Below are 72,089 nucleotides of genomic sequence, written 5' to 3'. Positions count from 1 at the left end.
CTATGCAATCTGGTTTCAGAGCCGGTAATGGGTGCACCTCAGCCACGCTCAAGGTCCTTAATGATATCATAACCGCCATCGAGAAGAGACATTACTGTGCAGCTGTATTCATCGACCTGGCCAAGGCTTTCGACTCTGTCAATCACCACATTCTTATTGGCAAACTCAACAGCCTTGGTTTCTCAAATGATTGCCTCGCCTGGTTCACCAACTACTTCTCTGATAGAGTTCAGTGTGTCAAATCGGAGGGCCTGTTGTCCGGACCTCTGACAGTCTCTATGGGGGTGCCACAGGGTTCAATTCTTGGGCCGACTCTCTTCTCTGTATACATCAATGATGTCGCTCTTGCTGCTGGTGATTCTCTGATCCACCTCTACGCAGATGACACCATTCTGTATACTTCTGGCCCTTCTTTGGACACTGTGTTAACTAACCTCCAGACGAGCTTCAATGCCATTCAACTCTCCTTCCGTGGCCTCCAACTGCTCTTAAACGCAAATAAAACTAAATGCATGCTATTCAACCGATCATTGCCCGCACCTGCCCGCCCATCCAACATCACTAATCTGGACGGCTCTGACTTAGAATACGTGGATAACTACAAATACCTGAGTGTCTGGCTAGACTGTAAACTCTCCTTCCAGACTCATATTAAGCATCTCCAATCCAAAATTAAATCTAGAATCGGCTTCCTATTTCGCAACAAAGCATCCTTCACTCATGCTGCCAAACATACCTTCGTAAAACTGACCATCCTACCGATCCTCGACTTCGGCGATGTCATCTATAAAATGGCCTCCAACACTCTACTCAACAAACTGGATGCAGTCTATCACAGTGCCATCCGTTTTGTCACCAAAGCCCCATACACTACCCACCATTGCGACCTATACGCTCTCGTTGGCTGGCCCTCACTTCATACTCGTCACCAAACACACTGGCTACAGGTTATCTACAAGTCTCTGCTAGGTAAAGCCCCACCTTATCTCAGCTCGCTGGTCACCATAGCAGCACCCACTCGTAGCACGCTCTCCAGCAGGTATATCTCACCGGTCACCCCCAAAGCCAATTCCTCCTTTGGTCGCCTTTCCTTCCAGTTCTCTGCTGCCAATGACTGGAACGAACTGCAAAAATCTCTGAAGCTGGAGATTCCCATCTCCCTCACTAGCTTTAAGCACCAGCTGTCAGAGCAGCTCACAGATCACTGCACCTGTTCATAGCCCATCTGTATACAGCCCATCTATCTACCTCATCCCCATACTGTATTTATTTATTTATTCTGCTCCTTTTGCACCCCAGTGTCTCTACTTGCACATCCATCTTTTGCACATCTACCATTCCAGTGTTTAATTGCCATATTGTAATTACTTTGCCACCATGGCCTATTTATTGCATTAATTCCCTTATTTTACCTAATTTGCACTCACTGTATATAGAATTTTTGTTTTCTTTTTTTCTACTGTATTATTACTGAATGTTTTGTTCATTCCATGTGAAACTCTGTGTTGTATGTGTCTAACTGATATGCTCTATCTTGGCCAGGTCGCAATTGCAAATGAGAACTTGTTCTCAACTAGCCTACATGGTTAAATAAAGGTGAAATAAAAAATAAATAAAAATAAATATCAGGACAAAGAGAGCTGTCTTGTAGCTGTTGTTTATTGTTGTCTACTTCGGAGTCACAATCATTCAACCAAGACAGAGATAGTCACAATCCTATAACGACATTCAAACACTTGAACACACACAGGGAGAAATGGATTACATACAGTACCAGTCAAATGTTTGGACACACCTACTCATTGAAGGACTTCTCTTTATTTTTACTATTTTCTACATTGTAGAATAATAGTGAAGACATCACAACTATGAAATAACACATATGGAATCATGTAGTAACCAAAAAAGTGTTAAACAAATCAAAATATATTTTATATTTCAGATTCTTCAAAGTAGCCACCCTTTGCCTTGATGACAGCTTTGCACACGCTTGGCATTCTCTCAACCAGCTTCATGAAGTAGTCACCTGGAATGCATTTCAAGGAACAGGTGTGCTTTGTTAAAAGTTCATTCGTAGAATTTCTTTCATTCTTAATGCATTTGAGCCAATCAGTTGTGTTGTGACAAGGCAGGGGTGGTATACAGAAGATAGTCAGCCCTATATGATAAAATACCAAGTCCATATTATGGCAAAAAGAGCTCAAATAAGCAAAGAGAAATTACAGTCCATCATTATTTTAAGACATCAAGGTCAGTCAATACGAAACATTTCAAGAACTTTCAAAGTTTCTTCAAGTGTAGTCACAAAAACCATCAAGTGCTATGATGAAACTGTCTCTCATGAGGACCGTCATAGGAATGGAAGACCCAGAGTTACCTCTGCTGCAGAGGATACGTTCATTACAGTTACCAGCCTCCGAAATTGCAGCCAAAATAAATGTTCAAGTAACAGACACATCTCAACATCAACTTTTCAGAGGAGACTGCGTGAATCAGGCCTTCATGGTCGAATTGCTGCATAGAAACTACTACGAAAGGACACCAATAAGAAGAAGAGACTTGCTTGGGCCAAGAAACACAAGCAATGGACATTAGACTGGTGAAAATCTGTCCTTTGATCTGATGAGCACAAATGTGAGATCTTTGGTTCCAACCGGCGTGTCTTTATGAGACGCAGAGTAGGTGAATGGATGATCTCCGCATGTGTAGTTCCCACCGTGAAGCATGGAGGACGTGGTGTGGGGGTGCTTTGATGGTGACACTGTCAGTGATTTATTTAGAACTCAAGGCACACTTAACCAGCATGGCTACCGCAGCATTCTGCAGCTATATGCCATTCCATCTAAATGTGCTTTGTGGGACTATCAATTGTTTTTCTACAGGACAATGACTATACACACCTCCTGGCTGTGAAGGGGCTATTTGACCAAGAAGGAGAGTGATGGAGTGCTGCATCAGATTACCTGGCCTCCACAATCACCCGACCTCAACCCAATTGAGATGGTTTGGGATGAGTTGGACCGCAGACTGAAGGAAAAGCAGCCAACAAGTGTTCTGCATATGTGGGAACGCCTTCAAGACTGTTGGAAAAGCAATCAAGGTGAAGCTAGCTGTCATCAAGGCAAAGATTGGCTACTTTGAAGAATCTCAAATCTAAAATATATTTTGATTTGTTCAACACTTTTTTGGATACTACATGATCCCATATGTGTTATTTCATAGTTTTGATATCTACACTATTACTCTACAATGTAGAGAATAGTAAAAAAAAAAAACTTGAATGAGTACGTGTGTCCAAACGTTTGACTGGTACTGTATGATGTTGACATGACATGAACATGAACCTGACAATCCAGCTAGAGAAATTTGAAACGTTTGCAGTCTACCAGTATATGTTCTCTTTCCATTTCTCTCCATTGAGAAGAAGGATTGAGATGTAGTAGAAAGGAAAGCAAGTCTTGTGTGAATTCCCCAAATCCTTTTATTGTAGCTATAATGAATCAGAACCTGCATGACTGTTTCTGTTGAATATATTTTGAATTACCTTAAAACTGGTGGCAAAGGAGACAAAAGGGAATAGCCATAGACTCAGTCCTCATCTTGACAATCCCATTCCGTGGCTCTGGTCCACAGTTAAAGACAAACAACTCTGTAAGTCCTGCCAACTCCAGACTATTCACATTCATTGCAGGTTTGAGAAAAAGTGGAAAGATGCTAAAAATCAAATGCTGTTGTTCATAGTATCCCCAATGGTGTGTGTGTGTGTGTGTGTGTGTGTGTGTGTGTGTGTGTGTGTGTGTGTGTGTGTGTGTGTGTGTGTGTGTGTGTGTGTGTGTGTGTGTGTGTGTGTGTGTGTGTGTGTGTGTGTGTGTGTGTGTGTGTGTGTGTGTGTTTGCGGGTGTGTTTGCGGGTGTGTTTGCGCGTGTGTGAGAGGGGTGGGCGTTTACACACAGTGATGCAGGGAGGTATTCATTGCCTTTCCATACCTACACACACACCATCTCCCCTAGGCCTCCCTCAACTAACCACACACACGCACGCACGCGCTCTCTCTCTTTCTGTCTGAGGCTGATAACAACACAGCCAGTCCGCCTGAGTGAGACCCATATCTTCATCCCACATCCTCTGGCATAAAGTTTTATCCCTGGCCTCAGTGTGACTCCCCATACTTCAGCATATTTCCTTTCTGGATAATTGTCAAGGTCACATAGGGTACAATCAAAATGGCACCCTAATGCCTATATACAGATGTCAGATGCTTTTTTTGCTGAGAATTTTCAACCCAAGAAATGCAGATGAGCTTCGTATTTCACTGAAAGCCCACACTAAGACATGATTATACTAACAGTATTGCACTTTTCATGTAGCCTACTTTTGGCCAGTAATGACCACCGATCAAGCAACATTCTGGTCTAAACGTTCAAATCGTGTTGCTGCATTGGGTGTCCTTTCAGACTCAGCCATAGCCTTATCTCTGACCTCACTGTGACTCCTCTTGCTTCAGACTTTTTCATATCATCTGGAGGATTGTTATGAACACATCATTCGTTCCTCTCAGTCAGCTCAGCTCCAGTCTGAAGATCAGATCAATATGATCATTCGTTATTGTCATTGGAGGGTTTGTGATCTGAAGCTCTTTCTCATCTAACCATTTTGCATAAGATCATGTTACTGAAGATGTTCATCACCAGAACCTGAATCAGTCATGGTAATCGGATTAGACTGGGGCTGCGGCTGAAATGGCATCCTATTCTCTCCTACAGTGTACTACTTTTGACCATAGCCTGGTCAAAAGTAGTGCATCATATATAGGGGATAGGTTAGCATTTTGGACGCAGACTCAGTCTAACCCGATTACCAAGACATATTATGGTCTGGCGATGAATATCTTAAGTAGCATGATCTTATGTAAAATGGTTGGATGAGAAAGAGCGGAAGAATAATGGAGGAAGAATAATGCATCCTTTCTCAAAATTCACAGGTTTTCCAGAATTCCTGGTTGGCAGATTCAGGATATCCTGATTATTCCCTCCTGATTATAGGATTCTTACAACTAGGATTTATGGAAAACCTGGGATTTCTTTTCTATTACCATAATTTTGCAACCTTAGTCCCTGTTTAAAACCTGTATCCTTTCCTACCATATCTGACACTATATTTTTCCTAACATTATCATTATATGAAGTCCAGAGTTAAGATAGCCTTTAGGGAAAGTTTTACGAGCATTAAACATTTGATGATTTATTTTACGATGAATATGAGGCAAATAACCTTCGACCTGAAGATAAACTACATCCTTCTGTGGAATGGTTTTAGCATTCAGAGAGCCTACTACAGTAAAGCCTATTGTACCTGATAACAAAAGTCTGCGAGGGGAACTATAACCTTGGGAGCACAGCTCTCGGAATGAAGAAATGCCTAATGGAGCATGGGTGCATCCCAAATGGGACCCTACTCCCTATATAGTGCACTACAATGCTCTGATAGAATAAAAGAATTGTGAAACACAGGCTGGTTTGGTCTCTGCATAATTTATTTTTCCTTTAGGGCTGACAGAAATCCAGACACAGGAATTAACCGAGGGATAAAATACATGTGCTTTCTCATTATTGAATTAAGCAGGATAACACAGTGATGTTGTATGGTTTTAATTTGGACTTAATGTATGCTATAGGTCAAATGTCCAAATGGTTGCCTCTTTTGCAAAGGAAAAACAATATGGTTTTTGTGCATTCATTTGCCACACAAGCCAATTAACCAACGATGGACATTCTAGGTCTTCTTCCATCTAATCAAATATTCTCAGAATCTATAGAATGTTGATAGATTCTATAGCCGGTGGCATGTCCCCATTGGTCCTTTAGCCATGTGAAATGGTGAGCTATAATGCTATAACCAGCCCATGGGAGTTGTTGAACCCCTTTGTATTGCTCATAGGAATAATTATCTTTCTCCTTGTTTTAATCTTTCATCCTTAAAGCTAAAGTATGTCACTTTATGGTTGACTGACCAAATTCACATAGAAATGTGAGTTATAAATCTTTCATTCTCATTGAAGGCAAAACTAAGAAGTGGTAGATCTCTCCTATGTGCTCTATTTCTATGCTTCCCGTTCTTAACTTTTGTTTTTGTCATTTACTTTCAGTTTGTATGCCAGCTCTGAACATCTGAAAATACAATAAAATATATTTCACAGTGGTTTAGATGGTACAATGATTCCCTACACAACTGCTTGTGTTGTCACATAAACTGAAATTAGCTGAACTCTAAGGGTAATCAATATGAGGCTGGTAGAAAGAAAACTCCCCTTAATTAACCATAAACACTTCAGATGCTTCAGTGAAGCGAATGCTCTGCATCTCTGAGGACAGTGTTGTTTCTACCCTTGTCTCCATGGTGACTGCAGTGGATGATGTTGCTTGCTGGATCTGCAGAGGATGCAAACAGAGTAGGAACTTTAATTTTCTGACAGCGAATCGCTCCATGCAATGGCAATAGCAACGCTAGAGCTCACTGACAGAGGTCTTCGGGCCATATTTGTGACGCATTCATATTGAAGGCGTCTAATTGGAAATGCATTTACAATTTGATTTCATGATTTACTTTTATTGAAACAGACTTTGGAAGCACTTTAAAATGTATTATTTTAAAGGGGCAATGATTTCTGTGACATGGAAAGTGCCAGTAGATAATGTTGTGTGGTGGAAATTATCCAATCATTATGTAGAAATAATGTTGAATATAATAATAAACTACATTCATCAATCTGACAATATTATGTGAATAAATGCAACAAGCCCTGTGGGCCTCTGGAGGAATCTAGTCAAGGTAACAAGCCTTACATCACCTTTCAGTATGACTACAATGAACATGTCTAACTTGCACAGCAATTATTAAGAGATTAGATACAAATAGCTAATCCTGGTGACCAATGTTCTAGTATTCATTTATTGAGGCAAGCACTGTAATAAGTAGTGTAATTAACAATTACCAATAGACCTACTAAATTATAAGCTTCTTGTCAATCAAATAATGACTCTGTAAAACGAGGAATGCATTTACCCAGTTCAACTAATATAATTGATTAGTCATGAACGAATTAACACCCAAACAAGTACAGTGTACATGAGATACATGGTACATTATAGAACAACACAGAGTAAGTGACTATCCCCAATAGGCTAACACTTAACATGGTTACACGTCTTCAGTTCAGAATCATCTCGAAGAGAAAAAACTGTGTGTTATACACACAGGAGCTTGGTAACAAGTTCTCAAACTATGAGCAAATTCACTGTCCTTTTAACCAAATTCAAACAGAAACCTACCCCCAACCTGAAATAGTATTTCTTTGCATTTTGCTAGTAAAAAGAAAAGACTGGAAAACACACCCCGATTCTAATCAACAAAACGATAGGAGCGTACCCCTGTGTTGCTCCTCTTTGAACTATCCGTCATGAGCCGGACCAAATAACACATTATCCCTTTAATTAACAATAAATCCATAGCACTTACAGTACAATAAAACATATAAAAATGTGTGGCTCTTTATGAACTCAAACATGATAATTGAATTCACAGAGTAACATTAATTTAGTTGATTCAAGTCTCATCAGTCTTCACACCTCTCCTGGCATCAGTGACCCCAGGATTCTTCCTCGAGATTGCCACAGAGAAGGTGTGTTTCACCCCTGTGATAGCCCACAATGGTCTTCCATCCAAACAATTATATATATATCGTGATTGAGTCGTCACGCTGTGCTCCCACGTCAGCCAATCGAGAGTATCACTTTCTCTCATTCTTCTACTACAGTCATTTCTCTGATGTTGTTTACATTTTTGAAGATGAAGAAAGCTTACATTAAGCTTGCTTGCATTAAAGCCACAATGCTTTTTAATGACATTTTGAAATCATCACTGGTATGTCTAATAAATGACCCTGTGTATTTATTTCTGGTCGTACGGGCATATTGTACTGCTATACTGTTTGTTGCTACTTGGCTACCTGACAAACTTTTTTGTTTTTTAATCTCAACTATTTAATCAAATTCTGTATTTAACAAACAGTTTTGTCATCACACAACTTTTTTAATTCAACTTTTTCAACCCAGACGCTTTACAAAGACCTGCAGAACCTCCTCCGGCCCCCAGAAAAGATAGCTAAGTAACACTAAGCCTTCTCAATGCAGTTGCTCTACTCTTAATATATAGGATAACTATCTCCTTACGGTGAGGATAGCCTAGTTGCAAACTCAGCTTCTCAAACACAATCGTTAGACAAGGACAATTTAAATGTAGGAAAGGATGATACAGCATCTGTGCCACCAGTAAATACATGTAATAGCTTTAATCGCCCTGCCCAGTCCACGCAGCCGGACAATTTTATCATGACTTCTGGAAAGATATACTTTCGGCAAGCTCAACCGGTGTCGCTCATTAAACCGATAGAAACTTCTAACCAGTTTTCCCCACTAAGCAACAAGTCAGAGACAGAACTTTAGCCTTCTCTGGTCTCTCCTCCTCCCGTTACGGGGACTGAGCCGCTGAAGCCTCCCACCATTAGCTCTGGCAAAATGAAAACCCTAGTCATTGGCGACTCCATTCCACCGCAATGTTAGACTTAAAAATAATCATCCAGCGATCATACATTACCAGGTGGCAGGGATACCGACGTAAAGGCTAATCTGAAGATGGTGCTGGCTGAGGCTGAAACTGGCGAGTGTAAATAGTTATAGGGATATTGTTATCCACATCGACACCAACAATGTTAGGATGAAACAGTCAGAGGTCACCAAGTGCAACACAACTTCAGTGTGTCACTTAGCTAGAAAGATGTGTTAGCGTTGAGTAATTGTCTCAGGGCCACTCCCAGTTAGGGGGAGTGATGAGCCTCACAACTTAATCACTTGTTGAAAACTGCTTTCTGCCCCTCCCAAAATTTGTGACCGACCGGCTCGATTCTGTCTTGTGTACCAAAATCTGAAATTGTGTTTTTTACAATGGATAAAAGTAGAGACTCAGAGCTAGAAAATGGTATATCATACACTACAGTTGAGGAACAATGGAAAAGTAATTCTGCTTTGAAAGTTACTAATCTTGTAACCTCACTTTTGAGAAAATGGCCTTTAAAAATGTTTTGGTACACCTACTGGAGAGCACTTCTTTGTCTACACGCATTCAGCATCGTTCACACCCTCTTAAGCTTTAGCCCTACCCATCTCTTTAAGGGTTGATCCGAGCATTCTGTACTAATAACAGCAGTAAAGCACCCAAGTTAACTGGCTAACGTTGGCTAGCTTGCTTGCTACTTCCAGACACAAATGAGAGAACGGCTCACTCGAACCCTTTTACTCGTCCTGGCAGAGCTGGTTAGACTGTTTGTATGTTATCCAGAGCATTGGTGACTGCAACTGTGCTGCTGGCAACAATTTATGCTTTTTGTCCAACGTTTACTGACACCGGCCATTTTTTTTTTTTTACCTTTATTTAACTAGGCAAGTCAGTTAAGAACAAATTGTTATTTTCAGTGACGGCCTAGGAACAGTGGGTTAACTGCCTTGTTCAGGGGCAGATCGACAGATGTTTACCTTGTCAGCTCGGGGATTTGACTAGTTCAACGCTCTAACCACTAGGCTACCTGCCGCCCCAATTCAATGGGTGTTGAGCGTTTGTAAATTCGTCAGTTATTCTGCGCTCTGGCACACTCAGACTGAAATCAGAGTAGATAGCCAGAGAGATACTTGCAAAGTGGAGTCTTTTGTTAAGACATGGAGCTAGCTAACTAAATAATGAACCATAATCCTAACTCATGACGTTACTACCCAGCATGAATCTGGAGGTAGCTAACCAACCAGGTTCAATGTTAGCTAGCTAACATTAGGCTATAACTAGCAAAGCAAATGGCTCTGAGATACGAATAATACTACTACACAGATCGTACAGATAATTTAGCTAGTGAACCAGTCAGCTAACGTTAGGTAGGTAGCTAGCTAACAGTGCACTTTAACTTGAAATGAAAATGATTTTCTAACAAAATTAGAAATGCGTAATATCTGAAAACATACCTAGCTAGACTATCTTACCTGTATACATGGATGGACACTTCTCCATCTGTCACAGATGCCATGATTGCCCTTAGTTTGAAGATGTAATCCAGAGACAGGTATTTTCTCCATCTCCTTAGCTGTCATACACTAATTCCACTGATTTCAAAAATCAGTCCTCCAGAAAGTGGAGAGCAAAATTTATGCAGTTTATATATATATATATATATATATGTAACGGCTGTCTTCTGTAGAAATGGACCAAGGCGCAGCAGGTATGTGAATACTCATCTTTAATTAAAATAAAGGAGTAGAGCATCCACTTAACAATTCAAACAATATATACGACAGGAACAGTTTTGCAGGCACACAACACGCAGTGCAAAAACAACTACCCACGAAAACCAAACAAACACACACCTACTTATGGGACTCCCAATCAGAGGCAACTAGAAACACCTGCCTCCAATTGAGAGTCCAGCACCCAAAACTACACATAGAAAAACAAACCTAGAACCTATACCAAACTAATACACCCCACTACACCACACACAAAAACCCCATAATACAAAACAAATATACCTCTGCCATGTCCTGACCAAATATAATAGAAATAATACCTAAATATTGGTCAGGACGTGACATTACCCCCCCCTAAAGGTGCAGACCCCGGAATGCACCTTAAAAGAAAACACAAAAAATCCCCATTACCCCAACAAAACCAAAAAGCAATACCCCCTAAACAATAAGGGAGGGAAGGGAGGGTGGCTGCCGTCAACGACGGCACTGTGCTACACCCTCCCTCCCCAACCCACCTATCCTGGAGGTGGCTCCGGTGCAGGACGTGGACCCTGCTCCACCCTCGGCGTCGCCCACTTCGGTGGAGCCGATAGCTGCGCCAGGCAGACGGACCCCTCGAGCCGGGCCGGAGGACAGGAGGGCCCCTCGGGCCGGGGGACAGGAGGGCCCCTCGGGCCGGGCCGGGGACAGGAGGGCCCCTCGGGCTGGGCCGGGAGCAGGAGGGCCCCTCGGGCTGGGCCGGAGAGCAGGAGGGCCCCTCGGGCTGGGCCGGAGAGCAGGAGGGCCCCTCGGGCTGGGCCGGAAGGCATGCGGGCCACTCGGGCTGGGCCGGAAGGCATGCGGGCCACTCGGGCTGGGCCGGAAGGCATGCGGGCCACTCGGGCTGGGCCGGAAGGCATGCGGGCCACTCGGGCTGGGCCGGAAGGCATGCGGGCCACTTGGGCTGGGCCGGAAGGCATGCGGGCCACTCGGGCTGGGCCGGAAGGCATGCGGGCCACTCGGGCTGGGCCGGAGGACAGGAGGGCCACTCGGGCTGGGCCGGAGGACAGGAGGGCCACTCGGGCTGGGCCGGAGGACAGGAGGGCCACTCGGGCCGATCCTGACAGGCAGGGCACCCTGGCAGATCCGGGCAGGCGGGCACCTCTGGCAGGTCAGGGCAGTCTGGCCACTCCGGCAGGTCAGGGCAGTCTGGCCACTCCGGCAGGTCAGGGCAGTCTGGCCACCCTGGCAGTTCAGGGCAGTCTGGCCACTCCGGCAGAACAGGGCAGTCCGGCCACTCCGGCAGTTCAGGGCAGTCCGGCCACTCCGGCAGTTCAGGGCAGTCCGGCCACTCCGGCAGTTCAGGGCAGTCCGGCCACTCCGGCAGTTCAGGGCAGTCCGGCCACTCCGGCAGTTCAGGGCAGTCCGGCCACTCCGGCAGTTCAGGGCAGTCCGGCCACTCCGGCAGTTCAGCGCAGTCCGGCCACTCCGGCAGTTCAGCGCAGTCCGGCCACTCCGGCAGTTCAGCGCAGTCCGGCCACTCCGGCGACTGTTGACTGGCGGGCAGTTCCGACGACTGTTGACTGGCGGGCAGCTCCGACGACTGTTGACTGGCGGGCAGCTCCGACGACTGTTGACTGGCGGGCAGCTCCGACGACTGTTGACTGGCGGGCAGCTCCGACGACTGTTGACTGGCGGGCAGCTCCGACGACTGTTGACTGGCGGGCAGCTCCGACGACTGTTGACTGGCGGGCAGCTCTGACGACTGTTGACTGGCGGGCAACTCTGGTTACTGTTGACTGGCGGGCAGCTCTGGTGACTGTTGACTGGCGGGCAGCTCTGATGACGACTGTTGACTCCTGATGCGTGGGGCAGGTATTGGACGTACCAGCCTGGAGACACGCACCTCCATGCTAGTGTGTCTAGCGGGAAACACCGGACCGAAAGGGCGCACTGGCGGTCTTGAGTGCAGGGTTGGCATCACCCCTTCCGGCTCGATGCTCCCCTTGCCCTGGCACCTGCGGGGCGCTGGTACTGGGCGAACTGGGCTGTGCGTCCGTATAGGCGAGATGGTGCGCACCTCAGCGTAACATGACGCCCTCCACCTCGTACGCACCTCCCTGTAGTCACGGGTAGCTGGCTTACGGCTCTTCCCTGGCCTGGCCAAACTACCCGTGTGCCCCCCCAAAAAAAATCTTGGGGCTGCCTCTCGGGTTTCCTAGCCAACCGTGTTCCAGCGTAACGTTCCCGATGGTTCCTCTGTCCAGCTGCCTCCACTCTCCTGAGTGCCTCCACCTGTTCCCATGGGAGGCGATCCCTTCCGGCCAGGATCTCTTCCCAGGTGTAGGCTCCCTTGCCGTCCAGGACGTCCTCCCATGTCCATTGTTCCCTTTTTCTCTCCTGTGGCTTCCTCCTCTTCTGCTGCTTGGTCCTTTGGTGGTGGGTAGTTCTGTAACGGCTGTCTTCTGTAGAAATGGACCAAGGCGCAGCAGGTATGTGAATACTCATCTTTAATTAAAATAAAGGAGTAGAGCATCCACTTAACAATTCAAACAATATATACGACAGGAACAGTTTTGCAGGCACACAACACGCAGTGCAAAAACAACTACCCACGAAAACCAAACAAACACACACCTACTTATGGGACTCCCAATCAGAGGCAACTAGAAACACCTGCCTCCAATTGAGAGTCCAGCACCCAAAACTACACATAGAAAAACAAACCTAGAACCTATACCAAACTAATACACCCCACTACACCACACACAAAAACCCCATAATACAAAACAAATATACCTCTGCCACGTCCTGACCAAATATAATAGAAATAATACCTAAATATTGGTCAGGACGTGACAAATATATATATATATATATATATATATATATATATATATATATATATATATATTGCTCAAAAAAATAAAGGGAACACTTAAACAACACATCCCAGATCTGAATGAAAGAAATAATCTTATTAAATACTTTTTTCTTTACATAGTTGAATGTGCTGACAACAAAATCACACAAAAATAATCAATGGAAATCCAATTTATCAACCCATGGAGGATTTGGATTTGGAGTCAAAATTAAAGTGGAAAACCACACTGCAGGCTGATCCAACTTTGATGTAATGTCCTTAAAACAAGTCAAAATGAGGCTCAGTAGTGTGTGTGTGGCCTCCACGTGCCTGTATGACCTCCCTACAACGCCTGGGCATGCTCCTGACGAGGTGGCGGATGGTCTCCTGAGGGATCTCCTCCCAGACCTGGACTAAAGCATCCGCCAACTCCTGGACAGTCTGTGGTGCAACGTGGCGTTGGTGGATGGAGCGAGACATGATGTCCCAGATGTGCTCAATTGGATTCAGGTCTGCGGAACGGGCGGGCCAGTACATAGCATCAATGCCTTCCTCTTGCAGGAACTGCTGACACACTCCAGCCACATGAGGTCTAGCATTGTCTTGCATTAGGAGTAACCCAGGGCCAACCGCACCAGCATATGGTCTCACAAGGGGTCTGAGGATCTCATCTCGGTACCTAATGGCAGTCAGGCTACCTCTGGCGAGCACATGGAGGGCTGTGCGGCCCCCAAAGAAATGCCACCCCACACCATGACTGACCCACCACCAAACCGGTCATGCTGGAGGATGTTGCAGGCAGCAGAACGTTCTCCACGGGCGTCTCCAGACTCTGTCACGTCTGTCACGTGCTCAGTGTGAACCTGCTTTCATCTGTGAAGAGCACAGGGCGCCAGTGGCGAATTTGCCAATCTTGGTGTTCTCTGGCAAATGCCAAACGTCCTGCACGGTGTTGGGCTGTAAGCACAACCTCCACCTGTGGACGTCGGGCCCTCATACCACCCTCATGGAGTCTGTTTCTGACCGTTTGAGCAGACACATGCACATTTGTGGCCTGCTGGAGGTCATTTTGCAGGGCTCTGGCAGTGCTTCTCCTGCTCCTCCTTGCACAAAGGCGGAGGTAGCGGTCCTGCTGCTGGGATGTTCCCCTCCTACGGCCTCCTCCACATCTCCTGATGTACTGGCCTGTCTCCTTGTAGCGCCTCCATGCTCTGGACACTACGCTGACAGACACAGCAAACATTCTTGCCACAGCTCGCATTGATTTGCCATCCTGGATGAGCTGCACTACCTGAGCCACTTGTGTGGGTTGTAGACTCCGTCTCATGCTACCACGAGAGTGAAAGCACCGCCAGCATTCAAAAGTGACCAAAACATCAGCCAGGAAGCATAGGAACTGAGAAGTGGTCTGTGGTCCCCACCTGCAGAACCACTCCTTTATTGGGGGTGTCTTGCTAATTGCCTATAATTTCCACCTGTTGTCTATTCCATTTGCACAACAGCATGTGAAATGTATTGTCAATCATTGTTTCTTCCTAAGTGGACAGTTTGATTTCACAGAAGTGTGATTGACTTGGAGTTACATTGTTTTGTTTAAGTGTTCCCTTTATTTTTTTGAGCAGTGTATATATATCTAAAAAGCTGCATTAGACAGGATTACCTACACATACTGACCAGCTCAAATAGACAGAAGCATGCTACATGACAGATCAATCCAAACTCATCTCTCGGCATGTCCAGCCCACTCATTATTTCAGCCAATCATGGCTAGTGGGATGGTTGCTGTCTTTTTCCGTGGCTAAACCAACTAGGCTCGTAATTTGTATTTACAGATGGCGTACACTTTTATTATTAAGACAAGTGAAAGTTGACATGTTCCAGAAGGGATTTCTGCCCCCAAAAATCATTTTGATAAAAATAAATAGTACGTTCAAATGGCTCTCCTGTGAGGTAGTGATGCACGACATACACCTAGTTTGCTGAAACAAGTCACATTTGTAGATAACTGGCCCTCTTTCTGAGACTCCCCCACAAACAGGACCAAGCCTGGCCTGCTGAGGAGTGACAGACTCCATCCTAGCTGGAGGGGTGCTCTCATCTTATCTACGAACACAGACAGGGCTCTAACTCCTCTAGCTCCACAATGAGATGTTAGCCAGCCTGCCAGCTTAGTGGAGTCTGCCACCAACACAGTCAGTGTACTCAGCTCACCTTTCCCAATTGAGACCGTGTCTGTGCCTCAATCTAGGTCAGGCAAAACTAAACATGGCGGTGTTCGCCTTAACAATCTCACTGGAATAAAGCCTCATCTAATCCTGTCATTATTGACAGAGATTGTGATAATACCTCTCATCTCAAAATAGGACTACTTAATGTTAGATTCCTCACTTCCACTCACTAGTCAATGATCTAATCACTGATTATAACCTTGATGTGATTGACCTGACTGAAACTCGGCCCAAGCCTGATAAATTTACTATGTTAAATGAGGCCTCTCCTCCTTGTTACACTCGTGACCATATCCCCTGCGCACCCCAAAAAATATATGACAGCAAATTTCAATCTACAAAAAAGAAGACTGCGTTTTCATCTTTTGAGCTTCTAGTCATGAAATCTATGCAGCTACTCACTCACTTTTCATAGCTACTGTTTACAGGCCTCCTGGAAGGTATACAGCATTCTTCACTGAGTTCCCTGAATTCCTATCGGACCATGGCAGATAATATTCCAATTTTTGGTGTCGTCGATATTTGCATGGAAAAGTCCACAGAGGCTTTTGATTATGAGTTTATTTGTGCTTCTAACGGTGTTCTTTTTCCAGAGGAAAGGAATTTGAACAGGTTTGAGGAGCCAGTGCACAGTGAGCGTGTACCCTCCACATCTGCTATAGCATCCTTGAGAGAAGATGCTGCCAACTCCTTTCAGCAGAGAACAAAAATATGACCATGCATGAGAAGTTAGCCAGAGAATTTCATGAGCGTAAAGTGAAAAATCTGAAGGAAGAACATGAAATTAAAATGAGAATTCTACAGGTTGAATTGGATATGAAGTTGGAAGATAGAGGTATGATCCAAAAAAGATACAGTAATGAGACAATTGTGATTACCAGCCATGGTGAACAATATTATATGTAACAAATAAATGTTTAGTCATTTGGATATTCATGAGTGAGAGTATTTTATTCACCACAAACTAGATTTTAAACCAGCCTTGGTTTAGTCACTCATTTAATTTTGCTGCACACTATTTGAATTTTGTTTCAGAACAAAAGTTATCAAAACAAAAATAACCCATAATGAATACATTCCATATTTAAATACATCTCATCTAGTTGAAGTGCTGCAATGTGAAAGCAACTCTCTGTGCAGGTCCTCGTTGGTCATTGCCTGCCTCAGCCATGGGCGCATCTGGTTGATCCTGATCTTCCATTGGAGGATCAGGACAGCAATGCTGCTTCAGGTAGTTGTGCAGCACAGCTGTAGAAATTATCACCTTGCAGCATCTTCTTGGCTTGAAACAAAGTGTATTAAGTAAACACTGGAATACATTTTTCCAAACTCCAAACATACACTCGACAATCCCTCTCGTGCGGATATGAGCTCTGTGGTATCTTTGCTGCTCAGCTGTTGTGGGATTTATGTATGGAGTGAATAAAATGTTATTCTGACCATATCCACTGTCACCAAGTAATAGTCCACTATGTTGTCCTCCCTGAAACTGAGCACACAATGAAGAATTGAGAAAAATCCTTGAATCGTGAGTTGCACCTTTCCAATGGGCAACAATGTTTGGAAACTGTAGATTAGGAGTGCAAACACACTGAACATTGATGGAAAACCTGTTCGTACGGTTCCTGTGCTCCTCAGCATCAGGGGTTGATGGACACTGGATGGGAACATGACATCCATCTATACAGCCAATCATTCCTGGGAAGTGCTCATATTCATAGAATTGCACTTTATAGTTGGCTTGGCCAGTAGCATCAGGAAACTTGATGTAAAGACTCCTCAGCTCACAAATGGTTCTGCAGACTTTGTGAACTATTCTACACACAGTTACTTCACTGGCACCACACAAATCACCAGTTTCACGATGAAAGATTCCAGATGCCAAAAACCTCAAAGTGATCAGAACTTGGAGAGAATTGGATAAAGGCCTTCTTCTTGAGACAGAGAGGAAAGTCTAGGCTCAAGCAAAGATGTTATCTCCAATTCATTTTCTTTGTACGTACAAAAGTGGACATTTTATGGATTACTCCTGTCCACAAGTACTCGTCTGAATGGCCTCTGTAGTGCATGTTGGTCTTCATTTAGATATTCCAAATAGTCCATGCTCCCTCACAAACAATACTTAGCAGAAGTTAAACCTAAATTAATCTAAAGGATTAATTTAAATTCTAATCCTCCCCTTGCAATCGGCTTTGTTTAATCCATAACAGGCTAAATCTACAACTATTTTAAAATAAATCTGTTCAAGTCGCTTTTTAAGACAGCTCAAACAGGCATTTTAGTCTGGGACTAGGATTAAGCCTTGTCTGTGAAACCGGCCCTAAATGTTTTTACTCATAATCCTGGAGTAACGGACCACCATTTTATTACGTTTGCAATCGCAACAAATAATTTGCTCCGACCCCAACCAATGATTATCAAAAGCCTTCCTATAAATTCTCAGACAAACCATAGATTCCTAGATGCCCTTCCAGACTCCCTCCACCTACCCAAGGATGTCAAAGTACAAACATCAGTTAACTTCCTAACCGAGGATCTAAATTTAACCCTGAAGCAAGCTTCCAGAAATTGGAACGTAAATGGTGCTCCACCAAACTACGTTTTCTGACTATCTTGGAAAGACACTACCGTGCAATATTGAAGAGCCATCACTGCTTCTCGATCAGCCAACTTTCAAAACCTAATTGAGGAGAATAAAAACAAACCAAAATGTAGTTTTGATACGGTCGCAAAGCAAACAGCCTTTTTGAAAAAGGCGTACAGCTAGTGCCCGGCCTCGACATCATCCGGTGAAATTGCAGAGCGCGAAATTCAAAATACAAGATAAATAACCAAATGCGCACCACAAACATTTTCCAACCAAGCAGAGGCGTCACAAAAGTCAGAATATAACGATAAAATAAATCACTTACCTTTGAAGATCTTCCTCTGTTTGCAATCTAAAGTTACCCAACAACGTCACAAATGGTCGTTTTGTTTGATAAAGTCCTTCTTTATATCTAAAAAAAGTCAGTTTAGTTGGCGCGCTTCATTCAATAATCCACCAGTTTCCCTCTTTCAAAATGCATACAAAATGAATTCCAAAAGTTACCAATAAACTTCTTCCAAACATGTCAAACAAAGTTTCTAATCAATCCTCAGGTACCCTAATATGTAAATAAACGATACAATTTAAGACGGAAAATAGTATGTTCATTACCAGAGATAAATAACGAAGTGCACGCTCTCATCCACGCGCGTCATAACACTGGAAGCCATAGGAGCTGCAATCTGGGAGGATTTCCATTGATTTCTCAATAGAAAGGCATTTTAAATGGTGTCACCTCCAAAACAAAAAGTTCTGGATGGATTCTCCTTGGGTTTTGCCTGCTATATCAGTTCTGTTATACTCACAGACATTATTTTAGAGTGTTGTCTATCCAATACTACCAATTATATGCATATCCTAGCTTCTGGGCCTGAGTAACAGGCAGTTTACTTTGGCCACCTCCTTCATCCAAACTTCCGAATACTGCCCCCTATCCCTAAGAAGTTAAAAACAGCTTTCCCCAAGAGAGAGGATGGCCTTCACTTCAGCAGTAATTAATTCTTGAACTTTTTCAATGAAAAGATCATGATCATTAGAAAGTAAATTACGGACTCCTCTTCGAATCTGTATATTTCTCCAAACCTCAGTTGTCCTGAGTCTGCACAGAACTGTCAGGACCTAAGATCAATGGAGACACTCAAGTTTATTAATCCTTTATCTCTCGACATATTCACAAAAATAGTCATGACCTCTAAACCTTCCAGCTGCCTACTGGACCCTATTCCAACTAAACTACTGAAAGAGCTTCTTCCTGTGCTTGGTAGGTTGAACATAATAAATGGCTCTCTATCCTCCGGATCTGTACCAAACTCACTTAAAGTGGCAGAAATAATGCCTCTCATGAAAAAGGCAAACCTTGACCAGGAACATTTTCAAAACTAACGGCCTATATCGAATCTCCCATTCCTCTCAAAATTCTTTGAAAAAGCTGTTGCGCAGCAACACACTGCCTTCCTGAAGAAAAATAATGTATATGAAATGCTCCAGTCTGGTTTTAGACCACATCACAGTACTGAGACTGCACTCGTGAAGGTGGTGAATTACCTTTTAATGGTGTCAGACCAAGGCTCTGCATCTGTCCTTGGGCTCCTAGACCTTAGTGCCGCCTTTGACACCATCGATCACCATATTCTTTTTGAGAGATTGGAAACCCTAATTGGTCTTGCCTCGATCTCAGTTCATCTCTGTGGATGGTTTGTCTTCTGACAAATCAATTGTACATTCCGGTGTTCCTCAAAGTTCCATTTTAGGACCAGTATTGTTTTCACTATATATTCTACCTCTTAGTGATGTAATTCGGAAACACAGCTGTACACTGCACTGCTATGCGGACGACACACAGCTGTACATTTCGATGAAACATGGTGAAGCCCCAAAATTGCCCTCCCTGGAAGCCTGTGTTTCAGACATAAGGAAGTCGATGGCGGAAAATGTTTTACTTTTAAACTCGGACAAAACAGAGATGCTAGTTCTAGGTCTCAAGAAACAAAGAGATCTGCTGTTTGATCTGACAATTAATATCGGTGGTTGTACAGTGGCCTCAAAAAAAATGTGAAGGACCTCTGCGTTCCTCCGGACACTGATCTCTCATTTGACGAACATGTCAAGAATATTTCAAGAGCAGCGTTTTACCATCTTCATAACATTGCAAAAATTGGAACATTTTTGTCCAAAATACGCAGAAAAATAAATCCATGATTTTTGTAATTTCTAGATTAAACTACTACAATGCTCTACTCTCTGGCTACCGATAAAGCACTAAATAAACTTCAGTTAGTGCTAAAATCTTGACTAGAAACAAAACATTTTATCATATTACTCCAGTGCTAGCCTCTCTACCCTGGCTTCCTGTGAAGGCTAGGGCTGATTTAACATTTGTACTGCTAACCTAAAAAGCATTACATGGACTTGTTTCTACTTATCTCTCTGATTTGGTTCTGCCATACATACCTACATGTACGCTACAGTCACAAGACGCAGGCCTCCTTCTTGACCCTATAATTTCTAAGCAAACAGCTGGAGGCAGGGATTTCTCCCATAGAGCTCCATTTCTATGGAATGGTCTGCCTATCCATGTGAGAGACGCAGACTCAGTCTCAACCTTTAAGCTTTACTGAAGACTCATCTCTTCAGTAGGTCCTATGATTGGGTGTAGTCAGTCCCAGGGGTGTGAATGTGAACAGCAAGGCCCTGGAGTGACAAACCACCCTTGCTGTATCTCCCTGACCAGCTCCCCTCTCTCCATTGGGATTCTCTGCCTCTGACCCTATTACGGGGCTGAGTCACTGGCTTACTAATGTTCTTCAATGCCGTCCCTAGGAGTGGTGCGTCACGTCGTGCCAGGCTTTTTTAAGCTGTACTTGACTTGAGTGGGATGAGTCACTGACGTGACCTTCTTGTATGGTTTTGTGCCCACTCGTGCGGTGGAGGAGAACTTTGTGGGCTATACCCTGCCTTGTTTCAGGGTAGTAAGTTAGTTGTCTTTTGATATCCCTCTAGTAGTGTGGGAGCTGTGCTTTGACCAAGTGGGTGGTGTTATATCCTGCCTGGTTGGCCCTGTCCTGGGATATCGTCGGACAGGGCCACAGTGTCCCCCGACCCCTCCCTGTCTCAGCCTCCAGTGTCTGTTCTGCAATAGTCTATCTGCCGGGGGGCTAGGCTCAGTGTGTCCTATCTGGTCAAATTCTCCTGTCTTATTTGGTGTCCTGTGTGAACTTAAGTATGCTGCCTTTAATTCTCCCATCTCTCCCTCTCTCTCGGAGGACCTGAGCCCTGGGACCATGCCTCAGGACTACCTGGCTTGATAACTCGTTGCTGACCCCAGTCCACCTGGTCATGCTGCTGATCCAGTTTCTGCTGTTTTGCCTGCGGCTATGGAAAACTGACCTGTTCAACACACGTGCTATCTTGTCTCGGATCTGCTGTTTTCGACTCTCTCTCTCTCTCTCTCTCTCTCTCTCTCTCTCTCTCTCGACCTCTCTCTCTCGACCTCTCTCTCTCGACCTCTGAATGCTTGGTTACGAAAGCCAATTGACATTTACTCCTGAGGTGCTGAGGTGCTGACCTCGTGCACCCTCTCAACCACTGTGATTAATATTTTACCTTGCTGGTCATCTATGAACATTTCAACATCTTGAAGAACAATCTGGCCTTAATGGCCATGTACTTTTTAAATCTCCACCGGCACAGCCAGAAGAGGACTGGCCACCCCTCAGAGCCTAGGTTTCTGCCTTTCTAGGGAGTTTTTCCTAGCCAACGTGCTTCTACATCTACATTGCTTGCTGTTTGGGGTTTTAGGCTGGGTTTCTGTATAAACACTTTGTGACATCTGCTGACATCTTATAAATACATGTGATTTGAAATTCCAATATATTTACATACACAGCTCTGATTGGCGAACAGGATTGTCTACACTCTAGCCTAACCCTTCAAAGTAGGAAGATACATTTGCAAATAAAAGGTGACTGGTCATTGTTCAGAATAATCAGATCAGATTGTGATGTCATGCTGTGGGCCACAAACTCCATCCCACCTGAACAGGTTTTTTTTTTTTTTTTTAAAAGCTCTTACAATAAAAGGGCATTTTTCATGAATTCAGTGTTATTTCAACCTCACAGTGTGGAAATATAAATATATATATATATAAAGGATAATTATTTTGACTTCACTGCCCATTTAAGTGAATTCCAAAGACTTATTGGTTCAAAATGAATTATGTAGGGAAGATCTTTGGTTCACACTTGATTTGGATAGTCCAGATTATCCACTTGCTCTGCTACCAACATACTACCAACAAACGATCTGTTGATAAGCAACTGCTTGCTAAAGTTAGGGTTATGGTTAGGTTTAGAATAAGGTTTAGGGTAAGGGTTAATTAAGTAAAGGGTTAGGATAAAGGTTAAGGTTAGGGTTAGAGCGAGGGTTAGGGATACTAGATAGTTAGTTGAAATGCATCTACAGATGGACTATCCAAATAAAGTGTTATCGGTCTTTGTTTTTCTGTTTTTGGCTTTTGACTGTTACAATGTACAGTGAGGACAGTAACTAATAGTTTAGCTATCCATCCACAGTTCCTCAAACTAGACATAGTACACCCCTGACCCTAACCCCTTACCTAGCTAATGCTAGCCACAAATGCTAACGCAACAAGGCGTATGATACTGTACGACCGCTAAGATGTATGATACTGTACTTCCTATATTCTGCCACCAGACCATTCGTAACATATCATAGAAAATGGAGGACGTAATACAGCATACAAAATGGAGAGCATAACATATCATAGAAAATTGAGGGACACAAGAAAAAACATTATATAATGCGAATGGGTGTGAGACACCATTGGCTCTACAAATCAATCCATGGTTTTTACAAATTGGGACACATAATTTGCTACCATGTTCATTTTATTGATTTGTGTTTTTTTTTTAATCAATAATCCGAGACAGGCTTCTTGTAAAACATCTTGGCTTGCTGTTCGTTCATCAATGCATTTTACAATAGATGCTCATCTATCTTAAACTATAAACTATAAGGATTACTGCATGACCACTGCAAGGTTAACCATGATGGACTCAAGTATGAATAGCACAAATACCTTACAGTCTCTGGCAATACATTGAATACAAGCAAACATACATCTTTTTTTTATTAATGTTACAGAAACGTTCCAATATTTTATCGTTTTTAAAGGAGTTCCATATCAATTTATATTAATTCATGAAAAAATTAGCTAACTGCAATATCCAAAGCACGGCAGAAGAAGAGTGATAGAAAAAGTATAGGAAACACTTTGTTTGGATTAGATAGTCAATCTGTAAGCAAAAGACAAGCTGTTGAAATGCTGCTGATTGTCTACAGATAGTTTGTTGAACATCTGTAGATTAACTATTATATAAAGTGTTACCAAAATATAAGTATAAAAAACATGAACGATAGATTGTGAACAAAGAAGATAGGAGATTCAACACAAAGAGTCATTCACATAAAGAGAGTACGCAAAGGTACAATACTGCAGCTATTGACAGCGGTATTTGAGAAAAATGATGCAGGAGTTAGCCTTAATCAAAGTAACATCCATTATTCAATAGCAGACACTCAGAGGCAAGAAGGCTATAGTAGGCTATAGTAGGCTATTAGCAACAGTGGCCATTTTCTATTTTATGACATTAGCACGCTTTTTTCAGTGTGACGTACTGTACTCTTTACCATTATGGTCCCACGGTGTATTAAAGGGTGTTAAAACCATACTTAGATGGCCATTATATTGCCATGTACAGTTCATTTACAGAAGGTGTGAACATTGTTACACGGTAGAAAAGTACTTAAATATCTCTACCCGGTAGATTTGTGCTTGTTTGCAAAGCTAATGCATGTCAACATGTCAATATCATATCTGTAATACATAACGATGTGTAGGCTGTTCACATTTTAATACACTATCTTCCTTTGTTGCTACCACGTAAATACATGATTTTAGAATCACATATAAGGTGGGTCTCAGGAATACTGACAAAAGCGAAGAGAACATAAAGCAGAAATTGATTCAGCTGTAAATAATTCAGTAGTCTGTGTTCTTAGTGCTGAAGCATTTTTACTCACTGCCAGGAAATATACTGCAAATAAGACCAGGAATAAAATAGTCTCAGTTAATAATTACATTTGTACAATTTAAGTCTAACTGAATCAGTTTCTTTCTTATTTTTTTTTAGCATTTAGGGCTAGCCTCAGCAGTAGACTATGTGATCAAATATCACTATGAAAATATCATAAAGTTATCATAAAGAAAGCATACAGAATCACATACACCAGTTGTTTCACCTATAACTGAAAAAGAGGGCGAACTTTTGACCTCAGAACAGCCTCAATTTGTCTCTACAAGGTGTCAAAAGCGTTCCACTGGGATGCTGGCCCATTTTGACTCCAATGCTTCTCACAGTTGTCACGTTGGCTGGATGTCCTTCGAGTGGTGGACCATTCTTGATGCACACGGGAAACTGTTGAGCATGAAATACCCAGCAGTGTTGCAGTTCTTGACACACTCAAACCGGTGCGCCTAGCACCTACTACCATACCCCGTTCAAAGGCACTTAAATCTTTTGTCTTGCCCATTCACACTCCGAATGGCACACATACACAATCCATGTCTCAATTGTCTCAAGGCTTAAAAATCCTTCTTTAACCTGTCTCCACCCCTTCATTTACACTGATTGAAGTGGATTTATCAACAATAAGGGATCATAGCTTTCACCTGGATTCACCTGGGCAGTCTATGTCATGGAAAGAGCAGGTGTTCTTAATGTTTTGTATACTACAAAGTCATGTTAAGTGATTTTAGTTTAGAACTGACTTTTGTTTTGGCAGCTGTTGTATCCTTCTGACTTCAGTATGTCCACAGACATACAGATACATATCATTAGAAATATGTAAGAATGAAATCGACATAAGCAGTAATTATATTATATTTTCTTTTTTAGTCTGTGCTAGTTAGTATCATTTGTCAAAATGATTCACAAAACTTTCGTCATCATTTTGGGGTTTGTCACAGTGGTTCGTGACAGAGCATCGTGTTCAAGGTCATTCAAAACTATAACTGCGTCTGAAATGGTCCCCTAATCCTGCATAGTGCACTACTTGGTCAAATGTAGTACACTATGTAGGGAATAGGGTGCCATGTGGGATGCAATCTATGGCAGGATTTACAGGCTGGATATTTCATCAGCATTGATTTTTTGCAAGGTTACCAGGAGAATGTATACCCGATAATAAACTCAAATTATAGCCTATGAAATACAAAGAGTGATTTTCAACTTAATGGCTATCATTGATTGATGCCCTCAAAGTTTAATTGAGCGCTGCTATCATCTATTTTTGGAATTTTATCATGACTTAATGCCATAGTTAAGTCTCTCTAATCTGCCATAGATTTATCTAGACAGATGACACAATGTTTCTCTCCAACTGCACAGTTTCATAGAGCCTGCGTGCCAAATTGCTCCCTATTCCCTATAGTGCACTACATTCTTATAAAAAAATGGTTCCAAATGGGTTCCTTGGCTGTCCCCGTAGGAGAACCCTTTTGGTTACAGGTAGAACCCGTTTGGGTTCCATATGTAGAACCCTCTATGGAAAGGGTTCGACATGGTACTGAAAATGGTTCTACCTGGAACCAAAAAGATTCTATCTGGAACCAAAAAAGGTTATTTAAAGGATTCTCCTTTGGGGACAGCCAAAGAACCCTTTTAGGTTTTAGATATCACCTTTTTTCTAAGAGTGTACTTTTGATCAGAGCAGAATGGACCTGCTGTGTGTTCAAAAGTAATGCACTATATAGAGAATAGATGCCTTTTCAATGCATCCTTATTTAAGCATAGTTTAATCTGCCATAGATTTTATTTGACAAATGACACAATGTTTTTCTCCAATTACACAGTAACACAGATAGTGAGTCCTATTCAAATCTCACTTGGTTCAGCTATATAAATGCTCAGTGAGTCTCAAGAGGTTTGTGGTTTCGGTTTCACAAGCCGCCATACTCTTCCAGTTTAAAGTTGTTTTGCTGTCCACAGTGAGTGTTCTGCAGTTGTTGTTGTTGTCATCAGAGTAGTAATGCATTCACAAAGAGTGTAGATCAAGATTGGACTATGCGGTCCCAGCGGCTTCTGTCTGCTCCTCCAACCTCAATCAGTGGTCTATAACTATTTCATTATTCCTCTCAGTGGTCCCTTCTACCTCTCTGCTCCAACCGATAAAACCTTCCCATGAAAGTAGGCTTGGAGCCGACAGCCAAGGTGTCGTTGGAAAGAAAATGTTATGGTACAGTAGTTTGAACCCTCCTGGATTCTCAGCTATAGGGCACAAGTAGGTACAGAGCTCTGTGGTAGATTTCGATGTAGAAATGTTCCATGTTGCGAATGTCATAAAATATAAAATATTGAGTGTTCTAACATTATCTCACTTTGACAACAACGGCGGTGTCGGAGCGTATTTTCAGTCAGTAGGGAATTCTCTAAGCAATGTTTTTATTTACAGTATATAGTATAAAAAAATAATGTTGGCTACAGAATCACATAGCTATCAGCCCCATTTTCCCATTTTGTTTATGTGTCTCGTGCCCTAGTGCTTTGCACTAAAGTATGCTTTCATCCATCATCCAACCTGTCAAAAATAATCTGTAGTTTCTTCTTCTTCCGTAGCATGTGAAATGTAATTGTTTTTCCTTTTGAAGTAGATGGGAAAGTGGAAAATAATGTTTGGTTTTTCCCATTAGATCTTAGTTTGACTCCATGGAAGTAGAGTTAAGTGTGCTTAGAACATGCCTCAGCAGTCTTTAAAGTTCCTCATCAATGTTAGTTTACAGGTGCTTGCTTCCCAGGGAATAAAAAGAAGATCAAACAAGGTTGAACATTCATGCTTCTCCACTTTCTCAGTTTGTCAAAGCACAAGGCTACTGTGAGGAGCATTGACATCACACACTCAGTGTACTGTAGCCAAACTAAAGTCTGTCCTTTTCTATTCTCACTACTTCAAGATGGATGATGCAGTTTCTGGTACATGAGATACAAATCGACCACTGTTTAGTATTTGGAATCTTTGCCAAGTCCGTTAGCTGTAACTGTCATTTTCACTGAACTGTTTTGGGTGTTTTCTCTTCCCCCTCCAGGGCCAAAAGTCCATATTTCAGATGTCCACATGCAATGCATTCGGAAAGTATTCAGACCCCTTGACCTTTCCACATTTTGTTACAGCCTTTTTCTAAAATGTATAAAAATATTTTTTTGTCCTCATCAATCTACACACAATACCCCAAAATGACAAAGTGAAAACAGGTTTTTTGATATTTTTGCAAATGTATTCAAATTAAAAAACCGAAAACGTATTTACATAAGTATTCAGACCCTTTCCATTGATCATCACTGAGATGTTTTTACAACTTTATTGGACTCCACTTGTGATAAATTCAGTTGATTGGACATCATTTGGAAAGGCACACACCTGTTTGTATAAGGTCACACAGGTGACAGTGCATGTCAGAGTAAAATCTAAGCTATGAGGTCAAAGGAATTGTCCGTTGAGCTCCGAGACAGGATTGTGTTGAGGCAAAGATCTGGGGAAGGGTACCAAAAAATGTTTGCAGCATTGGAGGTCCACAAGAAAAGAGTGGCCTCCATCATTCTTAAATGGAAGATGTTTGGAACAATCAAGACTATTCTTAGAGCTGGCTGGCCGCCCGGCCAAACTGAGCAATTGTGGAGAAGGGCCTTGGTCAGGGAGTTGAACAAGAACCCGATGCTCAATCTGGCAGAGGTCCAGCGTTCCTCTGTGGAGTTGGGAGAACCTTCCAGAAGGACAACCATCTCTGCAGCACTCCACCAATCAGGCCTTTATGGTAGAGTGGCCAGACAGAAGCCACCCCTCAGTAAAAGGCACATGACAGCCAGCTTGGAGTTTCCGAAAGACACCTAAAGAACTCTCAGACCATGAGAAACAAGATTCTCTGGTCTGATGAAACCAAAATTTAACTCTTTGGCCTGAATGCCAAGCGTCACATCTCGAGGAAACCTGGCAACATCCCTACGGTGAAATATGGTGGTGGCAGCATCATGCTGTCGGGATGTTTTTCAGCAGCAGGGACTGGGAGACTAGTCAGGATCAAGGGAAAGATCAACGGAGCAAAGTATAGAGAGATCCTTGATGAAAACCTGCTCAAGAGGGCTCAGAACCTCAGACTGCGGTGAAGGTTCACCTTCCATCAGGACAATGACCCTAACCACACAGCCAAGACAGCGCAGGACTGGCTTTGGGGCAAGTCTCTGAATGTCATTGAGTGGCCCAGCCAGAGTCCGAACTTAAACCCAATCAAACATCTCTGGAGAGACCTGAAAATAACTGTGCAGTGACGCTCCCCATCCAACCTGACAGAGCTTGAGAGGATCTGTAGAGAAGAAGGGGAGAAACTCCCCAAATACAGATGTGCCAAGCTTGTAGTGTCATACCCAAGAAGACTTGAGGCTGTAATTGAATACATTTTAGAATAAGGCAGTAACATAACAAAATGTAGAAAAGGGGTCTGAATAGTTGCCGAATGCACTGTATGTACTCATTTGGTGGTTTCCCTTACCCTGTTGCCTATATTTTAAAAACATCCCCAGTCCCATATTTGTGCAGCTTGTCATCAGTCAGAAACAAGGATGACTAATTGATGAAACCATGTGGCACTCTTTGGACAACTGTCCTTGACAACATCCTGTGTATTCTCTCTGCAGCCAGACATCCATTTGTCACAAACCAGAAATGCGCTACTCAAAAAGCCCTGGCACCGTCACAGATTGTCTCTGGATAGCGGGAAACGATTTATGGTGAAACATTGAATCTGTCTCCTTCTGAGCAACAATAAAGAACATTCCTAAATCTCACTGGGAGGAATATTAATGATGTGGTCAAAAAAAAACCTATGCTGTGGTTTGGGTCCCTCTTTACTGACAACTGTGTGAGTCTCACTAAATCATTGTTTATCCTGTCAGAACTCTGTTGTGGAGATCTGGGTGACCTCAGACTGCAAGTCTTGCTGGGCCCTCCTGGATTGAGAACCAGAACCACAAGGGATCTGGTCCATGCCTAGTCATACAGGCTTCCTTTCCTTCCCAGCTGCAATCGGAGCGCAGACTGACACGGGTTCCCTGTTGGCATTCCGACCCGTGTTGAGAGAGTTGCGTTCCACGCGGGTCTGGCAGGGCAGGCAGAAGTCCCGGAAGCACCTCTTGAAGTTCTCATCCAGGAAAGCGTAGAGAACGGGGTTGAGACTACTGTTCATGTAGCCCAGTGCAATGCAGAGGTGCCAACTGGCTTTCACGTAGGGGTTCCTGTTAATAATAAGCAATGATAAATGATGTATAATTCATTTTATTTTATGCCCTTTTTCCAAGTAATTTGACCTAATAAAATAAGCAAGATTAATAAAAAGCAATACAAGCACACAGTAAAATTAACAAGAAAATAAAAGTACACAAAACATAAATTCTTACCTAGAGTTGATCTCCACCAGGGTCTTGATGATGATGAAGATGTGGATGGGTGTCCAGCAGATGATGAAGGCCGCGACGATCACGAGGACCATGCGGGTGATGCGGCGCATGTTGCGATCCTTCTCCTTAGAGCCGGAGAGCAGGCGGACACTGCGCAGACGCAGTATCATCAGACCATAGCAGATGGTGATGACCATGACAGGGACGATGAAGGCAAAGATGAACACGCAGATCTTAGTGACCGTGTCCCAGTACCAGTCAGGGTCGGGGAACTTCAGCGTGCACATAGTCTGACCTAGGAAGAGAGGGGTGAAGGGGCGGAGAGAGGGGTGAAGAGGCGGAGAGAGAGGTGAAGAGCCGGAGAGAGGGGTGAAAGGCGGAGAGAGGGGTTTTGACCAAAGATTTAACATGCTGTAAATTTGCAGGAAGAGAGACTTATCCCCTTATTTAATGGGATTAAAAAACAGACAGTTCTAGAGAGAAGACTGTAGTAGGTTTATGTTATAGAGATCATTCATATGTTGACCAAAGATTTAATATACTGTACATTTTTGTAGTAAGAGGGATTTATCCCCTTATTTAATGAGATTAAAAAACCAAGAATTTAACAGAAATATTCCCCAAAACATGTTGAGTTTCAAATGATGAAAACTCCAACATGGGTGAGGCTATACAAGAAATCCTTTGAAAGAAGTGTAAAAAAACGTGCTTGCTAGTTTAACGATGCTGTCTCACCACTGTCTGTCGTTTTGGTCACAGCCATGACCATGATGGGCACTCCAATGGCAGAGGACAGAACCCAGATCAGAACATTGATGATCTTACCCTTGGCAGGCGTCCTGAACTCCAGGGCTCTCACTGGGTGACACAGAAAATTACGGTTCAATTGCAACATATATTACAGCGACTGCTGGACTTTTTTCATTTTTATGTGGTGGATTATTGGTTCTAAGCACCCTTTCATTTATTTACGCGAGAGGATAGGAGTTGATCTGGATGCATTCCAAATGGCACCCTATTCCCTACTAAGTGCGCTACTTTTAAGCTCTGGTTAAAAGTAGTGCACTATAAAGGGAATAGTGTGCCATGTGGAATGCTTTTCTCCCTTTACCTGGGTGGCACACAGCGATGTAACGGTCCACAGACATCATGGTCAGGGTGAAGATGCTGGTGAACATGTTGTAGTAGTCGATGGCGATGACCACCTTACAGAGGACCTCTCCGAACGCCCAGGTCCCCATCAGGTACTTGGCGCTCTGGAAGGGCAGTGTGCTGGTGGCTAGGGCGTCCGCTAGAGCCAGATTAAAGATGTAGATGTTGGTGGATGTCTTCATCTTGGTGTATCTGTGGACAGAGGCAGAGAAATGAGTTAAGTAGATGTTGCTATAAAAGCGTCTGTTGGTTTCTTCGAAGATGAGTAAAGATAATTGATCTCTTGCTGTGTGTTGAACATGCGTGGAACAGCAAAACATGCTGTTCTAATTGTTTTCGGAAACATTTCTATTTCTATCTGAATGAGTGATTAAAGATTAAAGCATTACTGAGCTACAAGTAGCTCTAACCACATAATTCAGTGTATAGTTTTTCTAAAGCATTGTCATGATCAGATCATGATCACTGTTTAAAGATGAACATTTTCCTGATAACATTTCCCACTATGGGATCTGTATTAGATCATAACTACTTCTGATACTTTTTTGTTCTATTCCTCTAAAAAAGGCCAATTTCGAATTTCCGTAACTCCCCCACAGATAAGTTTTCTTTAGAGTTTATTAATTAGACCTTCTCAAGAGCATGTTGGTTGACTCACTAGTTACAGAGATATTGGCTTACTGGGGACAGCAACTCTCTGAAGGCACAATATACAACTGAAGTCGTAAGTTTACATACACCTTAGCCAAATACATTTAAACTCATTTTTTTTTCACAATTCCTGACATCTAATCCTAGTAAAAATTCCCTGTCTTAGGTCAGTTAGGATCACCACTTTATTATAAGAATGTGAAATGTCAGAATAATAGTAGAGAGAATGATTTATTTATTTATTTTATATTCCCAGTGGGTCATTAGTTTACATACACTCAATTAGTATTTGTCAGCAATGCCTTTAAATTGTTTAACTTGGGTCAAATATTTCAGGTAGCCTTCCACAAGCTTCCCACAATAAGTTGGGTGAATTTTGGCCCATTCCTCCTGACAGAGCTGGTGTAACTGAGTCAGGTTTGAAGGCCTCCTTGCTTGCACACGCTTTTTAAGTTCTGCCCACACATTTTCTATAGGATTGCGGTCAGGGCTTTGTGATGGCCACTCCAATACCTTGTCTATTTGGAAGACCCATTTGCGACCAAGCTTTAACCTCCTGACTGGCCGCTCAGCAAGGAAGAAGCCACTACTCCAAAACTGCCATAAAAAAGCCACTCTACGGTTTGCAACTGCACATGGGGACATAGACTGTACTTTTTGAGAAATGTCCTCTGGTCTGATGAAACAAAAATAGAACTGTTTGGCCATAATGACCATCGTTATGTTTGGAGGAAAAAGGGGGAGGCTTGCAAGCTGAAGAACACCATCCCAACCGTGAAGCAGCATCATGTTGTCAGGGTGCTTTGCTGCAGGAGGGACTGGTGCACTTCACAAAATAGATGTCAGGAAAATTATGTGGATATATTGAAGCAACATCTCAAGACATCAGTCAGGAAGTTAAAGCTAGGTCACAAATGGGTCTTCCAAATAGACAATCACCCCAAGCATACTTCCAAAGTTGTGGCAAAATGGCTTAAGGACAACAAAGTCAAGGTATTGGAGTGGCCATCACAAAGCCCTGACCTCAATCCTATAGAAAATTTGTGGGCAGAACTTAAAAGCATGTGCGAGAAAGGAGGCCTACAAACCTGACTCAGTTACACCAGCTCTGTCAGGAGGAATGGGCCAAAATTCACCCAACTTGTGGGAAGCTTGTGAAAGGCTACCCGAAACGTTTGACCCAAGTTAAACAATTTAAAGGCAATGCTACCAAATACTAATTGAGTGTATGTAAACTTCTGACCCACTGGGAATGTGATGAAAGAAGTAAAAGCTGAAATAAATCATTCTCTCCGCTATTATTCGGACAATTCACATTCTTAAAATAAAGTGGTGATCCTAAATGACCTAAGATAGGGAATTTTTACGAGGATTAAATGTCAGGAATTGTGAAAAGCTGAGTTTAAATGTATTTGGCTAAGGTGTATGTAAACTTCCGACTTCAACTGTATATTCTATCTTAACTGACTTTGTCTTCAAAACAGTTTTCTGTTAGTCATAGCCCATGGGTCTGTATGTAAAAGGCTGTAGAGGTACAGACTACACTAGTGTTGTCATTGGTTTGCCTAAAAGAGTACAGTGCTTGTCGATTAGATTTTTGCACTCCGCTGCACGGCTTTGTGGATAAATTAAGTCAATTTAGTCAATGGTCCAGATGTGTGTGTTCACCATAAAAGCTATTGCCTTTCAAACACCAAAAGGACAACAAAATTAAACCAAACAACACTCAGAATGAAGTAAACAACATTTACTGGAATATGGAAATCAGCTCTTGGCGTTGGTCAGTTGTTGACAGTGACTGTAAGCTCCAAACCTTACTGTTCCCTGTTGCCCAGTAATAAATACATTGTAGCCTGTTGATTTTCCTCTCCTTGGTCGATAACATGTATTAACAGTCCGTGCACTTCCAGCTCATACTGCATAAACACTACCAGCCAATTCCCTCTGGGGACTGGTGCTATAATGGAAGTCAGCAAAGAGACCTAGAGCCAGAATTGTGATGACCATCCCATGTTTAGGCATCCCATTTGCGTATGAGATTAATGGTGGGTTAGGGGTGAGAAGGGGCAGGGCTGTCGAGTGCCTGCTGCTTTGAGCTGCTGGTCATTTGCTGCTTTCTCTTCTGCTCCTTCGGCTCCCACAGAAGTGTTAAACCCTGCTGACTTTGCACTTGACCTGCTATTCATTTCAGTCAAAATACGTCTCATCAAGTCACACAGACACGCATGCCAATGCACACATAGACACACACATCTAATTACCAGACAACTGGAGGCTCTAGTCCTCGATCTTGATCAGGGGAGGGTTGCGATTTAATCACAATTGGTTTTGGAGTTGGAATTTGATAAATGTCCTCCTTTCTGTAATGCATTCTCCCTGTAGTTAAGGAACTAATCAATATGTGGTATGGTAAGACACAGAGCTCTGAGCTCTGAGCTGGGGTGGATTTATCTTTCGTTGTGCTCCTCTTGCACACAAAAGTCTCTTCGCTGTCCTTATTCTGCCTAATATCATGGAGCAATGAACTGAGACAATCAAAATGGCCTATTGCATACATATCATCTCAGTTCCCCGAGACATACAGTGAGGGAAAAAAGTATTTGATCCCCTGCTGATTTTGTACGTTTGCCCACTGACAATGAAATTATCAGTCTATAATTTTAATGGTAGGTTTATTTGAACAGTGAGAGACAGAAAAACAACAAAAAAATCCAGAAAAACGCATGTCAAAAATGTTATAAATTGATTTGCATTTTAATGAGGGAAATAAGTACTTGACCCCTCTGCAAAACATGACTTAGTACTTGGTGGCAAAACCCTTGTAGGTAATCACAGAGGTCAGACGTTTCTTGTAGTTGTCCACCAGATTTGCACACATCTCAGGAGGGATTTTGTCCACTCCTTTGTTGCCTTGGCCGTGTGTTTTGGGTCATTGTCATGCTGGAATAGCCATCCACGACCCATTTTCAATGCCCTGGCTGAGGGAAGGAGGTTCTCACCCAAGATTTGACGGTACATGGCCCCGTCCATCGTCCCTTTGATGCGGAGAAGTTGTCCTGTCCCCTTTGACGGTGGGGATGGTGTTCTTGGGGTCATAGGCAGCATTCCTCCTCCTCCAAACATGGCGAGTTGAGTTGATGCCAAAGAGCTCCATTTTGGTCTCAGCTGACCACAACACTTTCACCCAGTTGTCCTCTGAATCATTCAGATGTTCATTGGCAAACTTCAGACGGGCATGTATATGTGCTTTCTTGAGCAGGGGGACATTGCGGGTGCTGCAGGATTTCAGTCCTTCACGGCGTAGTGTGTTACCAATTGTTTTCTTGGTGACTATGGTCCCAGCTGCCTTGAAATCATTGACAAGATCCTCCCGTGTAGTTCTGGGCTGATTCCTCACCGTTCTCATGATCATTGCAACTCCATGAGGTGAGATCTTGCATGGAGCCCCAGGCTGAGGGAGATTGAAAGTACTTTTGTGTTTCTTCCATTTGCGAATAATCGCACCAACTGTTGTCACCTTCTCACCAAGCTGCTTGGCGATAGTCTTGTAGCCCATTCCAGCCTTGTGTAGGTCTACAATCTTGTCCCTGACATCCTTGGAGAGCTCTTTGGTCTTGGCCATGGTGGAGAGTTTGGAATCTGATTGATTGATTGCTTCTGTGGACAGGTGTCTTTTATACAGGTAACAAACTGAGATTAGGAGCACTCCCTTTAAGAGTGTGCTCCTAATCTCAGCTCGTTACCTGTATAAAAGACACCTGGGAGCCAGTAATCTTTCTGATTGAGAGGGGGTCAAATACTTATTTCCCTCATTAAAATGCAAATCAATTTATAACATTTTTGACATGCGTTTTTGTGGATTTTTGTTATTCTGTCTCTCACTGTTCAAATAAACCTACCATTAAAATTATAGACTGATCATTTCTTTGTCAGTGGGCAAACATACAAAATCAGCAGGGGATCAAATACTTTCCCTCACTGTAATAACATATTTCTATTGATCAGGTGGAGGGCGATCTATTGCATGACGGATGGCTGAAAGACCTGTCAATCATGGGAGATATCTGAATTCTTATTAGCCAATGCCCGTCGTCACGTGATTGGGTCCTTCTCACAGGCATCTCAGCTCCACAGTAGGCTACAAGTGAAGACAGACACACCTGGGATGCAACTGCACTTGTTCTTCTTACTGAATTCTGAGGTGCATATTGAAGATCTTAGAACTGTCTACATTTAGTTTTCGCCCGCCAACAAGATGAGTATGCCTGACGAACAGCAAAAGCACTAGCCTACAGGTATGTCAATCTACTATGCCCCAAGGTACATTAAGTTTACCTAACCTATTGGTCAACTTGTCATTCTGTGCGAGTAAACAATATTCCATACATACTCTGGGACAGTTGTGGGATGCGATAGATCCAAAATGAATATAACCACTCACATCAAAAAAAAATTTAAACAATGAGGCTAATGCAACAGAGAGGCTATTTCTTCATATTATAAGTGCAGCAATACGCAAACGGCAGTAGATTATAAGTGCAAGTCAGAGCCAGAGTAAAACTATTGCCTGGAGTTTCTGGTGCTCAGATGTGTTCTGAGGCAGAATATAGCAGGATACAGACATTTATACTGTTCTTGATGGGAGGTTTCTTTCGCCGTCTGTTAGAACCCTTTGATTCAGCATAACTTAATCTATGAATCCGTCTGTGCTTCCTAGCTCCACTGTCAGCACTGTCTCATATTTAGCATATTTATAAAACAATAGTGAATCAGAGGGAGTTGTTATACCCCTTGGATGGGTTTTCTCTCTGCATATGTAGAATCATCATCGCCAGCCCTAAGCTGGCGTGATCGGGACTACATTCCTACACTACACCCTCCACACACACACGCACATGCACACATACACACACACATCTCCTTCACCACCAAGTCCCTTCTGGTGTTAACTGTCCAAACCATGGCCTACTTCCATCTGCCTTGAGCCAATGTTACAGGAGCCAGGGCTTACACATGATGCACACACACACAGACACACACTCTTGCACACACGCACACTGAGACGGAGATGCGACGAGAGACGCATCGAGTGGGTGGCCTCTGGGCTCTGTGGGTGGATGTTGATGAAGTGGCTAGAGAAGGAGAGAAGACGTGGGTGGTGGGGGAAGAGCCATGATGTCATATGCACAGTGTCACACACACACACACAGGAGCTGAAACACACCAGTACTGGCAGGATGGTAAAAGGATACGGTGTTCTGTACAGCACTGTACGGTACGGTCGGTTCAGGGAACTGGCTTGGATATTTTTACGGGGGTGCAGCTGCCAACCCGAAGCATTTTCTCAGCAGGTTACAGCATCAAGGCAGGATTCATCACAACGTGTTATGTTGATGACAGCTGTGCATGCATTAATCACAGAAGACGGAGAAGATTAGCTTTGATATTTGCCCACAGTGCCCACTCTGTTAATGCTATCCTTTTAACTGGTTCTGGACCTGTAGTAGTTAGCTAATGTCACAAGTTTATAGGGGTGGTTTTGTATGTCCATCCTCCCTGTTGGAAGCTTGAAAAAAAAAAGTGGGATATTTGTTCCAACGTTGTATTAAATCATGCTGTTCACAACGATAAACACGAACTCTGATAGTATCATAGACCCCTGTCTAATTGGGGATTGTAGCGCTGTAGCTGTCATTGCTGTGTCCCTAGAGCAGCGGTTCACAACCATTTCCATTCTGTGGACCACCAAATCACCGTCAAAACATCTTGAGGACCACCATTTGCAGAGTCATGACATTTATTTTACATAAAATATCTTGCCGGACAAATATAGACTACATTTTATCATTGAATGATTAAAGGTGTCACGATTCTCTAAAGCTGAACCCAGAAGCTGACCAGGACAAGGTGAGTAAAATGAAGGTGAGTATTTATTTACAGTCTCGAGGTGAAAATAGAATAATCCAGGAGACGGAGCGGCAGCGGAGGTGAGTTGATGAGAGTGAATAGGCAGATCCAATGATGTCACTGAAACCACCGACGGCCAGGCAAGGGAGTTGAATGTTCTGGGAGGATGACTGTAGACAGAGTAAACGGGGCTGAATAACCGGCAAAAAGTACAGAACAACAAAACTAACTCTGGTAAGGGAATGGATGTCAGGTCAGGGCTTATGAAGAGAAGAGGTGATGATCAGGACCAGGTGTGCAGATGGCTGATGAGATGCAGGTGCGGGTAATCAAGAGTTCTCCCGCCTAGCTTCGTCGCCTGGCAACCAGACAGGGTGCATTCAGGAACCTCAGGAAACAGACTCCAAAACAAAAAACAGTCAGCTCAGGCAGAAAACAGACTCGGGAAGCGGAATTCCTGACAGTACCCCACCTACGACGAACGCCACCGGGCGGACAACCCGGATGGAGGCGGTAGAAGTCACGAAGGAGGGCATCATCGAGGATCTGACGCCGAGGAATCCAACTCCTCTCCTCAGGACCATACCCCTCCCAGTCCACGAGATACTGGAAACCCCGACCCCGCCGTCTGGAATCCATGATGCGGCGCACCGTGTAGACTGGACCACCTCTGATCATCCGAGGAGGAAGAGGCGGAGGAGGTAGCAGAGGACTGAGGGGCACAGGCTTGAGGCAGGAGACATGAAAGGTGGGGTGGACTCTGAGCGTTCTAGGCAACTTGAGTCGAACCACAACAGGATTGATCACTCTCTCCACCACAAACGGACCAATGAACTTCGGTGACAGTTTCTTCGACTCAGTCTGCAGAGGAAGATCCCGTGTAGCCAACCATACCTTATCTCCGATGGCATAAGCGGGGGCTGGAATCCGGCGACGATTCGCCTGGAGCTGATAACGGTCAGAAACTCTAAGGAGAGCCTTTCTGGCCCGATGCCAGGTCCGGTGGCAACAACGAATGTGGGCCTGGACCGAGGGTACCGAGAGATCCTTCTCCTGAGAAGGAAACAAGGGAGGTTGGTAACCGCACAGGCACTGGAAGGGAGACATCCCAGTAGCAGATGTAGGGAGAGTGTTGTGGGCATACTCGACCCATGGCAACTGAGAGGCCCAAGAGGCGGGGTTGGAGGAGACAAGGCAGCGCAGCGTGGATTCCATCTTCTGGTTGGCTCTCTCCGCCTGACCATTAGATTGAGGGTGAAATCCAGATGTGAGATTGACAGTAGCTCCAATGGCCAAAAAGAAGGATTTCCAGACAGCAGAGGTAAACTGAGGACCACGGTCGGAAACTATGTCACTGGGCAACCCGTGGACCCTGAAAACCTCCCTAACCAGGATCTCGGATGTCTCAGAGGCAGAGGGAAGCTTGGAGATGGGTACAAAGTGGGCGAACTTGCTGAATCTGTCCACAATAGTCAGAATGACCATGTTCCCATCAGAAGAGGGCAATCCAGTGACAAAGTCCAGGGCCAGATGCGACCATGGTCGCCGGGGAATAGGTAGGGGGTGAAGAGGTCCAGAGCTGGCACGATTGGCACTTTTATTCTGTGCACATACTGGGCATGCAGCAACAAACCTCCGGGTATCTTCTCCCATGGCAGGCCACCAAAATCGTCTGCGTAGTAACGCCATCGTCCGAGCCACCCCCGGGTGACAAGCCATCTTGCTGGCGTGGGACCATTGGAGGACGGCAGAACGGACAGACTCAGGCACAAACAACCGACCGGGTGGACCGTTACCGGGACCGGGCTGCGTCCGAAGGCCCGCCAGAACCTCCTCCATCCTCCATGTGACTGCTCCCACGAGGAAGTTCTGGGGAAGAATCGTCTCAGTCATGGCCCACTCTCCTCCGTCTTGGAGAACATCCGGGACAAGGCGTCCGCCTTGCGTTCTTAGACCCAGGCCGGAACGTCAGGGAAAAATTAAAGCGTCCAAAAAACAAAGCCCACCTGGCCTGACGCGAGTTGAGACGTCTAGCCGATTGCACGTAAGCAAGATTCTTGTGGTCAGTCCAGACAATAAACGGTTGCTCCGCTCCCTCCAACCAGTGATGCCACTCATCCAAGGCCAGTTTCACCGCGAGAAGCTCCCGGTTACCCACATCGTAATTCCTCTCCGCAGACGAAAGACGACGAGAGTAGAAGGCGCAGGGATGGAGTTTACCGTCAGTGGAGCTTCGCTGGGACCGGATGGCGCCAACCCCCACATCAGACGCGTCCACTTCCATGACAAACTGCCGAGCAGCATCAGGTTGAGAGAGAATCGGGGCGTTGGTGAATCGACTCTTCATTTCCAGAAATGCTAAGTCTGCCTCAGGATTCCAACTGAAGGTCCTGGTGCTAGAAGTCAGGGCAGTTAATGGAGCGGACACACGGCTGTAGTCACGGATAAATCTACGATAGAAATTTGCAAACCCCAGAAACCTCTGGAGCTGCAATCTCGTATCGGGCTGGGCCCAATCCAGAACTGCCCTAACCTTCTCTTGATCCATCTTAATCTCTCCCCGGGAGATGATGTACCCGAGGAAGGATGTAGTGTGGGCGTGAAATTCACACTTTTCGGCCTTCACAAACAGGCGGTTCTCCAACAATCGCTGCAGAACCTGCTTGACATGCTGGACGTGGCTGGAAGGCTCCTTAGAGAAGATCAAACTGTCATCCAGGTAAACGAACACAAACAAACTGATCATATCTCTCAAGACGTCATTAACCATGCTCTGGAACACTGCTGGAGCATTGGTCAATCCAAACGGCATCACCAGATACTCGAAATGACCCATCGGTGTATTGAAACCAGTTAACCACTCGTCCCCCTCTCTGATCCAGACCAGATGATACGCATTGCGTGGATCTAGCTTAGTGAACACCGTAGCACCCTGTAAGGATTCGAAAGCTGAGCTCATCAATGGTAGGGGATACTTGTTCTTGACCGTAATATCATTCAACCCCCGATAATCAATACAAGGTCGAAGAGAGCCATCCTTCTTACTCACAAAAAAGAATCCTGCCCCCAGGGGTGATGACGAGAGACGAATGAGACCAGCAGCTAGAGACTCCTTTATGTAGGTCTCCAAAGCTACCCGTTCAGGTTGAGAGATACTGTATAACCGTCCCTTGGGATAGGCAGCTCCAGGGAACAGGTTAATGGAACAATCATAAGGTCGGTGGGGAGGAAGTGACAGAGCCTTCTGCTTACTGAACACTTCACCCAATTCGTGATATGTTTCAGGAACCAGGGACAAATCTGGGGGGTTAGAATAACTGACCTGACTGGGAACAGAATGGGAATAGACCGTCGTCAGGCAGTTAGCATGACTTTCAGTGCTCCAACTAGTTACCTTGCCAGTCACCCAATCAAATGTGGGATTGTGTTCTCTTAGCCAGGGGTATCCAAGAACCAGAGGAACATGGGGAGAAGGCAGAATGAAGAAGGAGATAACCTCTGAATGATTCCCTGACAACAACATCTTCACCGGTTCAGTCCTCATAGTGATACGTGCCAGACTACTGCCGTCCAGAGTGGTTGCTTCAATGGCTTCCGGTAACTTCTCCTTGGAAAGCCCCAGCTGTTCCACCAAGTCGGCATCTATAAAGCTGCCATCTGCACCTGAGTCGATAAATGCGTTAATCGCTAAACTCAGTCTTGTTCATGAGTGTAGCAGGAAAAAGGGGTCTAACAGAACTATTGAGAGGTTGAAACTGACTCGCTAAAAGACCTCCCAAACTTAGCGAGCCGAGCAGTTTAACGGGCGCTGGGAACAAGCGGAGATGTAATGTCCCGAGCTACCACAGTAGAGGCAGCTGTTGGTCTCACGTCTACGTTGGCGCTCCTCCTTGGTTAACCAGTGCCGCCCCACTTGCATGGGTTCAGGATCTGGAAGCAGGACCCCTCCACTCATCCCGTGAGGTGAATAATGATCGACTCGTTCCGGTCCACTTCCTGACCCGAATGGTAATCGAGTAGCTGATTGATGGGACGTGCCCCATTGCTTCTCCCTCCTTCTCTCTCGGATTCTGTTATCCACCCGAATCGCTAATGCTACCAGACTGTCCAGGTCACTAGGCTCAGGATAGGAGATCAACTCGTCCTTGAGTTGCTCCGACAACCCCTGGTAAAAAAACGCTTGCAGTGATTCCTCATTCCACCCACTCTCCACAGCCAATGTCCTGAATTCAATAACAAATTCTGCCACACTGCGAGCTCCTTGGCGAAGAGAGAACAAATGCTTAGCTGCGTTCTTACCTCGGACAGGATGGTCAAAAAGGTTCCTCAGCTCTGCCGTGAACTCCTGGTATGACACTATGCAGGTGTCCTGTCGTTCCCATATGGCTGAAGCCCACTCCAGAGCTCTTCCACGCAGCAGTGCAATAACAAAAGCTATCCTAGCCTTGTCTGTGGCGTAAGAGTGGGGCTCCAGATCAAGCACTAGCCCACACTGCATAAGAAATGAACGGTATCTTCCCAAATCCCCTTCGTATTTATCTGGCGTCGGAACCTTGGGCTCACGGAAGGGAACATCTCCAGAAGCGACAGGTGAGAGGGGTGAAGTAGGTGGTGGATGATCTGCCGGCAAACTGAGCTGAGCCTGGATACTCGTCAGACTAGCAGAAAAGTTCCGAACCGAAAGCGCGATCTCCTGTAGCGCCATGCTGTGTTGTCCCAACATCTTCTCCTGATGGGAAATGGCATGGCGAACGGAGTCCAGGTCCGCTGGGTTCATTTCTGGACGGATCGTTCTGTCACGATTCTCTAAAGCTGAACCCAGAAGCAGACCAGGACAAGGTGAGTAAAATGAAGGTGAGTATTTATTTATAGTCTCGAGGTGAAAATAGAATAATCCATGAGACGGAGCGGCAGCGGAGGTGAGTTGATGAGAGTGAATAGGCAGATCCAATGATGTCACTGAAACCACCGACGGCCAGGCAAGGGAGTTGAATGTTCCGGGAGGATGACTGTAGACAGAGTAAACGGGGGTGAGTAACCGGCAAAAAGTACAGAACAACAAAACTAACTCTGGTAACATGAGGCTGATATGCTGACACAACATACTGTTCATTGCTAACGATCCGGCAGGGTATGGATGTCAGGTCAGGGCTTATGAAGAGAAGAGGTGATGATCAGGACCAGGTGTGCAGATGGCTGATGAGATGCAGGTGTGGGTAATCAAGAGTTCTCCCGCCTAGCTTCGTCGCCTGGCAACCAGACAGGGTGCGTTTAGGAACCTCAGGAAACAGACTCCAAAACAAAAAACAGTCAGCTCAGGCAGAAAACAGACTCAGGAAGCGGGATTCCTGACAAAAGGCCTATTATTATTATTATTATTATTATAAACAATTTGCATTGTGAAAAGTAATGTGACATTTTTTATAATATAATTAATAACCCCAAAAAACTGGAGAGTAACCAACATATGGAGGAGGCAGATCCTTAGAATCACTGCTGCAGGCTACAGAGGGCCGTGTGTGTGTGTGTGTGTGTGTGTGTGTGTGTGTGTGTGTGTGTGTGTGTGTGTGTGTGTGTGTGTGTGTGTGTGTGTGTGTGTGTGTGTGTGTGTGTGTGTGTGTGCATGCGTGTGTTAGATTCACTGCTGCAGGCTACAGAGGGTCGTGTGTGTGTGCGTGTGTGCGTGCATGCATGTGTTAGATTCACTGCTGCAGGCTACAGAGGGCCGTGTGTGTGTGCGTGCATGCGTGTGTTAGATTCACTGCTGCAGGCTACAGAGGGTCGTGTGTGTGTGTGTGCGTGCTTGCGTGTGTTAGATTCACTGCTGCAGGGAACAGAGGGTAATTTTAAAAATGTCAGTCAGTGGCCTTGGTTCCAGGAGAAACGGGATGGAGATGGAACGCTTCCTTCTCTTGACGCTGGTGAATATTGATTACTGTCTTATTGAACACAGCTTCATCTGACCACAGGCATCATTTGTATGTTAGGCACGTACACCCAGAGTCATTGATCACAGTCTGTCACCACTAGCTAATCACCCGTCCCAATATTGACCATGTTCGCTGGGCTCCAGTCCACAGTGTGTAACTTTCAGACAGTTTAAAAGGCAGCACAACATGAAAATATATCTTGCTACTGTAACGGAAGTGGTATAGTGAACCATTCTTGCTTGATAACTAACCTTGCCTCAGATGAGTTGAGGAAGAGTTGTGTTTGCTTCATGACTTATTACCGAGGGTTTAGCTCAGAAGGCTAACAGAGTTGTGTGGTTCATTGGACACGCAGACTCGAACCCTAGTTAGTCACACTGCTTGTAGACATTCTCTGTTGTGAGGGTGTTTCAATCAGCCAGTTTACTACGAATTGGAGACATTAGCATTTAGACCAGGGGATTGGAGGGCCAAAATATGATCTGAGTGGTAGCCAAACAAATAGACATTATGTATTTAGAAATATAGAAGGTAAACAATAGCTTTTTAGTAAGCAATCATAAAAGCACACTTCAAACAATCAAATTGTAGCCATATAACACCTAACACATTCTGGTTACCAGTAAAGACGTATTTGTAACGAGGGTCGTATAAAGGGGACCAAGGCGCAGCATGTAGAGTGCTCATACTTTACTTTAATGAAAACAGTTAAACAAAACAACAAAACGACAGCCAACAGTTCCGTCAGGTATACTAACGTCGCTGGAGGCTCCGGACTGGGGAGCGTCGCTGGAGGCTCCGGACTGAGGAGCGTCGCTGGGGGCTCCGGACTGAGGAGCGTCGCTGGGGGCTCCGGACTGAGGAGCGTCGCCGGAGGCTCCGGACTGGGAAGCGTCATTATAGGTTCCGGACTAGTGACCGTTGCTGCTGGCTCCATGCCATGGATCATCTCTATAGGTTACGCGCCAAGGATCATCACTGGAGGCTTCGTGCCATGGATCATCTCTACAGGCTTCGGACCATCGATTATCACTGGAGGCTTTATTCGTGGAGCTGGAACAGGTCTCACCGGACTGGGGAGACGCACTGAGGGCCGAGTGCTCAAAGCAGGCACCGGCCGTACTGGGCTATGGAGGCGAACTGGAGGGAGAGTGCGAGGAGCAGGCACAGGACTTACTGGACTATGGAGGCGCACTGGAGGGAGAGCGCGAGGAGCAGGCACAGGACGTACTGGGCTATGGAGGCGCACTGGAGAGAGAGTGTGAGAGGCAGGCACATGCTCACCACAATAAGCACGGGGAGTTGGCTCAGGTCTCACCCCTGGCCCAGCCAAACTACCCGTGTGCCTCCCCAAAAAAATTGTTTGGGGCTGCCTCTCGTTCTTCCCCGGTAGGCTCCGATATCTCTCTATTACCTGGCCCCAAGTCCATTTTCTCCTTTCCGTCCACTCCTTATGTGACCTGGTGTCCATTTCTGCCTGGGCATGCCGCTTGATCCAATCATGGTGGGTAGTTCTGTCACGAGGGTCGTATAAAGGGGACCAAGGCGCAGCGTGTAGAGTGCTCATACTTTACTTTAATGAAAACACTTAAACAGAACAACAAAACGACAGCCAACAGTTCCGTCAGGTATACTAACAAAACGGAAAACAACTACCCACACCAACACAGGAAAACAGGCTGCCTAAGTATGGCTTCCAATCAGAGACAACGATAGACAGCTGCCTCTGATTGGAAACCATACCTGGCCAAAACATAGAAAACAAAAACATAGAATGCCCACCCACCTATCACACCCTGACCTAACTAAACAGAGAAAACACAGCTCTCCTAGGTCAGAGCGTGACAGCATTTACAAAATTGAACAGTTGAGGCACAGAAACTGCAACCAACTTTCTATGTTCATAAGGCCTTATAGCTTGAATATGTTTCAAATAACTTGAATATTGGAAAGGTGTAACAATTTGTATTTGCAGCAGGAAGTCTGATCTGTCATCATTTCTCCCCCACTGTTTTCTCCATACTCTGCGGCAGTGCCCTCTACCCCTCATCGCTTCCCACCGCCTCCCTGACCAAACACACACTACTCATCCCAGAGCTCTCGCTGTGTTCTTCAAGCTGTCGGGACAGAAGTAGAACACACGCACACTACCGAGTAAGAGAGGAGACATGCAGCAAGACACGGGAGCTGGTGTTGACTCACACCCATCCTAAAAAACACCCCAATAAATCTTCCACTCCACTCGGTACAATATTTCAGGCTGGAATTGATCATCTTTGTGTGTTTGAGTAAACACTTCTCCAAAGAAAGGATTTCGACCTAATCAGAGTTAAACGATGTCAGTTTATGGAGTTTGAAGGTAATCTTACTCAAGTTTATGGGATAATTCTCCCTAGTTTTGGAGAAAGCTTTCCCCCTGAGACAGCTCTACTAATGCCCTACGTATGGATAAACCAAGCACACCACCTACTGTAGTACCCCAGCTACACGACTCAAGCAAGACATTTTATCAACTGCACCCCCACACATTCGTAACATTAGCCATTACAGTTTTTAACAATTGCTAACAATTGCTAACAATTGCTATACTTAAGATACTTTTTCTAAACTCTTAACACAGCAACACACCTACATCACACAATTAGCTAAATAGTTAATTTCTGCTCAAAATCACATTAGACAAAATTAAATCCATAGTTTTTCACAATTCAGTTTCTTTTTACTGTAAACCACTCCACATTTTTTGGTTGAGTGTTGAATGTGTGCATTTTTGGCAACATACTATATAAAAGTGAATGAGTCATCTTTACTCCATAGAATGTACAGTAGAAAAAAATAGTAAGTGACAGAATTTCTGCAGTAAAAGCTTTATTAGAAACATGAAATTGCTGCCTTGATCAACAACAAATCCAACATACATGGCCTTGGTTCCAAATGTGTTCAAATAAAACAAAATTACAGTATAAAAAAAGCACAGAAGGGAAAAAACACAAAAATGCACAGTCCTGTTCTAATCTATACGATCTTCGGCATTTGGCCACGTTCTCGTCCACATCACATCTTATGTCGTCTCTCGCTATGCACCTTGGATAGAAATGCTTGGCATGTCTTATCCACCCCTGGCAGTCTTCAACTGAGATGTGTCAGCAGCCGGCATCCATTGCATCCAGGAGGGACATTTGGTCATGTGGCCGATGATCATACACTTTCCATTCCTCAATGGGGTTGAGGAAAGGTGCGTGGGGGGGAGGAAAAGGGAAACCATTCTTGGATGGGCTGCAAACCAGTTTGTGATTGCATGTGAATGGTGGAATGCTACATTGTCCCATGCATTCACAAATGTCCTCATGTTTCCCCCCACCTTTTCCCTTTCTGCTTCTGGCACCATTTGTTGGTGGAGGTTATCTAAAAACAAAAGCTTGTTGTAGGGATCAATCTGACATTTCTGCAGGAACAAACCAGCACTCGAGATTGCAGCACACATTGTGATATTTGCTCCTCTCTGACCTGGTATATCAACGGTGACCCTTTCCCGATTATGTTTCTTCCCCCTGACGGGTGTTCTTGCCATGGTTAGTGCTAGACGTCCCTCTAGTGGGACAACTTCCGGTGAAACTGGAGGGCGCGGAATTCAAATAAATAATCATAAAAATTATGGATATTAAACATTTAGGTACATACAAGTGTCTTATATTGGTTGAAAGCTTAAGTTCTTGTTAATCTAACTGCACTGTCCGATGTACAGTAGCCATTACAGCGAAAGCATGCCATGAGATTGTTTGAGGATGGCGCCCCACATCAAAATATTTTTCCACCGGCACAGTTTTTATAAATTCACAAATTGCGATTAAATATTCACTTACTTTTTGAAAATCTTCCTCTGATTTCTCATCCAAAGGATCCCAGCTATAACATGTAGTGTCATTTTGTTAGATAAAATCCTTCTTTATATCCCAAGAAGTCTGTTTAGTTGGCGCCATCGATTTGAGTAATCCACTCGTTCAACAGGCAGAGAAAGGAATCCAAAAATCTACCCCTAAACTTTGTTTCAACAAGTCAAAATACGTTTCAATTTACTCCTGAGATACCCTATAATGTAATCAAACTATAATACTTCTTATGGAAAGAAGTATGTTCAATAGGAGACCGATTTTAGCAGGTGCGTTCTGTCTTCATCGCTCGCGCATATACACACATTTCCAAGACTGTGTCCCTGTACTAAAACTGATATTTCTTATTCGTTTTTGAAGTTACAAGCCTGAAACCTTGAGCATAGACTGCTGACACCCTGTGGAAGCTGTAGGAATTGCATCCTGGGAGCTAGAATTCAGTATGCCCAAATACTTTCCATTGTAGGATAATCGGCTGTCAAAATAAACATTCTGGTTGGTTTTCCTTTAGATTTTCTCCTACCATATCTATTGTGTTACATTCTCCTACATTATTTTAACATTTCTACCAACTTCAAAGTGTTTTATTTCCAATGGTACCAATTATATGCATATCCTGGCTTCAGGGCCTGAGCAACAAGCAGTTTACTTTGGGCACATCATTCAGGCGGAAATTGAGAAAAAAGGGGCCTAGCCCTAAGACTTTTTAAATTAAAACCTGCCTCGTCTACATAAATGATTTTATGTGGGTTTTGATTAGCCTCCAACTCCTTGACTCTCTGAAAGAAATCAAACACAGTATGTGTAAATGCTTTTCAGTATGTCCTACTGTATGTACTGTAACCCATGTTTACATGTAGAGTAGCATAGTGTAAAACTCACTATAGAACAAGACATATTGGATAGATATCATACCTGGACGTATTGGTGCCGGAGTTCCTTGACCCGCTCACTGTTCCTTTCAAAAGGAACTGTGTACAACTGTTTCATTCCAACTCTGTGTTTGGTCAGAGTCCGAGCAATGGTAGTCAGGCTGATGCTTGCACATTGTTGAATACCAGGTTGTCCCTGCACAATTCTGGTCTGAATTTCTCTCAGTTTTACTGCATTGTCAGCAATGACCAATCCTACAATGGCATGCTCTTGGTCTTCACTGAGGAGCTTTCCTCTTCCTCCAGAGGGAGGAAGACATTGCGTCCTTTAGAGGAACAACAAACAACATACGTATTTGCATTGGGTCTGGTGGCCTACAGTTACTGTCGGACATAGCAACAGTGATGATAGAAGAAGCCCTTGTGAAATGCATTACATACCTGTTGGTTTGTTGAAAATTCTGGATAATGGAAGCCACGGTTGACCGTCTGAGATTAGGCTGGACTCTTTCACTAGCATCTCTCAGCGATAGACCATGGTTTATCACATGGTCCGTGGTGGTGGCTCTTATTTCATCAGTGACAACAGCTCTTACTCTCCTTTGAACATCACCACACATTCTTACTCCTCCCCCTACCTCTCCTTTCCATTGTCCTGGTCCAACTACTCCTCTGCCTGGTCCAACTACTCTTCTGTCTGGTCCAGCTAATCCTCTCCCTGGTCCAACTACTCCTCTCCCTGGTCCAACTACTCCTCTGCCTGGTCCAACTACTCCTCTGCCTGGTCCAGCTAATCCTCTCCCTGGTCCAGCTACTCCTCTGCCTGGTTCAACTACTCCTCTGCCTGGTCCAGCTACTCCTCTGCCTGGTCCAACTATTCCTCTGCCTGGTCCAACTATTCCTCTGCCTGGTTCAGTTACTCCTCTGCCTGGTCCAGCTACTCCTCTGCCTGGTCCAGCTACTCCTCTGCCTGGTCCAAATATTCCTCTGCCTGGTCCAACTATTCCTCTGCCTGGTTCAGATACTGCTCTGCCTGGTTCAGCTACTCCTCTGCCTGGTCCAACTATTCCTATGCCTGGTCCAGCTACTCCTCTGCCTGGTCCAGCTACTCCTCTCCCTGGTGCAACTACTCCACTCCCTGGTCCAGCTACTCCTCTCCCTGGTCCAACTACTCCTCGCCCTGGTCCAACTACTCCTGTAATAATGACAATTACAACAATACTGAATGAACACTTTTATTTTAACTTAATATTATACCTCAATAAAATCAATTTCGTCTCAAATAAATAATGAAACATGTTCAATTTGGTTTAAATAATGCAAAATCAAAGTGTTGGAGAAGAAAGTAAAAGTGCAATATTTGTCATGTAAAAAAGCTAACGTTTAAATTCCTTGCTCAGAACATGAGAACATATGAAAGCTGGTGGTTCCTTTTAACATGAGTCTTCAATATTCCCAGGTAAGACGTTTTAGGTTGTAGTTATTATATGATTATTTCTCTCTATACCATTTGTATTTCATATACCATTGACTATTGGATGTTCTTATAGGCACTATAGTATTGCCAGCCTAATCTTGGCAGTTGACAGGCTTGAAGTCATAAACAGCGCAATGCTTGAAGCACAGCAAAGAGCTGCTGGCAAATGCAGGAAAGTGCTGTTTTGAATGAATGCTTGTTGAGCCTGCTGCTGCCTACCACTGCTCAGTCAGACTGTTCTATCAAATATCAAATCATAGACTTAATTATAATATAATAACACACAGAAATACGAGCCTTAGGTCATTAATATGGTCAAATCCGGAAACTATCTTTTCGAAAACAAAATGTTTATTCTTTCAGTGAAATACAGAACCGTTCCGTATTTTATCTAATGGGTGGCATCCCTAAGTCTAAATATTGCTGTTACATTGCACAACCGTCAATGTTATGTCATAATTATGTACAATTCTGGCAAATTAATTACGGTCTTTGTTAGGAAGAAATGGTCTTCACACAGTTCGCAACGAGCCAGGCAGCCCAAACTGCTGCATATACCCTGACTCTGCTTGCACTGAACGCAAGAGAACTGACACAATTTCCCTAGTTGAAAGAAATTCATGTTAGCAGGCAATATTAACTAAATATGCAGGTTTAAAAATATATACATGTGTATTGATTTTAAGAAAGGCATTGATGTTTATGGTTAGGTACACTTTGGTGCAAGGACAGTGCTTTTTTCGCGAATGCGCTTATTAAATCATCACCCATTTGGCGAAGTAAGCTGTGATTCGATGATAAATTAACAGGCACCGCATCGATTATATGCAACGTAGGACAAGCTAGATAAACTAGTAATATCATCAACCATGTGTAGTTAACTAGTGATTATGTTAAGATTTATTGTTTTTATAAGATAAGTTTAATGCTAGCTAGCAACTTACCTTGGCTCCTTGCTGCACTCGCATAACAGGTAGTCAGCCTGCCATGCAGTCTCCTCATGGAGTGCAATGTAATCGGCCATAATCGGTGTCCAAAAATGCCGATTACCGATTGTTATGAAAACTTGAAATCGGCCCTAATTAATCGGCCATTTCGATTAATCGGTCGACCTCTACTTTAGACTATATTTAAGGTTTTGAATATTAGGTCTTCATTTCTAGCATGCTGTGTGCAAGCATTTGTAAATAAGAAAATAAAGATCCATAATTTAGGTATAGGGTAAGCTTGTATGTAAAGAAAATGTAAGCATTTTAGAAATGCGTTAATTGACTGCATATTCCCCTTAAAAAATAAAATTTAAAAATAAATAATATTGACTGCATATTCTGTGAAAACACCATGAATTGTGTTACAGTTTTTTCCAACTCCTTACACACGTTTTCAAAACTGTCTCTCCTTTTGGATATCATAAGGTGAATGCACCAATTTGTAAGTCGCTCTGGATAAGAGCGTCTGCTAAATGACGTAAATGTAATGTAAATGTAAAACTCTACACACAATTCCCAAAACTGCACACACAAAATGCAAAATGCCTTACATCTCCTTCAAAATGTAACACTACATTCAAAATGCCATAAACACATGTCAGAATGAAGCATTTGCATCAAATGGCAAACACTGCTTTCATAGTAGTACATTTTTGGATATACCATGTAAACACTATTGTTCTGAATCTAAAGCTCTTTGGTCTTTCATAGGCTTATATCTACATTTCAATACAATGTTCTACAGTGAAAGTAATCTGCTGAGAGGGGTAACAAGTACACTGTAAACACCAATGCAATGTAGAAACAGAAAATATTTATTAGGCTAAACATTACTGTTGTATACAGTAACATACAACAAAACCATAAACATATGTAAACCAAAAGTATATTCTTTAGAATACAATAAAGAACACAATTGTGTGTGTGGGGTCCCGGGGGGGCAGTCCAGGAATTGGTGGTGGTGGGGGGGCAGTCACCAGTGCTAATCTACGCTTCATCTCTTCTCCGGGCTGGGTCAAGCCACAATACTTCGTCCACATCACAAAATACGTTTTCTCTTGCCAAACATCGAGGGAAGTATCTCCTAGCATGGCGTATCCAACCTTGGACAGAGGCAACCTTTATGTCCCCACATGCGTCCTCCATTGCCTGGAGAAGCGGCATGCGGGCATAGGGTTGGCGATCATATACTTTCCAGCGCCAGGCTGAGAAGAATTCCTCTATGGGATTTAGAAAAGGTGAATGTGGGGGTAGGTACAAAACTACAAATTGTGGATGGGTGGCAAACCAGTTTTGGACCAGAACAGCCCGGTGAAAACTAACATTGTCCCATAAAACCACAAATCTAGCAGGCTCCTGATCTGGATCAGGGACAAGCATTGTGTAAATTGCATCCAGAAAAGTGAGCATATGGCTGGTGTGGCATTGTGATGGAGGACCCCGTTTTGAGTGATGACACATAGTTATATTAACCCCACGCTGTCCAGGGACATTGGTAATTGCCCTCTGTCCTATTGTGTGTGTGACCTGGTGAATAAGTGTAGCATTTTGATTGGTTGTGTTTGGAAAAGGAAAGCAAGTCACTTCCTGTTAGATTTTTGTGTTTTAGGTAGAGAATTGTGTGTAGTGTTTTGAAAAAAGTGTTTTATGCAATTGACAACTGAGTCAAAGGCTGAGAAATAGCTTATGGTTTTGGATATTTTGTGTGTAGTTTTGCACTTTGAGTGAGAGGTTTCAAAAATCGTGTGACATGAAAAGATTTTGTGTGTAAGCAGTTGGAAAAAACTGTAATGGTATGGTCCACAACAGACGGCTAATTGTGTTTAGCATTTTGAAAATGTGACTACAGATTGGACAAAAGGATGTTAGTGATTGTTAAAAACTGTAAGACGTAAGTCATAGCATAGTACATTGGGTACAATCATCTCTACACTCATACTGCTTCTGTGTGTGTGTGCGTGTGTGCGTGTGTGTGTGTGTGTGTGTGTGTGTGTGTGTGTGTGTGTGTGTGTGTGTGTGTGTGTGTGTGTGTGTGTGTCTGTGTGTCTGTGTGTCTGTGTGTCTTGGATGGCTGACTGTCAAATAAGGAGTGCTGCTGACCTGGACTGTGTTAGATGGATGATCCACAGCAGTGGTGGTGTCAGTTCCAGCTTTCAGCTCTCCCCTCAGTCCCCTTAGTCAGTAATCACAGAGGACTCTTCTTCAGCTCTGTTCCAATATCCACACTAGAATACCACTCAGAATGAAGCAATGTATTGGGCATGCATTATAAGTGATGCTAGCGTGGATACTAGAAAATAAACTTCACATCCACACCAGGTAGCTCTCAATCTGGAGCAGGCTACACCTGGGTTCAGATAGTATTAGTTTTCTTTCAAATACTTTGAGTGTGTGATTTAGCCTGCCTGGAAAGTCAGATGGATACAGTCAACAGCTCTCTAGAACGGAGGGAGGGGATATACTGTACACTCATAAATAGCTGAATTGCTCACTATGCTGTGCTTTTAAAAACGGATATTCAATGCCAATCACGATTCACAGTGAATGAACAATAGCAACTCACTGTGGTGTCTAAGACACTCGTTTTACTCCACTAGTCAATGTTTTATTTCCTGTGTTCCAGACAATTAGAATGCATCGAACCTAAGTCAACGTCACCGCTTTCTCCACACTCTTCCTATCCATTTTAAATTTGTGTAGTTCAATCCTTGATCTGTTCTTGTCTAATGATGTTATGTATTATGTCATGCTTTATGTTTTTGTGTGGACCCCAGGAAGAGTAGCTGCTGCTTCAGTAACAGCTGATGGGGATCCTAATAAAATACTAAATTTGTCTGTTTCTCTCTGTCTCTCTTTCTCTTTCTCTCACTGTTTATCTCTCCGTCTGTCTGTCTCTGTTTTTTTGCTATTTTCCTCGTTCTCTCTCCCTTCACTCTTTCTCTCTCTTTTTTTTCTGTCTCCTTACATTCTAGGGTGGTTGTCGTGGTAACGGCAGGCCATGTGCGAAGAAGAAGAAGAATGCTGAATGCAGAAGGCAGAATGCAGAAGACAGAAGGCATTAAAGTGGTTGTGGCTAGATGGCATGCTCTGTTTTGCTTGTTTACAGCAGGTCATTTCATAGGGAACTGTTGGAGGCGCTCTCATATTGTTACATTGCCAACACTTTGAGAATAAAGACGCAATGTATTGGGCATGCATTATAAACATGGCGTCTAAAACCTGGCCGAACTCTCTTAATATATGGCTCTGGGAGAAACCAACTGTCACGTCCTGATCAGTAAAGGGGTCATTTGTAATTGTAGTTTGGTCAGGGCATGGCAGGGTGTGTTTGTTTTGTGTGTTTTGGGGTTTTTTGGTTCTAGGGGATTTTGGTTCTAGTTTTCTATTTCTATGTTTCTTTTTCTATGTGTGGCCAGGTATGGCTTCCAATCAGAGGCAGGTGTCTTTCGTTGTCTCCATTTGGAAGCCATACTTAGGCAGCCTGTTTTTTCCTGTGTTTTTGTGGGTGGTTGCTTTCTGCATAGTCTGTATACCTTGCAGAACTGTTGATTGTCAGTTTATTGTTTATCGTTTAAGTGTTCACTAAGTGTTCACTTTATTAAGTAATAAAAGAAGATGAGCACTATACCCGCTGTATTTTGGTCTGTCCCTTTCGACGCCTGTGACACCAACTAATGTCCTTTGTCATGAAAACCCCTTTCATTATCTGACAGTAGACAGCAGAAGAGGCCATTAGATGTATATTTTTCCTGACAACCAGAGAGAAAGGTTCATACTGATGGTAGCCTACTGGCTCTTACCATCAAGCTCCATTGAACTATACATATATTACAGAATTGGTGTCAATTCTGAATTAAGATGCAGATTGCCCTTTATTTCCAATTCAATTCATGAATTTGAATTGAATTTGAATTGGATACACTCAACAGGAAGCAGAATTTGAATATAATTTCAATGAAAGGGAGTGGATTTGAATTCAAAGAAATTCATTGAAATTCAAATGGCTTATTTATTCTACACATCACCATAAAAATAATTAAAATCCCATCATGTTGTGAATTGTATCACCGTTTTCAATTTACACCGTGGCTCTCCTGGTGTTGTTATCATCAATTGAACATTGAAATCATTGCAGGATCAGGATCAATGGCCTTCTGGAAGGGACAGCTATCATGCGGACCAGGACGGCTGCTGCTCTTCTGGGCCTAACACAACTGTCGGAATACAGAAAGCCACAGAATAAATGGGCACAGACTGGCGTATGTAGCAGCGGAAGGGGGAGTTACATCCATTTAAAGGTGAGCTCCCACCCAGAAAGGCTAAGCTCTCCACCCTGCAAGACACTGAGGAGTTTGATGTCCTTGTCATAAGGGGACGGGCCACGGGCTCCGGATGTGCTGTCACACGCAACCTTAAGACTGCCCTGGTGGAGAGGAATGATTTCTCATTGGGGACCAGCAGCTGGTGCACCAAGCTCAGCCACGGAGTATGCTACCTCCAAAAGGCCATTATTAAATTCGATTATGAACAGTACATGATGGTGAAAGATGCTCTCCATGAGCGCTCCAACCTGTTGTTCATATTTATATCAAAAAACAGCTTTTTACATTAGCATGTGACGTTCAGAACTAGCATACCCCCCGCAAACTTCCGGTGAATTTACTAAACATTTACTAAATTACTCATGATAAACGTTCACAAAAAGCATAACAATTATTTTAAGAATTATAGATACAGAACTCCTCTATGCACTCGATATGTCCGATTTTAAAATAGCTTTTCGGTGAAAGCACATTTTGCAATATTCTCAGTAGATAGCCCGGCATCACAGGGCTAGCTATTTAGACACCCAGCAAGTTTAGCACTCACCAAAGTCCGATTTACTATAAGAAAAATGTTATTACCTTTGGTGTTCTTCATCAGAATGCACTCCCAGGACTTCTACTTCAATAACAAATGTTGGTTTGGTTCAAAATAATCCATAGTTATATTCAAATATCCTCTGTTTTGTTCGTGCGTTCAAGACACTATCCGAATGGTAAAGAATGGTGACGAGCACGACGCATTTCGTGACAAAAAAATTCTAAATATTCCATTACCGTACTTCGAAGCATGTCAACCGTTGTTTAAAATCAATTTTTATGCCATTTTTCTCGTAAAAAAGCGATAATATTCCAACCGGGAATCTGCGTTTAGGTAAAAAGACGAAAGAAAATAAAGCATGGGGTCGACTCGTGCACGTGCCTAAGACCATTGTCCTCTGATCAGCCACTTGCCAAAGGCGATAATGTGTTTCAGCCTGGGGCTGCCTCGATATCATTCAGCTTTTTCCCGGGTTCTGAGAGCCTATGGGAGCCGTAGGAAGTGTCACGTTACAGCAAAGATCCTCAGTCTTCAATAAAAAGAGCCAAGATGAACAAGAACTTGTCAGACAGGCCACTTCCTGTTCAGAATCTTCTCAGGTTTTTGCCTGCCATATGAGTTCTGTTATACTCACAGACACCATTCAAACAGTTTTAGAAACTTTAGGGTGTTTTCTATCCAAAGCCAATAATTATATGCATATTCTAGTTTCTGGGCAGTAGTAATAACCAGATTAAATCGGGTACGTTTTTTATCCGGCCGTGTAAATACTGCCCCCTACCCCCAACTGGTTAATGCAGGGAAACTGAAATCAGGTTTACCGAATTTCTATCAGTATGTTAAATGTGCAACCAGAGGTAAAATAATTCTAGACCACCTGTAGTCCACACACAGAGACGCATACAAAGCTTTCCCTCGCCCTCCATTTGGCAAATCTGACCATAAATCTGACCATGTCCTCCTGATTCGTGCTTACAAGCAAAAATTAAAGCAGGAAGCACCAGTGACTTGGTCTATAAAATAATAGTCAGATGAAGCAGATGCTAAACTACAGGACTGTTTTGCTAGCACAGACTGGAATATGTTCCGGGATTCTTCCGATGGCATTGAGGAGTACAGCACATCTGTCACTGGCTTAATCAATAAGTGCATCAATGATGTCGTCCCCACAGTGACTGTACGTACATACCCCAAACAGAAGCCATGTATTACAGGCAACATTCACACTGACCTAAAGGCTAGAGCTGCCGCTTTCAAGGAGCGGGACACTAACCCGGAAGCCTGTAAGAAATCCCGCTATGCCCTCCAATGAACCATCAACCAGGCAAAGTGTCAATACAGGACTAAGATCGAATCGTACTACATCAGCTCTGACGCTAGTAGGATGTGGCAGAGCTTGCAAACTATTACAGACTACAGAGGGAAGCACAGCTGAGAGCTGCCCAGTGACACGAGCCTACAAGATGAGCTAAATAACTTCTATGCTTGCTTCAAGGAAAGTAACACTAAAACATGCATGAGAGCATCAACTGTTCCGGATGATTGTGTGATCACACTCTCCACAGCCAATGTGAGTAAGACCCTTAACTTCTTTGGGATAGGGGGCAGTATTTTCACGTCCGGATGAAAAGCGTGCCCAAAGTAAACTTCCTGTTTCTCAGGCCCAGAAGCTAGGATTTGCATTTAATTGGTAGATTTGGATAGAAAACACTCTAAAGTTTGTCTGTGAGTATAACAGAACAGATATGGCAGGCAAACATCCGAGGACAAACCATCCCAAAAAACTAATTCAGCTTACCACTGTTTTCAATGGCTTGAACTTTAATTATAAGCCCAAGTCCTCCCAAATTGCAGTTCCTGGGACTTCCACTAGATGTCAACAGTCTTTAGAAAGAGTTTCAGGCTGGTTCTTAGAAAAATGACCAGGAAATTGTAGTTTTTCTAGGTGGCTCCCATTTTGGCTTTAGTGATTCCAAGCGTGTGGAGGAAAGCGTGTGTTATTTGTAGTTTATCTCCAGTAAAGACAATAACGATTCTCCGTCTTATATTTGATCATTTATTTGCGTATTAGGATACCTAAGGATTGATTACAAACGATGTTTGACTTGTTTGGAAAAGTTTATTAGTAACGTATGGGATTCATTTTGTATGTATTTTGACGGAGGGAAACTGAATGGATTATTGACTGATGTGCGCCAGCTAAACAGAGTTTTTATGGATATAAAAAATGACATTATCAAACAAAAGGACCATTTGTGATGTTTATGGGACATTTTGGAGTGCCAACAGAAGAAGATCTTCAAAGGTACGGCATTAATTATATCGTTATTTCTGAGGTTTGTGTCGCGCCTGGCGGGTTGAAATATGATTCTCATGTGTTTGTTTGATGGGGTGCTGTCCTCAGATAATCGCATGGTATGCTTTCGCCGTAAAGCCTTTTTGAAATCTGGCACCTTGGCTGATTAACAAGAAGTTAAGCTTTATTTTGATATATTGCACGTGTATTTTCAAGAATGTTAAATATTTACAATTCTGTAGTTTGAATTTGGCGCCCTGCACTTTCACTGGATGTTGGTCAGGTGGGACGGTAGCATCCCATCTAGCCTAGAGAGGTTAAACAGCTCAACATTCACAAGGCCTCTGGGCCAGACGGATTACCAGGACGTGTACTCCGAGTATGCGCTGACCAACTGGCAAGTGTCTTCACTGACATTTTCAGCTGCTCCCTGTCTGAGTCTGCAATACCAACGTGTTTCAAGCAGACCAGCATAGTCCCTGTACCCAAGAACACTATTTTCTTTGTGATAGGGGGCAGTATTTTCACGTCCGGATAAAAAACGTACCCGATTTAATCTGGTTACTACTCCTGCCCAGAAACTAGAATATGCATATAATTAGTAGATTTGTATAGAAAACACTCTAAAGTTTCTAAAACTGTTTGAATGGTGTCTGTGAGTATAACAGAACTCATATGGCAGGCCAAAACCTGAGAAGATTCCATACAGGAAGTGCCCTGTCTGACAATTTTTTGTCCTTCTGTTGCATCTCTATCGAAAATACAGCATCTGTGCTGTAACATGACATTTTCTAAGGCTTCCATTGGCTCTCTAAAGCCGCCAGAAAGTGGAATGGGGTGTCTGCTGTCTCTGGGCGAAGAACAGCAGCAGAATTTGTGAGTGGTCAGCCTGGGGACAGTGACACTGGAGATGCGCGGTCACGAGACTACTCCATTTTTTTCTTTCTGCCTTTGAATGAATACAACGTTGCCCGGTTGGAATATTATCGCTATTTTCTGAGAAAAATAGCATAAAAATAGATTTTAAACAGCGTTTGACATGCTTCTAAGTACGGTAATGGAATATTTAGAAATGTTTTGTCACGAAATGCGCTTGCGCATCACCCTTCGGATAGTGACCTGAACGCACGAACAAAACGGAGCTATTTGAATATAACTATGGATAATTTGGAAGCAAAACAACATTTGTTGTTGAAGTAGAAGTCCTGGGAATGCATTCTGATGAAGAACAGCAAAGGTAATCCAATTTTTCTAATAGTAATTCTGAGTTTAGGTTGTCCCATACTTGGTGGGTGTCAAAATAGCTAACCGTGATGGCCGAGCTATGTACTCAGAATATTGCAAAATGTGCTTTCGCCGAAAAGCTATTTTAAAATCTGACACCGCGATTGCATAAAGGACTTCTGTATCTATAATTCTTAAAATAATTTGTATGTATTTTGTGAACGTTTATCATGAGTAATTTAGTAAATTCACCGGAAGTTTGCGGTGGGTATGCTAGTTCTGAACAACACATGCTAATGTAAAAAGCTGGTTTTTGATATAAATATGAACTTCATTGAACAAAACATGCATGTATTGTATAATGTCCTAGAAGTGTCATCTGATGAAGATCATCAAAGGTTAGTGCTGCATTTAGCTGTGGTTTGGGTTGATGTGACATATATGCTTGCTTGGAAAATGGCTGTGTGATTATTTTTGGCAGGGTACTCTCCTAACATAATCTAATGTGAGAATGCTATTCATTGACTACAGCTCAACGTTCAACACCATAGTGCCCTCAAAACTCATCACTAAGCTAAGGACCCTGTGACTAAACAGCTCCCTCTGCAACTGGATCCTGGACTTCCTGATGGGCCGCCCCCAGGTGGTAAGGGTAGGTAACAACACATCCGCCACACGGATCCTCAACACAGGGGCCCCTCAGGGGTGTGTGCTCAGTCCCCTCCTGTGCTTCCTGTTCAGTCATGACTGCACTACCAGGCACAACTCCAACACCATCATAAAGTTTGCTGATGACACAACAGTGGTAGGCCTGATCACTGACAACGATGAGACAGCCTATAGGGAGGAGGTCAGAGACCTGACCATGTGGTGCAAGGACAACAACCTCTCCCTCAATGTAATCAAGACAAAGGAGATGATTGTGTACTACAGGAAACAGAGGACTGGGCATGCCCCCATTCTCATCAACGGAGCTGTAGTAGAGCAGGTTGAGAGCTTCAAGTTCCTTGGCGTCCGCATCAACAACAAACTAACATGGTCCAAGCACACCAAGACAGTCGTAAAGAGGGTACGACAAAACCTATTCCCCCTCAGGAGACTGAAAAGATTTGGCATGGGTCCTCAGATCCTCAAAAGAGTTTACAGCTGCACCATCGAGAGCATCCTGATGGGTTGCATCACTGCCTGGTATGGCAGAGGGTAGTGCGTACGGCCCTGTACATCACTGGGGCCAAGCTTCCTGCCATCCAGGACCTCTATACCAGGCGGTGTCAGAGGAAGGCCCTAAAAATCGTAAAAGACTCCAGCCACCCTAGTCATAGACTGTTCTCTCTGCTACCGCACGGCAAGCGGTACCGGAGCACCAAGTCTAGGTCCAAGGGGCTTCTAAACAGATTCTACCCCCAAACCATACGGGGCGGCAGGTAGCCTAGTGATTAGAGTGTTGGACTAGTAACCGCATGATAGCAAGGTCAAATCCCCAAGCTGACAAGGTAAAAATATGAAAATAAGAATTTGTTCTTAACTTACTTGCCTAGTTAAATAAAGGTTAAAAAAAAAATAAGACTCCTGAATAGCTAATCAAATGGCTACCCAGACTATTTGCACCCCCCACACTGCTAATACTCTCCGTTATTATCTATGCATAGCCACTTTAACAACCCTACCTGCATGTACATAATTACCTTGACACTGGTGCCCCCGCACATTGACTCTGTACCGGTACCTCCTGTATATAGCCCTGCTATTGTTATTCACTGCTGCTCTTTAATTATTTGTTTTTCTTATGTTACTTAATTTGTATTTTTTAGGTATTTTCTTAAAACTGCATCATTGGTTAAAGGCTTGTAAGTAAGCATTTCACTGTAATGTCTACACCTGTTGTATTTGGTGTATGTGACAAATACAATTTATTTGATTTTGTCAACATACTGTTCCATGGCGTTGGAGACCTGTCACGTCCTGACCAGCAGAGGGAGGTATTGTATTAGTTTTGGTCAGGACGTGGCAGGTTTTTTTGTGTGTTAAGTGTTATGTTGGTGATTAGGACTCCCAATTGAAGGCAGGTGTGTTGAGTTGCATTTGATTGGGAGTCCTATATAGGAGTGTGTGTTTTTCTTTGGGGTTGTGGGTAGTTGTTCTTGCATTGCGTTTTGTGTGCCTGCAAGACTGTTGCTGTCGTGTATTGTTTTTGTCCGGTGGATACTTTACTCCTTTTTTAAATTAAAATATGAGTATCCACATTCCCGCTGCGCCTTGGTCCATTTCTGAAGACAGCTGTTACAAGACCCTGGACACAGCGGTTGCATGCCACAGGCTGGGGGTGGGCCGAGTAAGACAGTGGGCCTGATGCTCGAGGGGGGCCAAGACTGGACCCCCACCTTGTACATTCGACTGGTGCAGGACTACGGCCTGGAGAACGAGGTTGCTCAGCACCTGGCAGCGATGTACGGGGAAAGCATTTGAAGTGGCCAAGATGGCACGGGTCACTGGGAAGAGGTGGCCCACCGTAGGGAAGAGACTGGTCTCTGAATTCCATTACATTGAGAGTGAGGTGAGGTATGCCATTAAGGAGTATGCCTGTACGCACACGGCTGGGTTTCCTCAAAGTGTAGGCTGCTGATGAGGCTCTGCCACGTATCGTAGTGATCATGGGTAAGATGTTGGACTAGTGGTGAAGAAAAGAGGACTGAGGATCTGGAAGCTGCTAAGAAGTTCCTGTACCTTGAGATGGGTTACAGGTTCCGCTCTGTGCAGCTGACCGGGACCCTAGAGATCACACTGGGTGCACAGGAAGTGGCAAAGTACACAAAACAGTTCCAAACATTTGACAAAGATGGTAAAGGCTTCATCACCACAGTGGCCTTTCAGAGGGTCTTACAGAACATCAGTGTCCAGATTGATGAGAACGCTCGCCAAGAAATCCTCTATGGAGTGGACCTCAACAAGAACGGACAGGTGAATCTGAACGACTTTTTACAGCTGGTGAGTGCTGTGAAGAAGAGCCAGGTGTCTAACAGCAGGTTGGCCAACCTCATGAAGACAGCTGAGGAGAGCCTGGACCTGTGGGGACCTGTATCTGTGGACAGCAATGGAGGAGGGGTGTGACGTGAACCCATCCGTACCACCACACCATACCACCACACTAACCAGAGCTGGGGTGCTAAGAATGACAGGGGTGGACGGGATGGATGGAAGGGATGCCAAGAAGTAGATTGCCTAGTACCTGGTGTCTTATGGAAGGGTTGCCAAGAAGTAGACTTCTTAGTACCTGGTGCCATTATGGAAGGGATACCAGGAAGTAGACTGCCTTGTACCTGGTGTCATTATGGAAAGGATACCAGGAAGTAGACCGCCTAGTACCTGGTGTCATTATGGAAGGGATACCAGGAAGTAGACTGCCTAGTACCTGGTGTCATTATGGTTCAACATTGCAGTGATAGGGATAAGTCATTGGGTGATGTAGGAATTTGAAATAGAAATATTCTAAACAACAAGAGTATAAATTATATTTTATTCAAATTTAATCTAGATGAGTATGTCAACCCTGGGTGTTTTATTGCAAAGTTGAGGCTAAATAGGGGCGCCAGGTAGCCTAGCGGTTAAGAGCATTGGGCCAGTAACCGAAAGGTTGTGTGCTCTTGAGCAAGGCACTTAAGAGCGTCTGCTAAATAACTGACAGGCTGACTACACCGCTCGCGTCGCTTGTGCGAGCGTTGCAAAATAAAATTAGAAATCTATATTATTAAATTATTGCACCCACACTGCTCGCATGCACCAACGAGCGTCTGCGTTGCCAAGGGCTAAAATAGAGGTCAGTTCTATTTTTGACGGAGATCACGCTGCAAGCCCTGCCTCTCCCATCTCCTCATTGGTTTATAGAAGCAGGTACCCAGGTGCCATCTCCTTATTGGTTATACCCACATGGGTGACTGAAAGATGAACGAGCTCAGTGGTGGCAATGTACCTAATTTATGAAAGTTGCCAATCGCAATATAAAGTCAAGAGAAGAAAAAGCCTAGAAGAAGGAGAGATGACTAGAAACAATGTGGTTGACCATTTTCTGTGTGGATTAATTGTCGGAGTAGAGGACCTTATGCATTTCAGGTAAAAAACCAACTCAATGTTTATATCCCAGGACAAATTAGCTAGCAACAACAAGCCAGCTAAATAGGACAAATTAGCTAGCAAGTGCAAGCTAGCTAGTTAAATTGCCATAAATGTTTAATGCTTTTCGACCTGTCCCCAAATGAATGTGGTGGTTCAGAGTTTGTTTTGATATTTTAACCTGCGTGTCGTGATCGCATTTGATGTGGGGGGACAAAATACACTCTCTCTCTGTGTGTGTGTGGGGGATTGTATGGGCGGAGACAGGTGTGCTGGAGTCAAAGCAGATCCCCACCAGCTGCAACCTGTTCCGTAATCAAGACCTCTACAAATCCAAATACCCTGCCACTTCCACACTGCCAGATCGTAATCTCTGCTCAGTCAGTCTATGCTTCTAGCCGTTTGTTACTGTTAGAGCCTGTTGTGCCTGTTTTCTTTGCCTTGCGCTCTTTTCCTCTTCACTACAGTTCCGCCCGCTCTGTCTGTGTCCCTGTCTACAGTTCCACGTCTCGTCATCCTGCTACTCTGTCCTGGATTCCCCACTTTACAACTCCCTTGGATTCCCCTCCGGACCTGCTTACCCTGTACAAACCCCTCTCGCTCCAGCCTCAGCCTCCGCATCTGGTTCCCTGCAACCCATCTGATCTTCCCCTGGCCTGCACTCCATCTTCCCCCTGTGTTTCAATAAATACCTTGGTTACTTCATCTCAGTTTCCTCATCTGAGTCTGCTCTTGGGTTCCCCTGTTCCACTCCGCATAACATAAGGTTGAACATTTTCATTTGCAAAACTCATTCTCGTAAAATAATTGTAAATAATTATAGTGGTCTGGAAATATTCTACAATTGTGTTGTGGGTTTTCTATAATTATCCATAATTCCATTAGTGTTCTAAACGTTAGAAAAAAAGAAAAATCCCAGAATCCATTAGATTAAACACTGCAGTATGGAAGGGAACAATCTAACATCTCACAGCAAAGAAACATACTGCTTGACATCTTTGAGTTATAATCTAATTAATATTTTAAATGGTATGTCTATTCTTTGCTTTAATAAGTGGCATAAACTTTTGATAAAATATTTTTTAAATGAATGAGACTTATGTTTCACATCTCAGTTTAAATGGTTTTAATTGGTTTTAATCCAATTCTACTTCCTTCAATTCAAATGTTGCTTCCTGTGGGATGTAGCCAATTCAATTCAAATTCATTGTTGGAATTGAATTAAATAAAACTAATCCGAATTTACTACAACCCTAAAACTATTAGTGGATTCAGAGCTACTAGACTGGTCACTGTTTTATAATGTCTGACTGCAGTGGGCAATAAAGCTATTAGAAGACATCAGAGGAAGTAAGTGCATTAGACTGGACATCCAGTTTACTAGACTTGACACTCACTGTCTTATAATGCCAGACAGTTTAGTAGACTAATACGGTTCAGTTTAGTATACACTGTGAGGGTTCAGTCCACAAAGTTTGGCCATGGCCTGCCATGTCTTTAAACATGTCAGAGGGAGTCGCCTGTGGTGCAGTGGTTCAAGCATTTTAGTGATGTGGGCATAATTATACTCCTTAAGGATACACTCAGCATGGCAAGGTCATCGTAAACAGTAACCCCATCACTGACATCAATACTATTTCAATTAAGGGAGGGTGCAGATTGGGAATAGCCAATTATAATGGCAGTAATTTCAATTTGAATCCTGTTGATCTTAATGTCTGTAAAGTTGGAGCATTTAAAATAAAATATGTTTTAAATTTTGCCAAATTTGAGGATTATTTTAAATATAATCCTTTCACTTCCAACCAAATCAAAAGAAAGAAAGCCGTCATACTTACCAGCTAGAGATGGAGGTAAAAGAGACTCCCTGCTTGACCTGGCCCAGCTCTCTAGCCATATGCTGTGTGTGTGTGTGTGTGTGTGTGTGTGTGTGTGTGTGTGTGTGTGTGTGTGTGTGTGTGTGTGTGTGTGTGTGTGTGTGTGTGTGTGTGTGTGTGTGAGAGAGAGAGAGAGAGAGTGAGTGTGTGTGTCCGCGCGCGCGTGCAATGTGGAATCGGGCTGAACTGAGGACGACTGCATGTGAAATATGAAAGCGAGTCCGAAGCATGCACGCAAGCTAGTAGGCGCGCACACATACACAAACACACAAACGCACACACCCTCCACCAGACTCCATATCTTTCATCTGGTTCTCAAGCGCGAGTAAACATTGATTCACTGTTTCACCAGCAAAAATGTATCATCGTTGAACGAAAGCAAAGTATTAGTATTTTTTTGGCCAAAAAATGTATAATACAGTTTAGCAACTTCAAGTCACCGACAATTGACTTTCAGTGCTTGCATTTGACAAATCAACGTTATGCTTAGATAACATGGTGAGGCACACATCAAATATTGTCATATAAAAAAACGGAATTTCCATACGAAATACACGATTCCCTTATAGCCTAAAAGTTTTTGGGAGAAAAGTACTTTTTCAATCATGCATTTCTCCAAAAGGAAATGCATTCACAAGCTTTCTTACGGACAATAATAGGAATACAATATCAAAAGTAAGTTGTCACCAATGATAGTAGGCTAAGTAGAGTCGCAGTAGAAAGCCCTTACCTCACCACCCCGTACATCACAAGGACATTCCCGAGCAATCCCACCACGCAGATAACGGAGTAGAGCGCCGTGATGGAGATGGCTACTATAATATTGGAGGCGCTCTGAACCGGGAGCTGATGTGTGTAGTTTCCCCCATTGGGCTCGAACCCCATTTCGTCGTCCGGGTAGGTTACATTGGATGGAATCACCGAGTACAACTCGAAATCAGCCAGTTCAGCACCGGGGGCAGTGGATGGATCCATGGTTATACTATTGTCGCGCGCGCCTGTGACTGTCGCTGTTCTCTGGTTCGTGGTGCTGAAAACTTCACCAAACACTACTGGTCGGCTAGGAGGGCACGGCTTGCGCTTTTGTTTCGCCTACTGGGCGTTTTATTGGTTGGAAGGTGTGTACTTATCCTTACGCGCCAAAGGGCGAGTTGGTCGGTTGGTCTGTCTCACCAAACGGTCGATCCTGATTAACAGAATGATGACAGCCTTTACCACCCAAAAAATAAGAATGGAAAAGCAAAAATGATTTCACAATTTTTTTAGATTTCACAGAAAATGATGATCCAATAACTGTTCCTTCATGTATCTAGCTGAAAGAGAGGAGTCTGGTTCTCAGGAGGATCGGTCTGTGTAGTGTTGACGGTAGCCGTTAGTGGAAAAGGTGCACAAAGTGATTTGTCTCGCTCTCCAAACGCCTAATGTTACCCCATGGCCCTGCAAGTGGTTTCTTATAACCAAAGTTATACGTCAAGATCAAAGTTGTGCATAGTTGGCTGATAATTGTTTTAGCCTATTCAGCTGAACAAAAGAAGCCAATTAATATCTACGCTTATCGTAGGCTATGCGACAGAACATATGATAAACATATTGTTCACATACAATAGCATGATGATGCAAGTTTATTTGAATAAATAACCAAATGCAGTACTTTGAATGAAATAATACTGGGCCTAGGCCTATTAGTGATAGAATTAGCCTTTGTCTAGATGTGTAGTTCTAGGCTTGGTGCTTGGTGAGCACATAGAGAAAATAATCTAAATAGGAATTGAAAGGTGCCTCAGCTGGTTTTGATGTGGCAATTTTCATCTTAATGGAAAATGCTTGTGGAAAAACTGGTCCTCGTTAGATAGCCGACATTTGCTAATGTTCTTTATAATCATTGATATTTCTCAGATGAAAATCATCTGTGGAATACTACCCCAACACCCTAACATTGAGCCAATAGGGTTAACCCTCTTGGTGGGAATTGTAACATGGCTCATACAGTGATTTCAGACCCCTTGATATTTTCTGCCATTTTGTTACATTACAGCCTTATTGTAAAATGGATTAAATTGCTTTTTCCCCTTATCAATCTACAAACAATACCGCATAATGACAAAGCAAAAACAGGTTTTTAGAAACTGTTCCAAATGTATTTTTCATTAAACGGAAAAGGAAAAGATTTTCATCAAGGATCTCGCTGTCCTTTGCTCTGTTCATCTTTGCCTCGATCCTGACTAGTCTCCCAGTCCATGCCATTGAAAAACATCTCAACAGCATGATGCTGCAACCGCCATGCTTCACCATAGGGATGTGAGATGTGACACTTGGCATTCAGGTCAAAGAGTTCAATCTTGGTTTCATCAGACTAGAGAATGTTGTTTCTCATGGTCTGAGAGTCTTTAGGTGACTTTTGGCAAACTTAGAGTGCGCTGTCATGTACCTCTTACTGAGGAGTGGCTTCCGTCTGGCCACTCTACCATAAAAGCCTAATTGGTGGAGTGCTGCAGAGATGGTTGTCTATCTGGAAGGTTCTCCCAACCCCACAGAGGAACTCTAGAGCTCTGTCAGAGTGACCGTCGGGTTCTTGGTCACCTCCCTGACCAAGGCCCTTCCATTTAAGAATGATGGAGGCCACTGTGTTCTTGGGGACCTTCAGTGCTGCATAAATGTGTTGATACCCTTCCCCAGATCTGTGCCTCAACACCATCCTGTCTCGGTGCTCTACGGACAATTCTTTCGACCTCATGGCTTGGTTTTTGCTCTGACATGCACTGTCAACTGTGGGACCTTATATAGACCTGTAGGTACCTTTCCAAATCATGTCCAATCAATTGAATTTACCACAGGTGGACTCCAATCAAGTTGTAGATACATCTCAAGGATGATCAATAGAAACAGTATGGACCTGAGCTTAATTTCGAGTCTCATAGCAAAGGGTCTGAATACTTATGTAAATAAAGTATTTCTGTTGTTTTTTTAATATATTTTCTAACATTTCTTCAAGCATGTTTTAACTTTGTCATTATGTGGTATTGTGTGTAGATTGTTGAGGATTTTTTAAATGTGTTTAATACATTTTAGAATAAGGCTGTAATGTAACAAAATGTGGAAAAGGTCAAGGGTTCTGAATACTTTCCGAAGGCACTGTATATGTACTACCTGTGTTTCAAAGCTTGAGATTGATAGAGCTAGCGGAGCTACAAGACTGGATATGCTACGGTACCAGTATTTGGACACTAGATTGATGCAAATGACTCAAAGCTTAATATTTTATATCAGAGAGAGGTACAGATTTTCTTGTCTTTCTTTTCGTTTCTGTGTCGCTAGTTGTTTCTCTATCTCTCTCACTCGCTTCTTCCCTCTCCCCCTCTCTCTCTCCCGCTCACTTTCTTCATTTCATAATTTAATTGATTCCTCTCCTACTGTGTTGATTACTTTTCTCTGAGTCCTTCTCCTCATTACTCTCCACTTTACCAGGCTCCATAATGGCCCTTCATTTCCTGCTATGTAAAGTGGCTATACAAGCTCTTGTTCACACACAACTAAATCCTTCAGGAAATATACAACACTCTTCTGCCCGCAGGGCTTAGAGGTCCAGTTCATTATTAGTAATATAAGCTTCATGGACCTTTGGAGTTCACACAGGTTGAATCTTATGTGGCAACCAATACCCTATATAGGGCCCTACTTTGACCAGAGCCCTATGGGTAGTGCACAAAAGTAGTGCACTATATAGGTGATATATTTGCATGATTTAGCATAATTAATTAATCATTACCATTTTGTTTCATTCATGTGACCGACCAATACTGGTTCATAACATGTGACAGACAAACACCTCACGAGGCTTCTTCTCTCTAAGCTGAGACCTTGAAATTGAGATATCTTTAGTTCGTTCTCAAAATAAGGTCATGGGCGTACTGCCAAATTGCAGCTACTGAGAGTGAGGATTCATTCAGTCAGCCACTTGCATGAACACAGAAATTGGTTAATAGAACAGCATATGCATAGAACACAGATATTAGTTATAAGAAAAGCACAAACATTAAAATTCCCATTACATTCCATCCGCTTATCACTTGTCTGATAATAACCATAATATTTTAATGTAAGAATTTAGATTTTAGCTTCTATATCAAAATATCCTATACTCCTGTTAAAGTAAGGGAAATCAACATAAAAAAACAAACACTTCATAATTTCAAACCATTCATTCTGGGTTGTACAATCCAATTAGTATGGTAAAACTATAATCATAATAAAGGTTATACTTCTATTAATGGGAGTGAGTATCAAAAATACACATATACACAAGGGATCTGTAGATTCAGAGGTGAATAAATATCTCAAGGTTAACCATTGTTTGCATATCTATTTTACCACAATCGGGTTGCATTGACCTATGTTTTTCACTAACTGTCCCTGGGACAGTAAATATATAACCCTGTTGTTTAATCCAACCACATTGTCCGATTTCAAAAAGGCTTTACAGTGAAAGCAAAACATTAGATTATGTTAGGAGAGTACACAGCCCAAAATAATCACACAGCCATTTTCAAAGCAAGCATATATGTCACAAAAACCCAAAACACAGCTAAATGCAGCACTAACCTTGGATGATCTTCATCAGATGACACTCCTAGGACATTATGTTATACAATACATGCATGTTTTGTTCAATGAAGTTCATATTTATATCAAAAAACAGCTTTTTACATTAGCATGTGATGTTCAGAACTAGCATTCCCACCCAAAACTTCCGGTGATTTTACTAAATTACTCATGATAAACGTTGACAAAATACATAACAATTACTTTAAGAATTATAGATACAGAACTCCTTTATGCAATCGCGGTGTCAGATTTTAAAATAGCTTTTCGGCGAAAGCACATTTTGCAATATTCTGAGTACATAGCTCAGCTATCACAGGCTAGCTATTCAGACACCCGCCAACTTCGGGGCTCACTAAACTCAGAATTACTATTAGAAAAAGTGTATTACCTTTGCTGTTCTTCGTCAGAATGCACTCCCAGGACTGCTACTTCCACAACAAATGTTGTTTTTGTTCCAAATAATCTATAGTTATGTCCAAATACCCCCGTTTTGTTCGTGCGTTCAGGTCACTATCCAAAGGGTAAGTCGCGACCGCATTTCCAGACAACAAAATTCAAAATGTTCCATTACCGTACTTAGAAGCATGTCAAACGCTGTTTAAAATCTATTTTTATGCTATTTTTCTCGTAAAATAGCGATAATATTCCAACCGGACAATGCTGTATTCATTCAAAAAGGAAGAGAAAAAACGGCGAGGTCTCGTGAATGCGCATCTCCAATCTCTTTGTCACCAGGCAGTCCACTGACAAACTGTGCTCCTGTTATCTGCCCAGAGACAGGAGACGCCTCAATCCGGTTTCTGAAGGCTTTAGAGAGCCAATGGAAGCCTCAGAAAGTGTCACGTAACAGCTCAGATACTGTAGTTTTGATAGAGAAGCAACAGAAGGACTACACATTCGCAGACAGGCCACTTCCTGTTTGGAATCTTCTCAGGTTTTTGCCTGCCATATGAGCTCTGTTATACTCACAGACACCATTCAAACAGTTTTAGAAATAATATGCATATTCTCATTTCTGGGCAAGAGTAGTAACCAGTTTAAATCGGGTAAGTTTTTTATCCTGTTAGGGCTAGGGGGCAGTATGGACACGGCTGGATAAAAAATGTACCCGATTTAATATGGTTACTACTCCTGCCCAGTAACTAGAATATGCATATAATTATTGGCATTGGATAGAAAGCACCCTAAAGTTTCTAAAACTGTTTGAATGGTGTCTGTGAGTATAACAGAACTCATATGGCAGGCCAAAACCTGAGAAGATTCCATGCAGGAAGTGGCCTGTCTGACAATTTCTTCCCCTTCTTGATTATCTCTATCCATTACAAAGGATCTCTGCTGTTACGTGACACTTCCTACGGCTCCCATGGCCTCTCAGAAGGCGGCAAAAAGCTGAATCGTGGCTTTGCAGGCTCTGGTTGAAACAAAGTAGCGCGTTTGGGTAGTGGCTGGTTACAGTACTGTGAGACTCAGGTGCGTGCCCGCGTCGACCGAATGCTTTGTTTTCTTTCCTCTGTTTACCTAAACGGAGATTCCTGGTCTGAATATTATCGCTTTTTTACGAGAAAAATTGCATAAAAATGGATTTTAAACAGCGGTTGACATGCTTCGAAGTACGGTAATGGAATATTTAGAAATCTTTTGTCACGAATTGCGCCATGCTCGTGACCCTGATTTACCATTTCGGATAGTGTCTGGAACGCACAAACAAAATGCCGCTATTTGGATATAACGATGGATTATTTTGGACCAAACCAACATTTGTTATTGAAGTAGCAGTCCTGGGAGTGCATTCTGATGAAGACAACAAAGGTAATCAAACTTTTGTAATAGTAAATCTGACTTTGGTCAGGGCTAAACTTGGTGGGTGTCTAAATGGCTAGCCGTGATGGCTGGGCTATCTACTGAGAATATTGCTAAATGTGCTTTCACCGAAAAGCTATTTTAAAATCGGACACCTCGATTGCACAAAGGAGTTCTGTATCTATAATTCTTAAAATAATTGTTATGTTTTTTGTGAACGTTTATCGTGAGTAATTTAGTAAATTGTTAGTAAATTCCCCGGAAGTTTGCGGGGGGTATGCTAGTTCTGAACGTCACATGCTAATGTAAAAAGCTGTTTTTTTATATAAATATGAACTTGATTGAACAAAACATGCATGTATTGCATAACATAATGTCCTAGGTGTGTCATCTGATGAAGATCATCAAAAGGTTAGTGCTGCATTTAGCTGTCTTCTGGGTTTTTGTGTCATTATATGCTAGCTTGAAAAATGGGTGTCTGATTATTTCTGGCTGGGTACTCTGCTGACATAATCTAATGTTTTGCTTTCGTTGTAAAGCCTTTTTGAAATCGGACAGTGTGGTTAGATTAACGAGAGTCTTGTCTTTAAAATGGTGTAAAATAGTCATATGTTTGAGAAATTGAAGTAATAGCATTTCTAAGGTATTTGAAAATCGCGCCACGGGATTCAACTGGCTGTTGCGTAGGTGGGACGAATTCGTCCCGCCTAGACCAGAGAGGTTATCCGGCCGTGAAAATACTACCCCCTATCCCAGACAGGTTAACCACCAACAAATATTCATTAACAGGTGGGTTCTGTGTGGGTGCTGGCGTGTGTGTTGCAAAAATCGTAGGGTAAACACAAACAAAATGACCAGGCCTTGCTTAATTTGGGAGGTCCCAACTGCTTAAGGATCGGACCATTTTTATAAATTTTCGCCTAAAAT

The 72,089-nt window shown here is 43.3% G+C and overlaps 1 protein-coding gene across 1 annotated transcript; it reads right to left on the bottom strand.

The window, feature by feature from the left end:
- Positions 1-28,461: 28,461 nt before the first annotated feature.
- LOC106588639 (delta-type opioid receptor) lies at positions 28,462-66,097 on the bottom strand. Its single transcript, XM_014177816.2, has 5 exons — positions 65,491-66,097; positions 30,637-30,869; positions 30,261-30,383; positions 29,526-29,820; positions 28,462-29,363 (listed from the first exon to the last, which is right to left on the bottom strand). The coding sequence occupies exons 1-5, from the start codon at positions 65,733-65,735 to the stop codon at positions 29,123-29,125; spliced, it is 1,137 nt and encodes a 378-aa protein (XP_014033291.1). The 5' UTR covers positions 65,736-66,097; the 3' UTR covers positions 28,462-29,122.
- Positions 66,098-72,089: the final 5,992 nt, after the last annotated feature.

The sequence above is a fragment of the Salmo salar genome, chromosome ssa27 (assembly GCF_905237065.1).
Source record: "Salmo salar chromosome ssa27, Ssal_v3.1, whole genome shotgun sequence".
In the NCBI taxonomy this organism is placed as follows: Eukaryota; Metazoa; Chordata; class Actinopteri; order Salmoniformes; family Salmonidae; genus Salmo; species Salmo salar.
Note: the sequence above shows the minus strand (reverse complement) of the source record. Positions and strands in the feature narration are given on the sequence as shown.

What these genes read in the sequence shown, in the direction of transcription:
- LOC106588639 (XM_014177816.2), bottom strand. Translation starts at nt 65,735, where the DNA reads ATGGATCCATCCACTGCCCCCGGTGCTGAACTGGCTGATTTCGAGTTG. An exon ending in GTGATGTACGGGGTGGTGAG is followed by an intron (nt 30,870 to 65,490) that starts GTAAGGGCTTTC and finishes CTCTGTCCACAG; the next exon opens with ATACACCAAGATGAAGACAT. An exon ending in GACCAAAACGACAGACAGTG is followed by an intron (nt 29,821 to 30,260) that starts GTGAGACAGCAT and finishes CTCTCTTCCTAG; the next exon opens with GTCAGACTATGTGCACGCTG.